The 72089-nt window shown below is 36.6% G+C and overlaps 3 protein-coding genes, 1 non-coding gene and 1 pseudogene across 5 annotated transcripts; 2 read left to right on the top strand and 3 right to left on the bottom strand.

The window, feature by feature from the left end:
• Positions 1-364: 364 nt before the first annotated feature.
• On the bottom strand, positions 365-10737 carry LOC132164233 (SNF1-related protein kinase regulatory subunit beta-1). 2 transcript variants are annotated; one of them, XM_059574699.1, is made up of 5 exons: positions 10294-10737; positions 1681-1859; positions 1493-1548; positions 1192-1381; positions 365-866 (listed from the first exon to the last, which is right to left on the bottom strand). In XM_059574699.1, the coding sequence occupies exons 1-5, from the start codon at positions 10513-10515 to the stop codon at positions 530-532; spliced, it is 984 nt and encodes a 327-aa protein (XP_059430682.1). In that variant the 5' UTR covers positions 10516-10737; the 3' UTR covers positions 365-529. The 2 variants fall into 2 exon arrangements, with proteins under 2 accessions (XP_059430682.1, XP_059430683.1); XM_059574700.1 differs by lacking the exon at positions 1192-1381 and having other exon boundaries at positions 365-847; positions 1386-1548; positions 10294-10730.
• An 8586-nt stretch (positions 10738-19323) lies between these two features.
• On the top strand, positions 19324-20314 carry LOC132162906 (uncharacterized). The gene is made up of 2 exons (XM_059573120.1): positions 19324-19729; positions 19821-20314. Exons 1-2 carry the CDS (start codon positions 19324-19326, stop codon positions 20312-20314), a joined length of 900 nt encoding a protein of 299 aa, XP_059429103.1.
• A 12259-nt stretch (positions 20315-32573) lies between these two features.
• On the bottom strand, positions 32574-47366 carry LOC132164736 (ABSCISIC ACID-INSENSITIVE 5-like protein 2). Its single transcript, XM_059575291.1, has 4 exons — positions 47110-47366; positions 45800-46458; positions 45623-45694; positions 32574-33148 (listed from the first exon to the last, which is right to left on the bottom strand). Exons 2-4 carry the CDS (start codon positions 46445-46447, stop codon positions 33068-33070), a joined length of 801 nt encoding a protein of 266 aa, XP_059431274.1. The 5' UTR covers positions 46448-46458; positions 47110-47366; the 3' UTR covers positions 32574-33067.
• A 12979-nt stretch (positions 47367-60345) lies between these two features.
• LOC132164844 (U6 spliceosomal RNA) lies at positions 60346-60445 on the bottom strand. The gene has a single exon (XR_009438444.1). It is a non-coding gene; the product is annotated as a U6 spliceosomal RNA (small nuclear RNA).
• LOC132164842 (5S ribosomal RNA) lies at positions 60407-60525 on the top strand (annotated as a pseudogene).
• The last annotated feature ends 11564 nt before the right edge of the window (positions 60526-72089 follow it).

Here is a 72089-nt window from a genome sequence, read left to right as displayed (position 1 = left end):
AGATGTAACCATGCAGAAAAGAATTCAAGTGTTGGTGCAAGGTACGTCTCAAACCGTGGAGGGGGTTGGTTACCCCTTCTATGATCCATAATGCCCTTTGCAAGGGGCGGTTGATTTTTTTTTTTGGGTTATATTTTTGCATTGTTTTAGCTTTCTTTAGGACATAATTGACATTTCAAGAGTTAGAAAATTGGCAGAATATGAACCAAATGATTTATTTGATAATGACTTGAACTGTAGACATCTATTTGATAATATTGAAAACTCAAAGAGTAATTTTTAATAATGGAGCAAAGCAAAAGGGAGCTAATTTGATCTTTTCCCAAAAACAAAAAGATAAAAAAGAGTAGATGTGAAATGTAAATAAGAAAGAAGCAAATGATTGAAATTAACGTTTTGCTGCATGCAGAACAAACATGGTTGTGAGTTAAGTTTCGAGCTGTTCTATAAACAGACATACCTTCATAATTAACATTAAAAGCATTTATGATCTTTTCCTTTACAGAGTTGAGCTTGAAAAGTGGCAGTTTTACCTTTTGAGTGGTTTGTAGAGGACAACTGTTACATATTTGGACTCGAACCTATGGGTTAGCCCCAAGGCAACCACAGACTGGGAGGCCCATCCTTTCTCCATGAAGAGGTGGTTGAGCACAACATGCTGAGGCTTGGAAGAAGAAGCCTCATCTGCGTTCTCCATACCTAGGACAGTTAGATGCAGCTGGGGTGGAACAGCCAATGGCTCCTTTGCAAAATCCTCCTCCGCCGGCAAAGCCTGAGTGTAGCTGTATTCTGGTGATGGAGGAGCCTCAAACTCAGTGACGCTCTCAAAGTTTTCAGGCACATAATCCTGCACAAAACAACAAAAGCTAACAGAGGACAATTAGATGATCATAATGATGGTGTATGCAAAATTCAATCTTGAACCACACAATTCATGGGAAATCAGTTTTTTTTTTTTTTATCTTTCAAAAAAGTCCAAGAAAGTGAAGTCATATAGTGAAAGTTGTTTGATTGGGAGTCCAAAGAAATGAAATCTGTCTGTTTGAATAAACTAACAAACTAAATTGTTACATTTTCCTAGTTGTTACGAAAAATGGATAAAGTAATGGTGATCCAGATAATTGATTTCTATTACATAAATTAATGGCTTAGTGGAACTACTATTATGGTTACAAAGTAAGAGTTGATTACCCTACTACAGCATATATATGTGTCTGTGTCTGCATGTAAGTTCCACTTCCACTTATGGCATTCGGATCATCACAAGCAGCTGATGTACATGCTTGCATAAAATTCCTCTCTCTCTCTCTCTCTCTCTCTCTCGGAAAAAAAAAAACAATACAGGAGAATATAGATGCAAAATAAAGGGTAAGCAAGACACCTACATGAACATCAAGAAGATTACAAACATGGCCCATTTCGTCAGCTACGAAAGGAAGATCAGGGATATATCTCCATTCACCATCAACAATGAACTTGTAATGGTATATACCTGATGGAAGGACCATAAGAATTGAGTGGTCTTTACCAGATCTCTGCAGCATCTTCCTGCAAAAAGAAGTAAGTACGTGTAGCACACTTTGTACATACATGGTATATTTTAAGCCAAAAATGGCATTTCATAGTTTTACCAGATAGGATAAAGTCAATGTTTATGATCAAAAAGTGACTTTAGTTTACCTAGTTGTCCAGTTGTCCCAAGATCCCTCCACAGCCACATTGTTACCACCAAAGTTCCATATAATCATGGTGGGGATTCCTGGCTCAGGAGGATGATTAACAGCTCCCTGAGACTCATTCTGCCAGATATTATTGAAAAGGGGAGGCCCATCAGCCATCTGCAAGGGAGCTAGAGGAACCTGCAAATGCACAGAAGACAACCCATCAGTTTGAATGAATAATAAGGGTATTGTAAAGCTCCTTAGTTCACAGTGTCAAAACAACATTCAGATTTTTTACTATTGTCTCATCATTTTCACAGTAGAACTGACTATTCCAAGAACATAGTTTAATCTGCAGATTCTCCACCACAAGCAAAAATGGGTCGCTTACAAAATTACTGCAGCTAGCACACACTAGGAATCAACCAAAATAGGCATGCATGTGAGCAATTGTGCACTAGCACGCATCCCTAAAATATCAAATACTACTAAGTTTGTCCGTACTTCGAATAACATCCAAGGCATCCAAGATATCATGTAAAAATTAGACCATTTTAAAACACAGAAACATAAAGAAGGATCGACGTTCTGACTGGCAATTGAAATTTACATTCAACCCAATCTTAGTGGATTTCAAAATTTTAGCTCAGCTTGAGCTACAATCATCCAAAAGATCCATAAACTTAAAAAATTTATAAACATTTAGTGATAAGTGAAACTGTCCATGCTGTGATAAAGAAAGTTCATACAATATGCAGTCAGCCTGAGGAGTATATTAATCATAATTATAATTTCATAAAAATTCAAATACAGGACTAGTCCAATAGCATTGAATTATATTGAATTGGAACAGGTGAATTTTGTCATGAAGCCCTCCAATTTCTAATTAAGATTGATTGGCCCATCATGTTATGCAAAGATTTAAAATCTAGTTCATTGAGATTTCGTAATATTTGACCTTTTCATACCAGTTAAAACCTGAACAAATATAAGCAAATGCCTCATTTCTGTGTGTCATCGGTAGTTAAAGATATGTTTCCATATATTGCTTCTAACTTGTGTACTTAAAAGCTGTGTGAAGCACAATGTACTGTTCAAATATTCTTATTATTTGAATGCCCACATACAAAAGAAAGCAAGACAATAGATCTTATTTCCTTTAAATTTCATAATAAAAATTCCAGGAAAGTGAAACCCAAGAATTTCAACTTCCAGACAGCTCTCAACAGGGTTTGTGGTCCAAATGTGTCCAACGACACCATTCCATATATTGCTTCTAACTTGTGTACTTAAAAGCTATGTGAAGCACAATGTACTGTTCAAATATTCTTATTATTTGAAGGCCCACATACAAAAGAAAACAAGAGAATAGATCTTATTTCCTTTAAATTTCATAATAAAAACTCCAGGAAAGTGAAACCCAAGGATTTCAACTTCCAGACAGCTCTTGACAGGTTTGTGGTCCAAATGTCCAAGGACTCCCCTCCCTCCTCCCAGTCCACTTCTCATATATTATTTTTTTTGATAAGTAATCAGTAGATTTTATTAAAAGCGTAAGGCGTCCCAAAGTACACTAGAAGTATACAAAGAGGATCACCTAACTAGAAGGGGAAAAACGTACAAGGAAATCATCATAGTTAATCGACACCGGAAAAACAAACGCTATAGTCCAAAGATATAAAGTATGGAAACAATAGGATAAAATGTCCTCGAAGGACCTCTCCAAGTTCTCAAAGCACCTATTATTTCCCTCTCTCCATAAACACAAAAAAAAAAAAAAAAAAAAAAAGTACGCACCATCTTCCAGACCGCGGCACCCCCCGCCCCCTTCCAAAAGACCACCAATAGGCTAGCAACTCGATAACCCATCCAAGCATCACCCACGATAACCCAAAACGACCAAAAAATGCACTCCACAAAGCAGACGCTACTTCACAATGAAGAAGAAGATGATCCACCGTCTTCTCGCTCTTCTTACACATACAACATCTGTTCACCACAATCACATGTCGCTTCCTGAGGTTATCTAAGGTCAGAATTTTGCCCCAAGCCGCCGACCACGCAAAGAAACCTGCCCGAGGAGGAGCCTTTGTCCGTCACACACTCTTCCAGGGAAACCTCCTCCCTTCCGAACACGCCAAGGAGAAAAAGAGAGACTTGACCTTGAAAGTTCCTCTATTGGAGGAATTCCACCATAATCTATCTTCAAACCATCGTCTCACTCTAGCTTCATGCAACACCTGGAAGAAAGAGGCAAAGACATTCACCTCTCAGTCATGAGCCTCTCTAGAAAAACTCACATTCCACTGAATGGACCCACCTAGCATCTCCAAATTATCCGCAACTAAGGCATCCTTCGCACAAGCAATACTAAAAAGAATCGGGAAAGCTATCTTGAGAGTTGTATCTCCACACCACCAATCATGCCAAAAGCTAACCCTTGTCCCATCCCCCACTACAAATCTCGTAACACCTTTGAAAGTTTTCCACCCTTTTCTAATATTCTTCCATAATCCCACCCCTAACGCTCCTCTAGGCTCAACAGAACACCACCCACCCCATAAGCTCCCAAACTTCGAATCTACCACAACTCTCCACCAAGCATCTCTCTCCGACCCATATCGCCACAACCATTTCCCTAAAAGAGCGCAATTGAACACCAATATATTCCTAATACCCAACCCTCCTTCCTTAATCAGAGTGCAGACTTGCGACCACTTCACCAAGTGGTACTTGAACTCTTCACCTATCCCACCCCATAAGAAATTGCATTGTAATTTCTCAATGCGCTTAGCAACACTCACCAGAATAGGGAATAAAGACAAGTAATAAGTGGGCAAGTTAGCGAGAGTGCTCTTGATAAGAGTAACCCTACCCCCCTTCGACAAATACAATCTTTTCCAGCTGGCCAACCGATGTTCTATCTTCTCGATAACTCCATCCCAAATATGCTTGGACTTATAAGAGCCTCCTAACGGGAGACCAAGGTACTTCACTGGCAACGTAACTGCCCCACACCCTAAAATACCGGCTAACAATTCCACTTGCTCCACATTCCCCACAGGACTTAGCATCCACTTCTCATGCATTCTTCTTCTCCTTCTTTTTTCTTTTCTTCTCTTATTTTTGTTTTATTTGTTCGTTTACTGTTATTTATACCTTAAAAACCTCTTGTGGATTTCCTAAGGCTCTACTAAGGCCATCTCACATTCCAAGGCCTTGGGAAGCCTACCACTTCAATACAACCCCAAAGGAGTGAACTAAGGGCTGGTGCAAAACGTTCCATCGTATCACTACGTCACACCTTAATTTCCTTTTGCACCACTTGCACATGCAAGCACCATGTATGTGCATAAACTCTCAGGTCATGATTCAAAACAATTTGGAAATAATAGCAATCTATGAAGCCCTGTGCATTAGCAGTTATGTTTTTTGGGCTTGAATGTAGGAAACAAAACATTATCTTGTTACTACACTGACACATCAAAAATTTCTCTTTACAATTAGGTAAGGTTCTACAAAAACTAAAATATATTTGACAGGCCCTAAGACTAAAAATAATCTAAAAGCACCTAAGTTTTAGAATGCATTTCTCAACCAAATTTTAGTAAATCTACCAAGAGAAATCCTAGTAATCCAAATTAAAGTGCCAAGTATGTCATTCTTAATACTCATTAAGTGTTCTTTGTTTCAAAGTCTGCATGAATATGGGTATTGATTGGAAAATAAAATATTAAAAACAGAGGAAGAGAATCTCAAAGTTGGGTTGCAATACAGTGGAACCAGTTCAATGCCTCATTGCTTTGTAGATATTTGTTGCCTATACACATCAACATGGGATCAACCATCTTTATTGCTATGCCTAATGTTAGATCATCACCTTGAGAACAAGTTCAACCCCTCAAAGCTTTGCACATTAACTTGTTGCCTATACATTTCAACATGCGATCAACCATCTTTAATACTAAGTCAGATCATCGGATTGACACTGTGTCAACATCCTTTATCAGCAACCAACTTTACATATGCATCCTGGTACCAAGTAATACATCTTCACAATCTTTGGATTTTATAGATGATATCAAACATATATTAAAGAAGTCAAACCTGATGTCCTTAAATGCAGACGTATTCCATGCTGACTCCTAGTGCTTCTTTGTCTCAATATGTTTGTTTTGGTGATAAATACAACAAAATATAGAGCAAAATTCAGAGCCAAATTGTGTGACTGGCCTAATCCAAGACTTCCTTAGAGCTAGAGTGCTAGATGGTCTGAAAAAAGTTATAGACGGAGTCATAATTTTGCTTTCCTTCTTCACCTTTTCCTTAAATAATCAAAAAGTGATTTGATATACGACATTATAAACATATGAATCAATTTACTAACACCAAACCAGAAACTAAAAACAAACCACAAATAGATTGACTGGCATACACTTTCCCTTCTGAATCTCATGCAATTGGGAAGAGTAAAGGAAAAATAACCAAACAGCTAAAGCTCTTTCTCTCCCTCTCCCTATCTTCCCCCCACCCAACACATACTGTACTGTTTTATTTTCCCAGCCAAGCCACACCACTTCAGTTGAGGAATGGAAGTCAAATTAATGGAAGCAGCAATAAGGATAAAAACATATCATTCTCCTCTTCGAAGCTCACATGTACTCTCAAATTGATCACAAATTAAAAATCTTTGAGCAGGAAGAGATGAATTTAACGATGTCTGTTCAGGATCAATGCAATAAAATTTTATCATAGTATTCATAGGCCAAAACCTCCAAAGGACCAGGGGAGAGACTCATGGTACCCTCTTAAATACAAGATCTTTAAAGATCACATGAGATGGTCTATTTGACCACTTCCTACAAAAATAAAATGATAATGACTCGAGAGGATAACATGTAATCTATACAACTACATACATGACATGTGCAAATAATGACCATTAATTGCTGCATCTTTTTTAAGTAATCAAAATATTATTAAAAGCACAAAGACCAACCTAGGCACAATTGCATATAATATCTAATAAATACAACTTATCCAAAAAAAAACTGAGGGACACAAAGGTAAGTCAATGACAAAGTTCTGAGTTGACTTTTGATAGTCTCTTTACATTAGTCAACCTCCAAAAAAATCGGTGCATACGGCAAGATGGTTGTCTTTCTTTATTACACTAGAGTGAAACTTGATAATAAGACCACATTGATTGTTAATGTGCTTGTCCATGTCTTTTTAGAAGAACAAAGGTATATTTCTTCATTTCAACAACCCCAAAACATATTTTGCATGCAGGAAAACTGATGCTAAAGGAGGATTACTTTTTCCAACTGCTGAGATGAACCTCCCAAATATTTATAAGTGAGGATTATTCAGCTTTCACTTGCAAACTTCTCAGGACAGACGTCACAAAATTTCAGGAAGAATATGAAGTGAAGATTATTACATTGTTGACAAAGGGTTCCAGCATAGCATATTTTATACTTGACATTCCAAATGGGCAAATGGAGTGCCCATTTGCAATATGCAGTAGACATTTTAGACACCAACAAGTATGCCACGTGAATTTTGCCAAATCAATTAAGTTGATTTGTTGAATATTGCTACCATTCTAACAAATGGAGATCCCATTTTAAAGAGAGACATCCAACTCCTATTGTATTACACCTGGCTTGCACAGAATGCACAAAATGGAAAAGTAACCATATCGACACACATCATTTCATTAAAGCTACCAAACAGATTAATTTGTGACACTTGTCAACTCCACCTTCCTTTATTCTTCCTTAATTTTTGTTTTCTAAATTTTTGCATATGAATGGTCAACCACATCTTCATGTTGTAGAAGTAATATGCATGTACTAGCTCTTTCTCTAGAGCGCCGCACACGTAAGGTAAACCCAGGTTTGGGGAGGAGGGACGGCCGTTGGATGCCTCCCTCCTCCCCTCGCCCCCTTTGCATGGTGAGTTAGCCTATTTACTTGCTGCCCCTAGCTCCATTGCCTCCTCCCTCCCCCTTCGGCTTGTGCAGTTATCTTCTTTCTGTGCCGCCCCTTTTCCTTTTTGTCCTGTTCTCTGGCGTTTTACCCGTCTTCCTTTGCCGTTGTGCCCGCATAGCCATTCTCCACTGTGCCGTCTTTTTCCACCACCATCTATCTCTGCCGCGCCTTGTCTAGGTCGGGCTTGGCTTTGAATCGGCTTGCCTTAGCTCGATCTCCCTTCCTCTGTCTGACCCACCTCGACGCGTGCCCCGCCTTCCTGCTCTCTGGATCCGTCAATGTCCATCCCACCTTTCGCATCGGATTCATCGATCCGGCTGTGGTTTGTTTCTATGACTTTTTTCCTTTTTGTCGTTGGCTTCTCATTGTGTTTGTGTTTGTTTCTTGTTTTTGCTTGTTTGGCACACTTTGTGGGTGCCACTCTTTGGAGATTCACTCAAACTCTCCCCCTAGTTTCTTTGAGTGCGCCGCTGATCTTCTCCACGCCTGCTTTGCCGTCCACCGTCAGTTGCCGGGTCTTTTCACGTGTCCCCCAGTGATGAGCTTCTAACGCCACCCTTTGCGTCAGTTTCCAGCTAGCACGCAATCGGCCTTCTTCCGGCTGCTATCATCCGCTTTGTGTGCTTCTCTTGTTATTTTCCCTATATTGTGAGCTTCCTTTTGTTGTATTTCCTTTTTTCATGTATTTGTTTTTTACTTTCCTATTTTATTTCCCTGTACATTTTTTCTTTCCTATTTTTTTTGTTTGTAATCAGGCTTTGTCCTCCCTCTATGATCTACCCGTTTTGCTTTTGGTCCAGACCTTTGGGTTGTGGATGTGAACGTTATCCTGGCGATAGGGTCGAGGAGGATGAGTTTCGGCATGAAAGTCTTTGCTCTCAGGGCCGAGGATTAAGTGCTACCTATGCATTGAATGGTGTCTGTTTGGTGTAGATCTGATCTTAAACCTGATAAATAGTCATGGGTTAGCGGATGTTGTTGCCTTTGTTTGGCTTGATTGGTTGATGACTGTAACTTTAGCTTCGACTATGATTTGCTTCAAAACTTTTTGCTCTGTTTGTAAGAACTCTTGCTCGCGACCTTTTATCAATGAATGAGTATGAAATGTTTTCCCTTTCTAAAAAAAATAAAAAAAAAGTAATAGGTACTTCAACACCATTATGTTTATTCATTTCCAGCCATCCTTGTCCACACTAATGCCATTTTCAATAGAAATCTTATGCCTTCTTTGTGATAAGTGCAACATTGGGTGGTCTCCAAGTAGCAAGAAAGACAATGTAGAGTGGATGTCACGCAGTTTTAAAGGCAAGTCCCTTTATACCCTAACATGCAAATTAATGTTTGTTGTAGCGGTATATTCCATAAACTTTTGGAATAACCAGCAATTTAACATGGTATCAAAGCCAAAAGTCATAGGATCAAAGCTTGACTTTGTCAATTCACTCCCATTTCAATTAAATATTCCATATGTTGGGTCTCACTGAACCCACACATGAGGGAGAGTGTTAAAATAATGGTTAAGGGATTAAATTTACCTCTTCCTATCAACTTAAATGTATGGGAAAAGAGGTGATTTAACAAAGAGAAAGGAAAGCAAGAACCTCCCACAAAAAAACTAAACACGATTGTGTCATTTAGGACATTATTTTCTGTGTTAAGGCTAGAATTGATACCTTCCATGGTCTTGAACCATTTCAGAAAGATATATGGCTTCAAAGATCGTGAGGAATCTTGGATGAGGTGTTTCGATAGAGTTATTGCAATTTTCATTTCCTTTGTGTTGCGGTTACAAGGGTATGCCCACTAGACCAAGTTTTCATTTTGATGGGGTATGCCCCTGTACTTTCGTACAGTTTCTATTGGATATAATACTTAGCTTATTCAAAAAAAAAAGAACCAAACTTTATCCAAAAAAAAAAAAAAAAAGAACCAAACTACTATAATCTTTAAAATTACATCTTCACGCATCTATTATCAAACTTTTGCCAAGTTGTAGATTCCAAAATCCATATGTCTTATTGGAACTCCCACAAATTACATACAAGTATTTAAACTACAAATCATCAAAATTCTAAATGTACCAGCTGCTGACTACAAAAAGATAAAAATAAAGTGATCAAAACATGATAAACTAAATTTGTTTTTCTCACAAAAAGCAAAAAGAAAAAACGATGCACGTAACCAACAAAAGTATTACTCATACCCCAATGACTAAATTTGTGACCTCGTAAACTAACACTCTGTTTGGTTTACCACGAGAGAATGGAAAAGAAGATAAAAATTTTGAACTTTGCCTTCTTTTCTATTGTTTGGTTAGTAAATGAGTTATGGAGAGCAAATTATCTGCAACAACAAAAGTTACCAAACCCATATTTTCTTTCATTTATTTTCCTTCCACTGTCTCCCAAATAAGCAAGCAAGAGAAAATAAGATATTATAACTTCGTTTTTTTTTTTTCTTTCTTTTTTTGAATTTCTCTTGTGATTGTAAGCACTTCCAAATCCAATGAAGCACAAAAAAAAAAAAATCTCATTCAAATTGTTGCATTCACAGGCCCAATGTGCGTTGTGCGTGTATATACATACATAGCCACATACAAACATATATTATGAAAGGAGGGGAAAGATTGAGAGCACCTGAGGAGCGAACAGGATGGGGGATCGAGAGCGCCCGGGGCTCTGAGGAGGAGTGTTGTTGCCCATCGAATCCGACGACGCCAGGCGCACTGGCGGATGCGAATTGGGCGCGTGGTTATAACCGACCCCCGATTCACCGTTGGATCTTCTTCCTGATAACGAATCATCATCGTCCCTCCCAATCCCACCGCCTCCTTCCTCTCTCCCGTTGGCGTTTCCCATCGCTCTTTCGCCAGCAAAAACACTCTCACAGATCCACCAAAGACACAAGTAAATCTTCCACGTATATTATATATGCATTATACATACATACATACATATATGAATGTATAGAGAGAGAGAGAGAGAGAGAGAGAGAGATGGAGGAAATGCAGGTGGGGAAGGTGGTTGCAGCGAGGTGGCGGGGGTGCAAGAAAATGTTTTAGAAAGGGGTTTTTCAAAATGACGCTGAAGTTGGGTTTATTTACGGGACCCAAGGAACGTGCCTACTTGTACGTAGCGCTGGCCTCTGAGCTTTATTGCGCAGACAACAAAGCCGTACGCTAATGGATAAAAACTCAAATTAATTTAATTCAAAATTCCTATTTTCTTTGCCCCACTCGCTGTTTTTCAGTCACGCTCCAATTGGCTACATCCACATGCAACGGGGGAGCGCATTTTACATACAGCTTGTTCTGAATGTCTTGATTCATTGACCTTTGTAATGATAATTTCAACTTATTTTTATTAAAATGTAATGTTAATATTTTATTTTTCAGTTTTTTTTTCTCTTTTTAATTATATCCATATTGTTAGGGCTTAGAAATAAATCATAAAGTAAACAAGTGGAATATTTTTTATATTTCAGTAAAAAAAAAAATACAAATTTAACATTAATTGAAACACCAAAAATAAAGTAAAATAAAATAAGAACCTAAATTCACACTACGAAATTTTATTTTTTTTATTTTAATTTAAAAAACAGATTATCTTGTGTATTTTTTAATTTATCAGAAAATTGTAACTAATATGTAAAATTAAAAGGAGTTGAAACATGAGATAGCAATATTACAAATTTTGATAATTCTAAATTAATATTGCAAATATTAGGGGTATACAAGCGGTTGAGGTTATCTGTTATTGATTAAAACCGCTAACCGCAATGGCTTAATGCGGTTATTGGATTTTAATAACGGCAGTTAGCAGTTCTTTTATAACCAATGGTTAGTGGCTATAGCCACTTTTTTTATATGAGCTTTTTAAAGTGTTTTGGACCTTCATTATGCATATTTTTTGGGCTTATTCAAATAATTTTGGGTAAAAGTATTCTAAAAAATAATGAAACTTTATTCCTAACTCGTATTTAAAACGACAGCATTTTAGTTTTAAACACCATAACGGCGTTGTTTTAATATAGAAGGTATAATATATATTTATATTAATCGCTTTTTTCTATCTTTAAAACTGCTAATCGTCACTTCTTAAGAGATTAGCAGTTTTTTATAATTGTCTATCAAAAGTGGTTATGTAGTTAGCAATTAGCGGTTATAACCGTCTCGTTTGTACACTCCTAGCAAATTTCATGGCATTTTAAGTTTAAGATAAGTGAAATTTTTCCAAAATTAAATTTAATCCTCAATATTATTTTTTTATGCTATTTTAGTGGGGGTAAATTACTTTTAGGAAAAAAGAAACAATGAAAGTACCTAGCCCCCTTGCTGATTTGGATGGATCTTTCATGGATGGCTACAGCGTGAGGATAGGCGCGTGGAGATGCAAATACTTTTATAATAAATTTTATCTACGAGGTTGTCTTACGTGGGAAACGAAGACCACGTGTGTGATTAAGACCCGCCACCATTGAAGCAATGTTTCGCCTGCTTTTTTTGTTTGTTTATCCTCCGTGGCAATGATAACGCTCGCCCAAAAAAAAAAAAAAACAAAAACGGATAAGGTCTTTAGAGGCTTAGAGCAGCGGTGTCAGTCAGCTAATTATGGATCAGGTTCAATGATTTTAAAATTTTCGTTTTTGATATTGATGCTTTTTAAAGCTAATTATATTAAAAATATTTTTTTATTAAATATTTATTTTGTGGGCCAGTGATTATTATTTAAATAATAAAAAATAAATATTATAACATTGACGTGCATAACAGTTTATATACGTCAGTATTATTTAATTAAATAATTATTTAAATAGTAAAAAATAAATATTATAACATTGACGTGCTTAACTGTTAATGCACGTCAGTATTATATAAATCATTATTCTTATTTTGTGAAATTATAATTTTTGCTTATATATTTTTTTATATAGTAATGTCAAACGCATTATATTTTATAATTTTTTTTAAATATAAATTATTTTTTAAAATCACAATCATAAACGCAGTCAAATAATTGCCTTCGGTAGTTTAACAGCAGCATCAGCTCAGCATGAATGGACACTGGATAAGAGATTGTAGAAAATGTAAAGAGGATACCTTTAATCCAATAGTTTTATTGACGTTATCTCTTATGAACACGCTGGAATATAAAATCCTTTACCTAATCTACCCTCGTCAACCCCACTCAATGTCTAGCATATTTTCTAGAGCTTATATACGTTATGGGAAATAATTAATCTCGGTTTTTGTTTGAAAAATGGAGCTGAACATTTAGTTCAAAGTTTAATTAGAGAAGAAAAAGAGTAAAATAAAATCAAGCTCGTGATAAGTATTCACGATTCTCACTTTAGTTCGTTTCTTCACCGCTTTGATTTTAGTTTGAAGTTTAGATTATTTCTTTTTAAGTTCATGTACTCCCGCTTAAAATACAATTAAATTGATAATGTCTCCCTAAACTACCAAAAATTGTTAATAGTTTTTTCAATGTCGAAAATATCCTTAATAAAATAATTAAAAACGAAAAATTAAAAATAAAAATAAAAAATAAAAACTAGGGTGTGGTAATTTTTTTTTTAAAAAAAAAAAAAAAAAAAAAAAAAAACTAAGAAAACATTATTGGAGTATTTTTGTCTTATTGAAAAATATTTGTGGTCATATTTGTCTTTTTACAGGCATGGGACATTGCCAAATTTTTGGTAGTTTAGGGGGTACATTGTCCTAATTAACAGTTTGGGGGGGGACTTTTCCCTATTTCTTAACCATATATGATATATCACTTGGACTGAGCTTGATTTGTTAACCTAGGTTAAGATGTTATATTTTATTAAAACGGTTTTCCTTGTGACAAAGTATCAATCATATAGTGCCTGAAATTTTATTTTATTTTATTTTTAAAAAATAAATATTATCAAAAGAGCTTGTTAAAGTTGACCGGTGGAGATAGCTCATATGCTTAAGTTAACAAATAGCGAATGAGAAAAAGTTGAGGCTAGGGGAAGGAGACAAAAATTATCCTTTCACCCGAGGTTGGTCGCCTTTGATGGTAAATTTTTCTATAGTATTGCCTTTTCATTGGTAACCTTTCCTGGAACAAATATTCCATGTCACATGACCTCCCTCACGCCTCTTACCTCGTGCTGGGAATTATGGAGCAGTTATTGACGTGACATGGGAATGGGTTTGGTGTGATGGTCAGCACAATACTCTCGGGTTTATGAGTTTTATGCTGAGTAATTCTGGAAGTCCTTCTTAAGTCTATCCAAGAATGATGTGGCTATTAAAATCAGCATTTGATCAAAATCCAATAATGATCATTCACAAGCCCAATTGTGATTTTAATAGTCACATTATTCTTGGATGGATTCAAGGGGAACTTGTAGCATTACTCGTTTTATGCTAGAGGTTTTCTTATTCGCTAGGTTGTAGGTCCAACAATTACCCCTTAATTCCCATGTCTAATGTTAGGTTTTAGTTTGGCCTTATTTAATGATATTTCTTGTAATTCTTTTGTGTTTAAAACTTTAGGAAATAGCACTTAGGTCTTCATGGATTTTTGAACAATTTTATGTTTTCCCATCACGAACCCCATCAGGACGGGACTGTATGAAGAGCTTACTATTTCCTCGTAAGTAGTGCTGTTAGGACAAGACATGTAACAAGGAGTTACTGTTTCCTCCTCAGGAGTACCATTAGGACAAGACATGTAACAGGGGGTTACTGTTTTCTCGTCATGACTTTCATCAAGACAGGACATGTAACGGAATTGAGGCTGAAGCTACTGTTTCCTCATCAGGAGTTGCGTCAAGACGGGGATGTAATAGGATTGAAGCTGAAGCTATTGTTTCCTCGTCAGGACAGGACATGTAATAGGACCAATGTTGGACTCCCTGTTTTCTCGTCATATAGTTTGTTAGGACGGGACATGTGATGAAGATGTGACATTTGTTCTTCCCGTCATAACGAAACTGCTTTCTCATTAGGACGTGGAATTTTCAGATCTATGATTTTGTTCATCCCATCTTAATGAGAAATGTATCCCGTTAGGACGTGAAGAGTAAAACATTCTCCTATAAAAATGATTTTCATGTCACTATTCATTAGAGACTTTTTGGAAATACTTTTCTCTGTGCTAGTCTCAATAGTTCTCTACTAGCACTATGTCTCGGGAGTGTTTGTTCAATAAGAGGACGTGATAAAGCTTTGGCCTGCCCTTTGCTCTTATTTAGCGCGTTGCCTGTTCGTTCACTTACACAAAGATTGTTGCCATGATTACTTGAAGAAAGAAATCTACTAAAGGGTCGGTGAGGAAATGTACTCCATGAAAATGGTCAGGATGAAGACAAGCTGGGAGGCTTGTTGTTCTTACTAAGTTTAGAGGTCCTCCAGGTTGTGACTATCGTCTAGTCTATTACTTTAAATCTACATATAGTGATTTTTAGGGTTTAGCTACCCCGGAGTGGATTTTACCTTTTGTTAGGTTTTAGGTTGGCCTAATTCAATGACATTTCTTATAATGTTTTTGTAGTGACCTAAATAATTAACTAAGTTTAGGTAGCTTAATTAGAAGGATAATTTGAGTTTTTGGTCACTAGGAATATCTGGGAGAGCATTTTGGGGAATTTGGACTTTCTAACGGTACGTACGTGTGGGGGACCACGTGGAAGCCTGCAAATAGTCTGCTAATGTATGCATGCGGGACCACCCGGATGTATGCTGACTTTTGGTTGACCAATGGTTAATGTCCGTACATACGATGCAGCCTACGGTTCACTGGGTAAACAGTATGCGGACGTACACCCCAATAGTACCGTACGTACACAACTTTTCAGAACAGCCCTACAACGCTCACAACTTTTTCCCACCTATAAATAGCCCATCCTTACACGACCCTTGCCCCCACTTAGCCTTTGTTGCCCCCCTAGAGTTGTTGCTTGAGTGTTTTTGGTGAGTTGAGAGTTATTGGAGAAGGAGAGGTGATTCTTGGAGGTTTTGCTTCAAGGAGATAATCTTCTATGCTTAGCTTGTTCCTTAGTTAGTTGTTATGCTGTACTTTTCATAGATAGCTTAGTTGGTAGTTTTGAGCTTCTAGTTAAGTTGTTTCTCTTTAATCTTTATTTAAGTTGGTTTTGCATTTCACCTTTGTTGAACGGATTTTCTTATGCCTGAATGTATCATTTTGAGATACGAGGTCCTAGAAATCCCTTTTGGTAGCTTTAGATCCAGTTTGGGAGGATAGGAGGACATTTGGAACAAATGAGGTTCTGCCTGAACCTTTTGGCTAGACGTACGGCCATGAGCCCGGACGTACGACCTGAAGCGTTCTAGGGAACTCTACTTTGGCCAGTCATCCAATAGCTTCTGTTTTTATGTTCTAGGTTCGTTTTAGTTGAACTTAGGACTAATGGTAGGTTTTCCACAGATTTGGAGAACCCGGATTGTTGAGTGCTAAATATTGCATATTTGAGCCCCTTAATTTACATTTGTTAATCCTTTAGTCGTATTATAATCTAACGTTTTGTTTTAGTTTTGTAATTTCAGTGTTTTGAATGTTGCTAAGGGAAAATACTGGATTTAAAGTGAGAAATACAATTTTTTGGAAGAAAACCATCAAGGAAGCATCAAGTGCCCACTAGAGGGTGTTTTGAAGCACACACGTCCGAACAACACAAATGCCCGTCCGAATGGATGTGTACTCGAGCGCACATTCATACCGCCCAAGCGCATTCGGGAGAAGAAAAGGTGTCCGAACATTGCAAAGGCTTGTTCGGATAGGCCATGTATTAGACGTACGGACCAGCGTCGTTTTTACCCCCAAAAACCCTAGAAATAGAGTTATAAAAAGAAAAAGAAATTTCAGAAGAGAAGGGGGGCCTACTAGGGACGAAAATTCAGAGAAGACAAGAAAATTGTAGGCTTTTCTTTACTTTAGGAGCTCTCAATTTTGGTTTTATTTTGTAAGCTTCTCATTACTCCATGGATTCAATTGTGGCTGTATTTTCTTTTAATTCCATGAGAAGCTAAATCTCCAACTAAGGTTGAGGATGAAGCCTCACAAATGATTAGCAACGGATAATTTTCATGTAAATTGATACTTTTCCAATGATATGAATTTTATTTTTCATTATTTTGTTTATGTTCAATTAATTGTTGATCATTCTTAATTGATTGCTTGGTTTATTTGTTTAAATATTTGATATCCATTGTCATTTGTTCAAAGGATACATCAGATTATTTGATTTAAGTTGGATATCCCTTGTGATTTGTGCAAAGCATGGATACATGGGATGATTTAATTTATTTTGGGTATACTTTGTGATTTGTACAAAGAACGGATATTTTGGATGATTTGATTCATTTATTTTGCAAAAATAGAACATACATAAAATGTGTCGTTGAAAACGTTGGGAAATATGGATGAACATGAAAGTTGTTGCTATGAGTTGTCGAGCCTGATTCCAAAACCTTAACACTCGTCCATTGATTAATTTTATTTTGTTTAAGTTTATGCCTTTTATTTTCAAATCAAAAATCGTTCAATTTTCGGAACTAGTTTAAAATTCAATTAGTTTAGATAGAAGTTTATTTACACAAACACAATTCCATGTGGATTCGACCTCGCACTTGCAAAAGCTATTTTGTAAACGACTCGTGCACTTGTGAGTAACATTTAAAACTCACAAGTTTTTGGCGCCACTGTCAGGGAACTGTTTTGTTTGTGAAAATAATTTTTTGTCTAGATTGATTTGATTTTTCTACTAGTTTAGTTAGAATTGTTCATTTTAATTTTGTTTTTAAACTGTTATTTTTGTTTACTTTTATTTTTATTTATCTAATAAAAAAAAAAAAGAGTTATGTTTAGTTTTTGTTTTGCAGTTCCTGCTAGACACACCACGCGTAGTGAGCTCGAGCGCACCTCAGTATGCTCGAGCGCACTCGAGCACAAGGCCGCAAGGAGAAGCCGTACGTGCGCTCAATCCTTCCAACTTGTGCTCAAACGCACTGTAGACAAACGCTCGAGCGCAAGTCATTTCCACTCGAGCGCACCAGCGCAGTTGTAGTGACCCAAATAATTAACTAAGCTTAGAAAGTTTAGTTAGAGGGTTAATTTAGACTTTGGGTCACTAGGGACAGCTGGAATGGCATTTTGGAAATTTTGGATTGTCGGACCGAATGTACGTAGGGGGACCATCATACGTACACTCTTGTTTTTAGTGAGGACGTACGCTGGGGGACCACCGTACGTACGCTGACAATAGTACAATTCTGCTTTTTCTCACCTATAAATACCCCCTACCCCTAACCCTTCCACGCCCATTCTTGCCCCCAGGCTCTCTAATAACCATGTGTGAGTGTTTTGTGGGTTTTGTGAGTTCTTGGAGAAGAAGAGGTGATTTTTTGAGGTTTTGCTTAATGAGATAATCTTTTAAGCCTAGTTTGTTCCTTAGTCGTTATACTTTTCATAGCTAGCTTAGTTAGTAGTTTGTAGCTTCTAGTTATGTTGTTGCCGTAATCTTGGTTTAAACATGGATTAGCGTTTAATTCTTGTTGGGCATATTTCCTTTTACATGGAGACATTATTTTGAGATAGGTAGTCCTAGGAATCCTCTTAGTAGCTTTAGAACCAGTTTGGAAGGATAGAAGGACAGTTAAACCAACTGAGGTTCTACCTGAACCTTCTGGGAGGACGTACGGCCACGAGACCGGACGTACAAGCCTTCTGGGCGGACGTACGACCATGGACCCGGACATACGTCAGAAGTATTCCAGGGAATGCCACTTTGGCCAATTGTCTGATAGCCTCTGCTTTCATGTTCTAGGTTTGTTTAAGTTGGATTTAGAACTAATGATAGGTCTTTTCTCAGTATTCGAGGTTATGGAGTCTCAAAGAAATTTTATGGAGGAGCCTTACGACCCAGGTGAGTACAAACTCACATGGATGCTTGTTGTTACTTTTCCCGTATTGCACGTCTATTTTATATATATCAAACATGCATATTTTGCAATTCTTTTGAAATATATTATAGAACTACTGTGAACTCTCTTTTGTGAAAACGTATGTTGATTAATAAGATAATGATGAGGCTTGTAAAACTATGTATGTAAAAGACTGATATGAATCGTATAACATGGTACACCGGTACGTGCAGGACAACGGCCATGGGCTTACTATATAGGTTAACTTTATGGTCAAATGTATGTGTGTGTGGGCTTTGGATCCAATGGTTTCGTGACCAAGTTGCAGCCATTGCCTAACAAATGGTCACTATAGGACGGACATCATTAGTGGTCTGGGCCACCCGAGGTCAGACTCGGTCATGCCACTAATGTTATGTACGCTAGCGTACAATATTCGGAGCACCGGTGGTGTATTACAGGTCCCTTGAGACAACGCCAACCCTGCTGAGAAGGGGTAATATCTCGGGTAGACCATACATTTGAACTATTACTGTTACTCATGATCATAAGCATATATTATATCTATATCACATCCATGATAAACTGTCATCTCATAATGTTGCATGTGCTTTATAAACAACTGAGTTCACTATTTAATGACGGGTACGTCATGTGCATTTATACTCACTAAGTCGTCGGACTTATCCTTGTATTATTTCCCTTTTTCCTCCATATGTGCAACTATGTGGTTGTAGATAATTTAGCATAGATGGATACCGCAGTCTTGTTAAGAAAACTACCACCAAAGCTGAAAGATCCCGGTAGTTTTACTACTCCTTGCAGGATTGGTGACCATCTTTTTTATCGTGCATTGCTGGATCTAGGAGTTGGTGTCAATTTGTTACCATACAATGTGTATGAGATGCTGGGTTTGGGGGAGCTTCAACCGACTTCAATCACCTTACAATTGGTAGACAGAAGCATCAAAAGACCAAAAGGTATACCGAAAGATGTCTTGATAAAGGTAGATCAATTTATTTTACCTGCTGAGTTCATTGTGTTAGATATGGAAGAATGCCCTATGCCATTGCCTTTGCCTATTATCTTAGGAAGACCCTTTATGAGAATAGCTGATAACAAAAATTTGTGTGAAAAAGGGTGCTGTCAGTATGGAGGTAAATGGTGAGAAGATAGAATTCAAGATATTTGATGCATTAAAATTACCCTAAGATAATCTAGAACGCTTTAATGTATGTATAATTCAAGGTGTTGTTGAGAAAGTTCTTCAGGTCCATCATATTGACCCATTGGAGGCCACCCTCACTTATAGTATCACACAACAAGACATTAAGCCAGACTTTGAAGATGTTACTGATGGCATCATTGAAGCCGTGCACCTTCTTGAGTCCTCTCCACAACATCCAAGTAAGTATCCCGCTCCCTTTGAAACTCTTGTGCCTACTAACACTACTTTTTTCCCTTCTATTGTCAAGGCACCAAAATTGGAATTGAAGCAGTTGCTAGAAAATCTAACATATGCTTACTTGGGAGAGAACCAGACCCTACCGGTGACAGTTGCTGCAAACTTAAGTTTGGGGGAAGAGGAGAAGCTATTGAGAGTTCTTAGAAAGCACAAAACTACATTAGGATGGACTATTGCCGACATCAAGGAAATAAGTCCGGCCAAGTGCATGCATCAAATGGGTAAGTCCAGTTCAGGTAGTGCCAAAGAAGAGTGGAATCATAGTGGTGAAGAATGACGAAGATGAGCTGGTACCTACAAGAGTCACCATCGGTTGGAGGGTATGTATTGACTACTGAAGGCTAAACAAGGTAACCCGAAACGATCACTTTCCCTTGCCATTCATTGATTAGATGCTAGAAAGGTTAGCCGGCCATAGATACTATTGCTTTCTGGATGGGTACAATGGCTACAATCAACTTGCAATTGCACCAGAGGATCAAGAAAAGACCACCTTCACATGTCCTTTTGGCATATTTGCTTATAGAAGGATGCCGTTTGGATTATGCAATGCACTAGCCACCTTTCAAAGATGCATGATGAGCATTTTTTTGGACATTGTGGAGAAATTCATTGAGGTATTTATGGATGATTTTAGTGTTTTTGGCTCTAACTTTGATGAATCCCTTAATCATCTGCAGATTGTCTTCAAGAGGTGTGAAGAATACAACTTAGTACTCAATTGGAAAAAGTGCCACTTCATGGTACAACAAGGCATTGTGTTGGGTCATGTTATTTCCAGCAAGGGTATTGAGGTGGATAAGGCCAAAATTGACATCATCTCCAAACTCCCTCCTCTTATGACGGCCAAGGGTTTAAGAAGTTTTTTGGGATATGCTAGGTTCTGTAGAAGGTTTATCAAGGATTCTAAAAAATCTCTAGACCCCTCTGTGCACTACTGGCCAAATATGTCAAGTTTGAATAAACTGAATAATGCATGGATGCTTTCAACATATTGAAAAAGCTGCTCACATCTACACCAATAATGATGGCATCTGATTGGGGTCTTCCATTTGAGCTCATGTGCAATGTTACTGACTTTGCCTTTGGAGCTGTTTTAGGTTAAAGAATCAACAAGGTACCTCATGCTATATACTATGCTTCTCGAACTTTGAATGATGCTCAGCTAAATTATTCTACTATTGAGAAAGAGTTGTTAGCTGTCATATTTGCTTTAGAGAAGTTTAGGTCGTATTTAGTTGGTTCTAAGGTTATTGTATTCACTGACCATGCTGCTTTGAGATATTTGTTTGCTAAAAAGGATTCAAAGCCTAGATTAATCAAGTGGGTATTGTTATTATAAGAATTTGACCTTGAGATTAGGGACAAAAAGCGTAGTGAGAATGTGGTTGCAGATCACCTATCTAGGTTACTGATAAGCGCCGAATGTTGCACATTCAAGCCCCTTAATTTACATATGTTAATTCCTTAGCATTATTATTTGTTTGATTTCTGTTTTGTTTTTGTGTTTCAGGTTTTATTTGGCAAACCATTGAAAAGTGGGATTATGGACTTGGGATCGAGCGCAACTATTCTTGAGATCGAGCATGCTTGCGCTCAAGCACCTACGGCCCAGGATCGAGCGCATGCATGCGCTCGCGCGCACATCGGCTAAGCTCGAGCGCATTGCGCTTAAGCGCACAACCTTCGGATCGAGCACACATGGGCGTACAGTGCACCACAAGAATCCTTTTCCAGCATGGACTTGGTTTTCAATCTCCCAATTGGACTGGGAGACTGACCTCTGGTTTTCCTAGGATTTTTAGGGTTCTCCTAATCCCTATAAATAGGGCTCTAAACATTGTAAACAGACACACTGCTTTCTAGAGTTAAAAATCAGAAAATTGTCTTTAGAGCTTAGAAGATCATGAGCGGCTAAGCCAATTGTGGGGTATTGATGTACCACTTTCCAAGCACAATGGTTTGATTGTATTTAATTTCTAGTTTTTTAATTTATGCATGTTGATTGTATAACTCTGAGGATTGCTATAATTGATTTCTGTTCTTCATATTAAATGCAATTGATCTTAATTTCCAACTCAATATTAGTACAATTCTTATCTTGTCTTAGAAAGTATTTTACTATTATTGAACTCAAATCCTTCTTATTTTCTGGGATTATAAGAATGATGGTTATACAATGGTTCTTAATTGACATGCAATCAATAGGATTAGATAGACCATACCTAGGAAAGACGGATCGTACTACACCCTAGTTTAGTGTAATTTAGGTAGACGATCCGTGCCAACCGAAGATGGGTTATACTTTCCATTGATTGTATGAAACTTATTAAAGAATTAAATAATTCAGACATAGGGAAGACGGGTTGTACTGCATCTTAGTGGTTAGGAGGACGATCCATGCTAACCGAAGATGAATTATTTTTATTCTTTAATAATGCATTTTCTTGTTTAAATTGTAATATGCATAGAATGAATTGCTATAATTAAATATGGTTAATCATTGTTGTGCGGATAGTGATGAAGTCAATACCCTACTCTCTCTCTCTCTCTCTCTCATATATTTACTCTCTTTATTTCAGTTTATTTCATGCACTTTTAATTGACACAAACAAATCAATCTCTTATCTTTCAAATTTTGATAATAAAAGCCCTACAGTCCTTGAGGTTTGACACCCTCAGTATAGTCATATCCTACAGGATTCAGTTATGAACACATGATCATTTGACTTAGAAATTTTGAGTCTTGTTACTTACTTTTGGCAATATTAGATGCTTCTTATTTCAATTTAAATTTACCTTGAGCACACTAGCATATGTTTGTAAGGTATGAAATTTGAGATCAATCATGTTTGTTTTCAATATCTTGAATACAGTTGGGTGACTTATAAAAAGAATAATATTGGTCAAGTTTGAGTTTCCTACTGAGTAACCGTACCTCTTGACTCATTAAGCAGTGAGTGTTCGCATCAAAAAGTGAGAACTTTTGTTTGATTAATAGCAATGCTAGCTTAGCTTCTTTGCCTTTTTGGATCGAGTTAGTAAGTCCTTAGGGGTGTCTTTACACCTAATGCCCTAAAGCCATTTGGTTTGGGAGTCATTGGCTTAACACTTGATATATGGGTCAATTAGAAAGCTTAAAGGAGCTAAACATTGCATAGCCTGCAGAAAATATAAAATAAAAAAAAAAAAAGGAGAAAATATATGCCTTGGTTGTTTCATCTGATAGGAAGTTCAATAAATTCTGAGATGTTGATTCATTTATATTGTAATTACTTTGAAATCTCATAATTATGTGTTAGTTCACTTTGCACTAATTGTAATTTGTTGTATCTCAAACTGCCATTTGTAAGTGATATGATTTGTGATTTCTTAGAATTTTGAAGATAAAGTTTATCTTTTTATGCTTGCCAATGAATGAGAACCATTATTTGTGTCATACTTCATCATTTTGAATAACATAATGATGATAACGTTTGTGGGTTCTATTCCTGTTACACCCTCACGAGACTTCACCCGTCCTCTAGGAATGCCTAAGGGTTTAAAAGGCTTGTTGTATACGCTAAATACAATCGTACATCCCAAGAAAAAAAGATTTTCTTGTTGTTTTTTAGTTTATTTTCTGTTTTGTATTGCTAAGGGACTAGCAATATGTAAGTTTGAGGGTGTGAAAAGCGCCGAATGTTGCACATTCAAGTCCCTTAATTTGCATATGTTAATTCCTTAGTGTTATTATTTGTTTGATTTTATGTTGTTTTACTGTTTTCAGGTTTTTAATAAAGATACAAGAAATACTATTAATTTTGGGCGTAAAGCACACTTTGAGAAGACCTAGCACATGTCTCAGTATTTTGACCATAACTTTTGGCTCGAGTATCAGATTGAGGTGAACCTGGTGGCAGTAGAAAGTTAACTCAAAATAATACAATTCAATGTGAAATACAAAGTTCCTAATTCGGACGGTTATTATGCCAAAATTGTCCTGCAAGATAAGAGCGCAAAGTAGCCCATGTGTGTAGGTGCACTAGAGTGCACAATAGGTGGGATCGAGCGCACCTCAGCCCACGTGAGTAGGTGGGCTCGATACACTCGTGTTGAAATGCCTGGAAGATGTTGAAATTGATGAAAAAAGCTTTTTTAGGTCTCCCAATCCGATTGGGAGACTAAATTACAATTTTCTAGGATTCATAAGGCTTCTAGGGTTTGTTTTACACTTTATAAATAGGCCTCTAAGCCTTGAAGAGAGGTATACATAGTTTTGGACATAAAATATCTTTTTGGAGGCTTGGAGAGTTGAAGAGAAGAGGAACATGGCAAGAGGCCTTCCCAAGATCAGGATGAGCAACTAATTCTGTAATAGTGCGTTGATGTAGCCATTTCTAAGTAATAATGATTTAATTGTATTTTAATTTGGGTCTTTCTATACGCATGATGGTTGTATAACTGTGAGAATCATTATGAATGATTATATTCAATCATTATGAATTTGTCTCTTGTCTTAGAAAGTCTTTTATATTGATTGAACTCAATCATTCATATTTTCTGTAATTATATGAATAATTATTATACAACGGTTTTAATTGACACATGATCAATAGGATTTAATAGGCCATGCCTAGGAAAGACGGATTGAACTACACCCTAGTTTGGTGTAATTTAGGCAGACAATTCGTGCCAACCGAATATGGGTTATGCTTATTCATTAATTGTGTGTAGCCTATTAAGGAATTAGATAATCCATACCTAGGGAAGACGGATCGTACTGCATCTTAATGGTTAGGTGAACGGTCCGTGCTAACCGAAGATAGATTATACTTGGGGGTAATTACATTTTCCCCCCATCAACTACAACGCATTGTCACTTTGCCCTTATAAATTGGCAACCCTACCGCCCGACCCTATCAAACTACAATTTTGTGCCCAAAACCCCCTTTCCGTCAGTCAAAGGCGTTAACTCAAACGGGCAACCCATCATGTGCGCCCCACGTACCATCTTGAAATTTTCTATCCCACATTTTCCGCCCATCAACTACAATGTATTGTCACTTTGCCCCCATCAACTACATCGCATTGTCACTTTGCCCCCATCAACTTACAACCCTACTGTGGGCAAAAGTGGGATAGAAAATTTCAAGATGGCATGTGGGACGTACGTGACGGGTTGACCTTCTGAGTTAATGCCTTTGACTGACGGAAGGGAGGTTTTGGACACAAAATGGTAGTTTGATAGAGTCGGGCTGTAGGGTTGTCAGTTCATGGGGGCAAAGTGACAATGCGTTGTAGTTGATGGGGAAAAAAGGTAATTACCCCTTATATTTATTTCTTAATAATGGTATTGTTGTGCCACAAACCTACCTAAATTAATAGGCAAATACTTGGTACGTTTTACTCGCAAGTGCACGAGATCAAAACGTAAGTATAGAGTGCAAGTATGAGATCATTCCCACGAGGATTGTTGTTTTTATTTTAGAATTGATTTTTCCAAATTAAATTGCTAAATTGTCACAGATTTGCAATGTTGATAATAGATAAAGATAGTGAAAAAGTTAGGGTTTTGATATCCACCACAAATCATACTAATTAAGAAAATATTAGGCCAATGTTCCAATCATATGGTATATTTAATGCTTGTCAACCTAAGGCCATGATATCTATACCTTAAGCTATTGATCTCTCTAACAAATGAATTAGGCATTAGGTATGGTATCTACTCTAATTCGTTTCTTCCCTAAAGAATTTAGCATGGTATCTACTAAGTTGTTTTTTAGGGAAACATAATTCTATGGAGATCAACAAACACATGAGTCCTAAGGCATGGTATCTACTCCTAATTCCCATGTTGATTAAGCCAAGAACCCATGGTGAGTTTCTTTTGTCACTTTACTAAGCCCAAGGTTCGGTCATCTAAATTGACTTAATTAACAGATTCCAAACACATGCAAATAATGATGAGGCACATTCACATGGGGAATTCAATCACATAGACATAATCGATTAAATTAAACCACAATAATTGAAACAAAGGCACTAATATTAAATTAAAAAGACATGATTAGGGCTTCAATCTAGCCCTAACAATAAGTTTAATTACACATAGTGAAACTAAAACTAAAACATAAAAAGAAAAGGGAAAGAAGAAACCGAAAAACGCTTCTTGAAGTAGCCTCCAATTTCTCTCTCTGGAATTCTATATTTTCTAAGAGGCCTAGAGGTCTATTTATAGGCTTTAGAAAGACCCAGAAACCCTAGAAAACCTAATAAAATTGGAGAACAAAACCCTAGTCCAATTAGGGTTGGGAAAAGCTAATTTTAAGTGGAAAATAAGTCTTTCCGTATTTGGTTCGCCTGTATGCGCTCGATCGCCATGCCTTGTGCTCGATCACAGCTTGCGCTCGATCGTTCCTCTGCTGTGCTCGAACACTGATGCGCTCGAGCCTAAGTGTGGTACGCTCAATCCGAACTCCATCTTTTCCCAAAATTGGCCCTTGATGCCCAAAACTTCCAAAAACGCTTCATTTTTAGACAAAAACACGAAAATGAAGTAAAACAACATAAAATAGCACAACTAAAGGATTAACACACATAAATTAAGGGGCTAAAATATTTTAGCACATATCACACCCCCAAACTTACATATTGCTAGTCCCTTAGCAATACTAAATTGAAATAAAAAGAAATAAAAACAAAAGCTACTCTACCTCCACTTTCGTAAGAATCACGATTGCATTTTGCATATGTAACAAGCCTTTTAAACCCCTAGGCATCCATAGTAGGACGAGTGAAGTCTTGTGAGGGTTTACAGAAATGCTACCCACAAACATTCATGCATAGTTCATGTCATCCTTAAAATTAAAGCGTTACTAAGAATTAGGATTTTCAGTTATTAGCAAGCTTAAAAAGATAAACTCCATCTTTACAATGAATTGGAATTTCAAAAATTTAATCACTTACAAAAAGCAGACTTAGGCATCACAAGCTCAAAATGGTGTAAGGTGAATTAGCAAATAAATATCAAGCTTCCAAGTAGTTCCAATATGCAATATCTCACTATCTCAAATTCCACTAGGATCCTTATCAACATGAAAAACTATGGCATGGAGTCACATTATTATTCTTTTGGATTAGGCTGTGCAATGTTTAGTTCTATAAGCTTTCTAATTGACCTATATAACGAGTGTTAGGCCAATGCATCCCAAACCAGATGGTTTTAGGGCATTAGGTGTAAAGACACCCCTAAGGACTTACTAACTCGAGTCAAAAAGGTTATAGAACTAAACTAGCCATGACTTTAATCAATTCAAAACTTTCACCTTTTGACGTGAACATTCATTACTTAATGAGGCAAGAGGTCCAGTTACTCAGTGCGAACTTTAAAATTGATCCTTTTTTTTTTTTTTGGAATCATGCCAGTATCCATACAATAAATCACCCAGCTTTACCCAAGAGAGAAACATACATATCAAGCATACATGTCATACCTCACAAAAGATGTGCTAGTGTGCTTGTTTGGATCAAATCAAACAAATGAATTCTCACATGCCTAAACTAAGTAACCAAACTCAGAAACTCTATCATTAGATCCCGTGTTCACAATTTTAAACTCAATAATGAAAATTAAATCACAATTTTTAGATCAACAAAAACTTTAAGATAGACATGAATATGCACTATTTCTTCAAAATTAAAACAAAAATAGAGACGACGTGTGTGTCATGTGTCTCCTATACCCCCAAACGTAAATTACACATTGTCCCCAGTGTGTATAAGACATGGAAAGATGTCACCTGGGAGATGGGGGAACTAGCTAGACTGGTATGGCTTGAAGCACACCCCCAAACTTGAATTCAAGCACACTTGTCCTTGAAAAACAAAACACTAAAGCAAATAAGAAGGAACATAAAAAGAAATAAACACAAAAACAAACTGAAAAACAAACTGAAAAATAAAAGGATAATCTCTGGGGTGCCTCCCATTAGCGCTAGGTTTAACGTCTTCAGCTAGACCGTTGTCCTTCTCTCACTATTGCCCTGAAGAAGATGCCCCGTTGTTGTTTATGCCTTCTCCCCTCTTAAGAATAGTTACGGCCTTGAGCTCCTCTTGTCCTCTTGAGTTTTGTATGGTCTCAGATGGGAACTCTTCTCTCTTCCTCTCACTCAGGTCTTTAGCTAATTGCCTTACCTGCGCCTCTAATTTCTTAATGGCTTGACTTGTAGTGGACTCCAGTCTTTGAATGGCTTGAGAGGTTTGAGTGTTGGTCTATTGTTATGCATTCAAGAACTGGAGTATAGCACTTTCAACGTCATTCTTTTTCGGCTCAGGATTTGACTGGGCCGCTTTTCGTGGAGCTTGGTAGTTATTTCCCTATTGGAAATTTCGTTGCTGCTCTTGAGGATTCAAAACATTCTGATTGTTACTCCAAGAAAAGTTGGGTTGGTTGCGTCACCCTACATTGTAGGTGTTGGAGTATGGGTTATTCTTTGAAGGGTAATTGTTCTACCCAACATAGTTTACTTGCTCATGTTCTTCAATTGAAGACATAGGACAAGTCTCAGTAGTATGTTCAGAATGGGAACATATAGCACATACCTTGACTTGTGCTGCTTGTTGACACGGAGTGATGCTGTGATTTGTCATGGCCTTCATAATCATTTCTAGCTTCTTCTTCATAGTTGCCATCTGGGTCTGCACTTCACCAGTAGTGTTCACTTCATAACACCCTTCCCCTTGAGTCCTTGTTTTGCTCTAGTTGAGAATTGTTTAGAATTCTCACTCAAGGTTCCAAAGAGTTCTCTAGCCTCCTCAATGTTCTTCTCCATAAGCACACCTCCACATCTTGAATCAACAAGGCTTTTGTTAGATTCATTTAAACCCTCATAAAAGGCCTGTACTTGATCTTCCTGAGATAGGTTGTGGTGTGGGCATTTGAGAAGTAGCTGGTTGAAATGCTCCCACGCTTCAAACAAATAGATCCCCATCTCTTTGTTGGAAGGTTTGAATATCTTTCCTCAGTTGTCTTGTTCTTTGGGCTGGGAAGAACTTTTTCAAGAATTTTGTGTCCAATTCTTCCCAGTTATGGATGGATCCTGCAGCCAAAGAGTTCAACCAGAGTTTAGCATTATCTTTCAAGGAAAAAGGGAAAATAATTAACCTGATTCCTTCTGCATTTAAGCCCTGGATATTCTGAGTCTTGCAGAGATCGAAGAAGTCCATAATGTGCAAGTATGGATCCTCAGAAGGTGTACCTTTATAGTGTGGGACCATACTAAGTAAATGTAGAGATAGATTATAATTGCTCTGCACAATGAGCTGGAAGTCAATACATGATGACCAATCAAAGCTATGAGGAATGTATAAACTTTTCATTGGCCTTAGCACTGGGGCGTTCTCAACGTCTTCTTCTTCTCTTCCCGCCATTTCAAATGTCTAGATGGTCTGAAAAATTGATTCAATTATGAGATTAATAACCCTGTAATGTTACAAAGGAAAATAGTTAAAATCTAAATTACAGCAAGGTTAATAGTGCTATCTGAGCGAGTGCGTTCGATCGCACTAAACAGTGCGCTCGATCGTACTGCTGCAGATGAAATAGAGGCAGACCAAGGAAGGAAAATTTTAATGATAGAAACAGGGGTTGTGAGACCTAGGGTAGATCACGTGAGAGTCTACACGAGTGCGCTTGATCGTACTGCAAGGTGCAGTCGATTGCAATTGTGCAATATGTGTGTGTGTGTGGGTGCACTCGTGTGTGCAGGAGTGCATGGGCGAGAGTGCGGTCGAGCGTACAGCTTCATACGCTCGATCGTACTCGTGCCGAACAGAAACACAAATAACACAGAAAAGAAAACAAAAGATTTAATGGCTTGCAACAGTGCGTTCGATTGCACCAGAGGTGCGCTCGATCGCACTGCTACAGAATAGGACTGCACGTATAGAAACCAAAAAACATAAATCTAAATTAAAACAAAATTTAACATTTAAAGGAAAACAGAAAACAGATTTAGAATTACAACAAAATAAAATTAAAACAAGACAAAATTAACTAAGGGAAAACAAATTCTAAACAAAATTAAACAATCCCCGGCAATGGCGCCAAAAACTTGCTTCGCCAAATACCCACATAAATTAATAGGCAAATACTTGGTAAGTTTTACTCGCAAGTGCACGAGATCAAAACGTGAGTATAGAGTGCAAATACGAGATCATTCCCATGAGGATTGTTGTTTTTATTTTAGAATTGATTTTCCCAAATTAAATTGCTAAATTGTCACAGATTTGCAATGTTGATAATAGATAAAGATAATGAAAAAGTTAGGGTTTTGATATCCACCGCAAATCATACTAATTAAGATAATATTAGGTCTACACCAGACAGATCTGATCTATAAGCTGAAGATTGGGTATGGGTTAGCGGATGTAGACGTCATAGGAATTCAATGTAAGATTTGTATGTTTTGACCTCTATGACATGTAATCCTTTAGCTTCGGCTATGAATTTCAGAGCTGTATGCTTTGTGCTTGTAAGAGTTTTTATACTCTTGATTATTCATGAATGAAATTAGAATGAATTTCTCTCTCTCTCTCTCTCTCTCTCTCTCAAAAAAAAAAAAAGGTTATGTACTTTTAAATGAGGTGGTAGCTTGTAGACCCTTAGATGTTTTTAACAAATCCCTACCATCAACCGGATACTCTCCATTTCATTTGAAATGGAGAGGATCCCTTTCCCTTCCCAGGAGTGTGTAATTCACTACCATATTAATAAGGGTTAAATACTTTATTAGTATTTGGGTTTGCACTTTTTTATTTTTTTTCACCTCGGGTTTAAATCCTATCATAAATAGTACCTAACTTACGGGAAAAGACCAACTTAATACCTCTGTTAGGTTCCATCACATGTATCATCACATAAAACTGTCATGTGTCCTAAAAAATTAAATAATAATAATAATAATAATAATAAACTAAACCTAAAAAAAAAAAGAAAAAATTGGATTTTTTTTAAATATTTTTTTAGAATACGTGGCATTTCTAGGTGATGACACATGGCATTCCGTTAGTTTGGGCTAACGGAACTTAACAGAGGTACTAAGTTGGTCTTTTCCTATAAGTCAAGTACAATTTATAATAGAATTTAAACCCGAAAGTAAAAAAAAAAAAAATTAAAAAAAAAATTAAAAAAGTGCAAACCTAAGTTAATAAAGACCATAAAAAGGGGAGATTGTTGTGATCACTTTTCTTGTATGAATATTTATTTCATACTAGAAATTTGCTTTCACAAATAAACACCGGGGAAGAAAGCATAAAAGGATTCAGACATATGAATCCACCGACTACGACAAAGTGTATATATGTATATAAACTAAAAAGTTAATTTTCTTTTCTTTTTTTAATTTTAATTTTTTTAGTTTTTAATTTTATTAATTTTTATTTCAGTTTTTAAGAGAATAAAGGTATTATTGGAATATAATTAAAAAAAATTGGATTTTTTGATACACTTTAGTAGTTTGATGTACCACTTTAGCACAAAACTTCATGGGGCTATTTCAAAAACAGTCATTAGTTCACAAGGATTTTTTAATATTTTATATTTTAGTTTTTAAAAGAATAAGTGTATTATAGCAATATAAAAAAGTGACATTTTTTACACACTTTGGTAGTTTGATGAGCAACTTTAGCGCATTTGAACATTGTGTGACTCTTTTAAAATCGGTAGTTAGTTGAAGGGACTTTTTTATATGTTTTTCCTTTTTTTAATTATTATTTTTTTTTTAATTTTTTTTTAAATTAAGTGGATAAATATCCCCTTTCAATTGCAAAAAGTTTGATAATCTAAAAAACAATACAATCAGTCTCTCCAAAATTTCATTACTTTGGAAAAACGTTTTCTTCAAATCATCTAGTATCCTTGAGGATATTCGGTTTGAGTAATAATATAAGGAGTACTAGAGTCCTTCTAGAGTCCTCTAAATGTAATGTAGCATTTAAAATCACCAATAGATCAAAACTTAATAATGATCCTTTAAAATTTAATAGTAATTTTAAAAATCACATTTGGGAAGACTCCAATCCTCCTTATATCATTACTCAATTTGGTTTAACTTCATTTGTGCATAACCCAGTTAAACAACAAATCTGATATTCATTTCTCTTACAACATCAACAGATTTTCTCCAACAATTTATAGCAAGTCATGGCAGCCTGATCTCAAAACTGTGCTTAACTTCGATTCCAGCATCTACTTCTTTATGGGAATCACTCAAAACCTAACATAGTTGCAATTTTAACCATACTGCCATTGAGCAAGGAAGCAACAATCCCTTTCATGAAATAGCTGCAAAATATTGCAAAGCTGCTGCAGTGATTTTCCAAACGCCACCTAAATCTGCACTCTCAGCAATTTGCCAATTATTCCAGCTTGAGGATTGAGCACTCAGTTCTTTGGGATCAACACGGCAAGTGAAAAAGGAACAAAGTAATGCTACTACACACTCATCTTACCAAGCTGATATGGTTGTGCCCATCAGCCTTTGAATCAACCATTGTTAAGAAAAATAAAGATGACATTACCACATCAATGGAATAAGATAAAAGTGTAGTGTAGTATGTTACACACAGACAAGTACTTGGTAGCTCAACATGGATATGATAATGACTCCTGAGTTTCACCAAGACACTTGGTCAATTACAGTCCTAAACTCCAAACTCATAAAGAGGCTTCATTGCTTTCGACTTGCAAGCCAACTTTCCAGGAAATAGACTAGAGACTAACATGGACTCGCTTCTTTCCTAATATGGACTCAACTAACATGGACTTTTCCTACTATAGTTTCCAGCAAAACAGAGCCGACATTTATAAACATGGCACTTTTGCTGAATTATATATTTAATAATCAGTTGAATCATAAATTTACATAAAGCCAGCCCTAATGGTGGGAGAGGAGCCTGGTTAAGAAATCCCAAAGCAGCTTCCTCAGCTGTCCATTACATTAGTCACAACAATAGGGAACTCCAAACCTTCAGTGCAAAGATGATGTCAGAAAGAGGCTGAATTTGTTCTTCGAAGCTGATACTTTGTTTCAGGTGATGATTCACAAGGCGACATTTGATCAAATTCCTACAGGACCAAAAGCAAACATCCATATTGGAATAAAGTAAACATTGAAAAGTATAGAAGGACAAGAGCTTTGGAGAGAAGAAATATTTATAGAAACATCTACCAAGGACATTTGGTATATAGCAATAGGAAAAAGTTACTGTAGAGATCCCCGCAGTTTAATCACTCTGCAGGGTTTAAATTTAACAAATCACTTCTTGAAGTATGTTTCTTCATCAAATTCCTCCTTCGGTACACCTGTTCTTAGGTTTCTTAACAGTAAACAGTGACACAGTGACTGATGGCCATGTTATCGCTAGGGATTTATTAACATGTGTACATATTATTGAGTACCAATTAACTTTGCCACATCATTTAAAAAAATGTTGTATTAGAAAAACAAAGAAAAGAAGAAAATGAAAGAAAAAAAAAAGGTGGTTGTTGGCCTTTGGAGATCATTCAAGCACCCCATGGCCTTTTGGGGGGTGGTTCGTAGCCAAATTGATGGCAGGCTGCCCCCAACAACCTTTAATTTTTATTTTTTATTTTTTTATTGATGTGGCAAAGTTAACTGGTGTAGACTTGATGATATTTACATGAGTCGATAAATTGATTTATCTGTTTGTAACGTGGCCATCAACCTACAAGTCACTATTCACCGTTAAAAGAACCTAATAGCAAATATACGAAATTGGCAATTTGATAACAAAATATACGTTAAGGAGTAATTTAATAAAATTTAAACCTTAGAAAACAATTTGATAAAAGGTTAAACCATAGGACCTCAAAAATAATTTTCCCATAACAATATGTCAAGAGACTACTCTTATATCACAGCAAGTAGTAACTCATCCTCATCAAGATTTGAATTTCCTAATAAAACAAAGGCATTAAATTAACTCTAAGTGCATCTAGCAACAAAATATTAGATGGTTAACTACAGAAAATAGTATAGCATAAAATAGTATCAGCAAACATGTTGTCCAATTTTATAAAAAGCTGTACAGCAAGCAATTTAGTTGGAGGCCATTGTTGGATGGCATTTCTTTTGACTCTATCGGTGAATTGAGGTTGTTTGGTTGGAGAGAGATTTTGAGGAAGGGAAGGTGTTGGAGGTAGTGAAAGCTATGAATGGTGACAAGACACTGGACCTTGACGGTTACTCTATGGCATTTTTCCAAGCTTGCTAAGTTGTTTTAAAAGAAGACATCATGAAGGTCTTTCGTGATTTCCCTACTAGAGGTAATTTTGAAAGGAACCTCAATGCTATGTTTACCGCCCTCATTACAAAGATTCCAAAGGCTATTGATCCTAAGCATTTTCGCCTGATCAATCTAGTGAGTGACATTTACAAATTTTTTTGGCAAGTATCATTCCTAAGATTCTAGCAAACATACTAAAGATAGTTTTGGAGAATACTATTTTTAAGTCACAGAATGCTTTCATCCGAGGTAGGCAGATCCTATATCCTATTCTTATTGCCAATGAATGCCTTGATAGTACAATAAGATTTGGACAATCGGGTGATCTCTACAAAATAGACTTAGAAAAAGCTTATGATCATGTTAATTGAGATTTTCTGATGTACATGCTAAGAAGGTGTAGTTTTAAGGGGAAATTGTGCTCATGGATAGCTCATTGTATTTCTTTGGTGCATTGCTCAATTTTGGTGAATGGCACTCCTACTGGTTTCTTTAATAGCTCCCGTGGCTTGAGAGAAGGGGACTTTCTATCTTCTTTGTTGTTTGTCATTGTGATAGAGGCTTCGGGTATGATGATTTCTACTACAGTGAGTAAGGGTTTGTTGTCCGACTTCTCTGTGGGAACATGGAATGTGTTTTTTTTTTTTTAATTAATTAATTAATTTTTTATTTTTTATTTAAAAAAAAAAAAAATTGTATAGATCAAAAAAAGCGCAATGCGCCTCTAAGTACACAAGAAAGTATATATAGGTAGTCCAACTTAAAACCCAAAGACAAAACCCAATAAGACCCAACCCAAAAAACCCAACTAGTAAACACATCCAAACAGCAAAACCAAAAAAAGAACCCAAAGACTAAAGCCTACAATAGCCATCAGCCCTAAAAACCCAAAGCCCCTAATGCACCTTTGGAGGAAAGGAAAATGCATTTTTGGTCCCAACACAACCCGCCGGTGATGGCACCTCTCCGGAGAAGGTCTCTCTCTAGCCTCATAATTGATGGAGCATTCTAAATTCTTGAGTTCCCTATTTCCTTTCACCTTTGAGGTGTAGGGCTCCTGCTCTTCTTCAATATTCAAAAAGAGACTCAAAAGACTTTTCTCGTCACTTCCTTCACCATTAGACAATCCCACAATGGAGGCAAATTTCGCCGCATCTAGTGCGACCTCCGAATAGTTCTCCACCCCCTTCTCCGAAGTTTCCGCCACAACTTCGACAAACAACTCCTTGTTCTTATGCAACTGCTGAGCAATCTTTTCCTTCACTCTCCGGGCATACCCTATTTGAGATTTGGAGATAGAGGAGTAAATTGGAGTACCACCCTCCGACATGTGAGGAAAAGGTTCGCTGGGTCTCAAACCCAGCTCGGCCGCGTGCTTCTTCAAAGAACAGACCTGTGATTCTTCAACAACACCCTTGGAACCCTTAACTGACGATGAAGCCTCCTTCATCGCAGGCAGAGAAGGAGAAGCATTTCTAGACCCTAAAAACCCCCAACGGAGCAACCCTTTCCCCGATGCAATCTTAATAGGCTCAACCTCCTTTGCCGGAACAGCACCAACTCCCACCGGAGGGACAAAGACCACCGCTAGAGACTCTGGAGAGCCAGAGGCCTCTGTCGGAGAGACAAGGGCCTCCGCCGTATCAGCAGGAGAAACAGTCACCGGAGTGGTCAACCGGATCTGGGCAGTCTCCAACAACAAAGCAACCTCCGTCGAAGAGACAGGGGCCTCCACCGTAGTAGCGTGAGAAACAGGGGCCGCCGCCGCAGCAGCATGAGAAGACCCTGACGCATAGCCCTGATGAGGTAACTCCAGAACCTCCACCAACGCAAGCGCGGAATCATCACTGGAAACCACGGCGAGACCACCAGCGACCGACGCAAATGACTCAGAAGCACAAGACTCCCGACGAGCGGCCGGAAACCTAACATCACCCGGCGAGGCAAACATGCACCGGGGAGACATTGGCAAATACTTAAAATGATGCTTCCAACCCTTGCGCCAACCGGACTTAGAGATACCCAGCGTGATTGGGCTTAAGGAAACACTAGCCCAACAAGGACCCGGCCCAATTCGGTTCGAAAAAAATTGCAGCGTCTTAATCTTCTTCTTCTTCTTCGTATGGTTAGCCACCGGGATAGAACATGCAACAGAATTAGTAGGCTCCAGCGTCTCCAACTCAAAACAATCCACCACTAACCGCGACTCATAATCTTCGAGCCCCAGCTCAAAAAAGGGCTTCACCGGGAATAGATCAAGAGGTTGCGAAGATCTTACCCTCCTCCCAACGAGGAGCACCTCAGAGTCAGGCGCCACTCAAAGAACCTCCTCAAAGGAGCGCCCAGAATGACATCCAGAAGTGGATTCTCCCAAACCAAACTTGAGCTGCGTCCCCGGAACAAAGTGCATAGAGGCCTGAATCCTCCGCAACTCACTTGCAAATTGACGCCATCCCCTCCCATCACAGCCCTCTGGGAGCCAAATGATTCCTTTACGACCTCCCTCGGCAAAGACAACCACCTCCAAGAAGCTACCTGCCTTATTGACACCCCCATGCACATCAAAGCCTTATCAACCTCATGGTAAGACTTGGCAATATCAACCTTCACCTGAGATTGACTCGCCTCCTCAACTGTATCCACCAACCATGAAGCACAAGGTTGACTCACGAAGATTACCCCTACAAACCCTTTTCTCTTTTTCCTCCAAACGAAGATCAGGACACCCTTCCTTTGCCGACAGGCAAAAAGATTTCGCTTCAATGAAGAATGCCGTTCCATTGAGGCTCACCAGAGCCTAGCGCACAGCGCTGCCGCTAAGGCGGAAAACTATCTTACTAACCTAAAAAGTGTAGAGAGAGAGAGAAAAAAAAAAGTGTTATGGGAACATGGAATGTTAGTGGGATTGATATCTCTCATCTTCTGTTTGTGGATGATACTTTGATTTTCTGTGAAGCAAACCAAAATCATCTACGTCATTTGCTGTTCTTGTTCTTATGTTTTGGAGCTGTCGGGCTTGAAGATCAATTTGGCTAAGTCGGAATTGATTCCTATGGGAAATGTTGATAATGTGGATGAGTTGGTTAGGTATTCTAGGATGTGGGATTTCTTCTTTGCCTTTGAAGTATCTTGATCTTCTGTTGGGGGTCTCCTACAAGGACAAGCCTATTTGCGACTGTTATTGAAAAGATCAGTTGGCTAGTTGAAAAAAGGAAGTAGATGTCTAAGTGTGGTAGGGTTATCCTAATTAAGAGCACATTTTCTAATTTGCCTACGTATTTCATGTCCCTCTTCCCTTTTCCTGTGGGTGTTGCAAATCATATTGAGAAGGTTTAGCAAGATTCTTATGGGGTGAATTAGGCAAAGAGTTCAAATATCATTTGGTAAGTTATTCCATGGTTTGTTCTCCAAGGGAAGGTTGGGGGTTGATGTTCAATGTGCTCTCTTAGGAAAATGGCTATGGAGCTATGTGCATGAGAGAAAGGCTAAATGGAGAGTTGTGGTGAGCTCTAAGTTTAACAGTTCATGGGATGGGTCGTTTTCTAAAGAATCTCTTGCAACGTAAGGGCAGGGGTTATGAAAGAATATTAGGAGGGATTGGGGGAAGTTTTCTAGTTAGAGTGAGACAGGAAGGTGAAGACAAGCTTTGGTGGGCCCCTCCAAAGGAAGCTTGTTTGATGTTAGATCCTTCTATAATATCTTGGTTGTAATGATGGCCTTCTTTTCCCTTGGAAGAGCGTTTGGCAGACTAAGATTCCTTTGAAGGCAGCCTTTTTTTCTTAGTTGCCATTGACAATCTTAAGAAGTAGCATGTTGTTGTGGTCGATAGATGTTGTATGTATAAAAGGAATAGGAAGTCCATGGACAATTTTCTTCTCCATGGTGGGGTTGCTTGTGCCTTATGGAATGTTTTTTTTTTTTTTTGTACTTTGGTCTGTCTTGAGTTATGTAGTTGAGTTGTATGCTTGTTGGTGAACTGTCAGCAGCATTCAGAGTGTTACTATGTGGAAGATAGTGCATTTGTGCCTTTTGTGGAAGAAAATGAATGACATAAGTTTTGAGGACCGTGAGAGGACGTTAGACGAATACAAGTCTTTTTTCTTTAATACTCTGTATCTTTAGACAGCTGTGTTTGTTTATCCTTTGGTGCTTAGTTACTATGATTTCCTTATTCTTTTTATCCTTCTAGCTAGGTAATTTCTCCTTCTAGCTATATGTTTTCTTTTATATACTTCGTGTGTAGCTAGGGCCGCCTTACGCTTTTTAATAATATCTTAATTACTTACAAAAAAAAAAAAATTAGTAGTTAAATGACCCAACTAGGTAACTCCAACAGGTCCAATGTCATGCTCCAGTATGCTCACCTATTTTGCTGGAAAAGCTTATAAACTGGGCAAGTCATAAGAAAGGTGAGACATAGGCTTGAAAATCTAATCTTAATTATAAGACGTAATTAAATGCCGCTAAATCATGCATATTTCGACACCAACATCAATAAAATAATAGTTTATGTATACATGCATAACTTGTATGTAAATTCACATCCACTAACACAAACACTGATAGATAGGTAAGAGTAATAAGTCTAAATGCACACATCTCTATATGCACAACATCCTAATTACAGCTTCATTTAATTAAATGTTCATATTCATAAGCAATAATACCAACAAGCCGTAAGCATATCAACTTTTCCTTGGTAAGTGCCATTTAAAGTGAATTTGTTTTCTCTTAATGTCTAACTATGGCATTCTGATTGTTTTTTAGCCAAATTACAGCGTTAACCCCACATTGCAACAATGATCAGGCCAAAAATGAATGACTTGTTATGAGACCATGCAAACAGAAGTAATTCTTAAACAATGAGAGGCCAAATAGAAAATTCATTCATTAGCAGCAATTGTAATGGTTAACTAACTAAGTCTTTGACTTTCTTATTTGAGTCCCTTCTAGGAAAGAACTGCGTTTTTTATGCATATGCAAGAAAAAAAATTCTTGTGCAGTGAAAAATGCAAGCACAGAGTCAACCCTAAACTTAAAAGGACGAGAAGTACAACTACACTACAAGTTATCAATTATCCTCTCTTAAGGGGAGAATGGAATATGTTGATTGATAGGAAAGACCTCCAACCACTCTCAAGCCATCCTCACAGGGACAATCCATCAATCATCATCAATCAAGTTCTACTTCCATAAATGATGTCATTCCCCTCAAGTATATCATTAAGCAGATATAAGGCACCCAATCAGGTACATGCTAGACTTCATGTAGCTCTTTATTCCAATTTAGGCCCTTGCCTTCTATGTTTTGATTCATGTTTGAGGATGAAATTAGTTGCTAAAGATCCTTAAAATAGTATTTGCTCCCTTAGTTTGCTTCACTTTTGGGAGATTTTTGAGAACATGGAACAAAGGAAATTGACTCTAGATCAGGACCATCCAGTAGCCTAAAGATGTTGTGATTCAAACATGTAAGCTGGACGTTCAACAATGTCTCAGGATGAGGCTCACTAACAAGTTGACAATAGTCCAATCAGTATGGGACCTCCTGACCTAGCGGAAGCGAAACTAATTAAAATTGACAGTAAGACTCAAAATAGAGAGGAAAATAACTCAAGAATATTTGATTGATTTTGAATGCTTAAGTCGTGCGACATGTACATTATATAGAGGAGAAATTGGAACAAAAAAAAAATTACTTGTAAAGATAAATTAATTGCAGACAGCTCTTATTTCAAGCAAAATACTCTCACTTGCAAACTACTCCTATTATGCTTCATTAATACTAGATAAATTAAGAAATTGCAGTTAACTGCAGTTGGCCTTTCTGTGAGTAAACCTGGGCCAGCATTCAATGCTGGTCAAAATCATATGGTTGCCCGGTTGGTTAAATGCTATTAGTGGCAATTCATCCTACATAACGTCCATACAACCTAGACCAAAACTTCCCATTAGGTCAATGCCATACTGTGTAAATAACCAGAGGCCAGAAAAGAAAATGACTCTTCTGAATAATCACCACATCCAGCAGGTAAACCAAACTTAGTTTATTAAAACTCTCCATAGAAATACTATGATATTGTTTGACAAAAGAAAAAAAAAAAAAAATCTGCGCACATTGATCATATTTCAACCTTGGATGATTAATCACCCGAAAATAAAAGCAAATGATAAATGACAGTGTGTCTGTCTAGTGCCAAGTAAAATGCAGCTTTTCTTCATCCAAACCATATGTTTTACACCTAAAACTGTTGACAAGATCCCAAATCCAATGCTTATGATTTGTCTTTGAAGGGAACCTTAGATATTACAGCCGACTCCCAACACTACCAAAACCTCCCATTCTCTAGCTATGCAACATTTAGAGCTGAGACCTACCCCAACACCAAAATGGTGGATGAAGTGTGAAATCTGCTGTTGGTTAACAAATACTTATAATAAAGCCTTTAGCTAAATCCATCTTAGGGCTTGATACAAAATAAAGAACAAAAGCATCATGAAAAGATATTGATGTACATAATATACTTTGGAATTTTAAAGTACATCCACAAACAGCTATAAACCTAAAATAGCCCCCTCACAACCAGAAGCAGATGTCCGTGGAGCACTAACAATGAACATAGGACACAGGAAATTACAAGATACAGACACATAGAAGGCAAATTTTATTTTTTTTTTGTGGGGGGGAAGGGGGGCCGGGGATGAAAAGCTTATCTAACCAGGAGAGGAATCAAACCAAAATAATTAATAACTCAATTCAAGAACTGCACAACCCATAATTCACTATTTATCAGAGTCTAAAATTTCCTCTATTTCCAAAAAAAAAAAAAAAAAAAGAAGAGGAAGGATTGAACCAGATCAATCTAGTTTACTAAACATTCGCCTTTTTTTTTTTTTACCTTCTCTATTCTGCAAAGGTGAGAAGAGATGGAAAAGATGGGATAATTTGGAGTCTCTAGAAGAAGAAAACATTCTCAGATAAGTACTATGACACTTTACAGAAATTCTACCACTGCATTTGCGTGGACGAATATTTGATGTGTAGATCATTATTCAATTTGTGCTGCATAGGTAAACGAAATGCTCAACCTATACCATTTACTGCTTGGTAGCAAGGTAGTTTTGGTCCCTTTTATTTTTCATAGTTTGGTATGTCGTGGCTAGGCCAGTGATTGACTCATAGGATGACAGAAATATTATCTCGTTTGTTATTCTGTCGCATTTGTCATGATATATATGGGGCAAGAAGAAGAGCCACACAATTTTGGAGTTGCCGATCTCGCTGTTTTAAAACTGAAGTTCATTTTTTGACACTTCCATTTGTTTGGATGGCATATTTATATTATTCCTTCACTTCCCTTAAAATTCTTTTAGATATTTTCGATTTTTAGATCTCAACTTTTTAGGGATATTCTTTTTCACAATGCCCGTGTCCTCTTAAATTATGGGAGTAAAAGCAACTATAAATCAAAAGGTGATTTTTAATATGTTTGACTATAAAAGTCTATGAGTCAAAGTCTACATGTATCCAGCTGTCCGGTAGCATTGTTAAAGAGTCAGTAAGCGAGCTATCACTAAAATAGTAAAGTCCCAGGTTTTAAGGTCTGATTCATTCTAGAATCTAGTGAGTTCACCTCGATAAATAGGCAGGCTTGCATGCATTTCATAATGATGAATGAATGAAAGAAATCAGTTCCTAAGACTCTTCTGGTTGATTCCAGAGTTTGAAGGCAAAAACCTTCATATAATTAAGATCAGATCTTGATTTCAGATCTGTCAGAGGAGGAACCCTCCCACTTCTAATTCCATATATAACATCCCACCCCTTCTTTTTTTTATGATGGGAAACCTCGACAAGGCAGAGCCCTTCGGACCTACCCCTGCGGAGTAAACCTCAGACCTATGCACCGCACTCTCGGAAGTTTCCCTACACGGATCAAAATAAATTGCTAGCTTTTTACACCAGGGAGAGTTTGCACCTAGGCTAGCAAGTCTCAAACTTAGGATCTAAGAGTACTAGCAACAGCTTCCCTTTGATTTTTCCTAAGTTTAGGGAACAAAACTACTTTTTACTTCCCTATTCAAATATTTCACAATAGTTTCCCTTACCTTTCCCTATACCATTGAAGTATTATTTATTTACAAAATACAAGTTCCACACCTACCCTCCAATAAAATACTTGTTGGTATTTTCCTGCTCTGCGGCATTTATATATTTTATTAGTCATCCAGAAAAAAATAATCATAGAGATAAATATTGTACAAGTAACATCTATACCAACCCATGTATTGGCAAAATTAACATTCTACATAAACAATACAATATTTAATATACATGCAGATAAATCATTTTCCGTTAATGATGACCAGAGAAGAATGAATGAGTACATGTTTGCAAGCAAGATCTGGAGTATTCTCTTTTTTATTCTTTTTTTCTTTTGGGTCACAAATTGGACATGAGAAAAAAAAAAAAAAAAAAAAAAAGATTGCATCACGACAGTTTATAGAAAAACATAGTAAGTTAGGTATCACAACTCATAAAGAGACAATTATAACTGACATAAAGCACAAATATATAGTTGTGTACCCATCAGAATAATCTGGTGAGCGGCAGTGTATAACTTGCTTTGCATAAAAACACACAACACTACTGTCTGTGTCCACAAATTAGAGGTCAGAACAATTCATGGTGAAGAAATTGTCCTAAATGCTGCTTCATCTATTAAGTAGCGACAGAGATCCCCAATCTTGGTCTTACTTCATTTTATATCCTCCAAAGCAATTAAACCACACAGGCTGACAAAGTATTTATATTAGGAACACAGCATTATTTTGCTTAGATAGCCACCACTTCCATCAAGGACGGAGATAACACACTCAACACGATCAACATAGATAAATACCAGATATTTTCTATTTAGTGCGATAATGAACATTTATGCCGAAAACTAGTGGCTTTTTTATTGCACAATGGACTACTCAGAAAGTTTTTTATCAACAAAGTTGCAGGATAACAGAAACACAGTCAAGTTTATTTACCTAAAACCAATTACTACAGAAACCCATTTCTAAAGTTAATCAAAACCTTCAAACCAGATTTAAGGTAGGAGATGACTTTAAGATTAGGTTTTGGAATGACAAGTGGTGTGACATCAGGCCCTCAAGGAAGCTTTTCCAGTTTTGTATAATATAGCTCACATCAAGGATGCCTCCTTGGCAGATCATTTTGAGGTTTCTTGTAGCTGCCATTTGTGGAACGTAAGCCTTATCAGAGTGGCTCACGATTGGGAGATTGAAGTCTTTGCTTCATTTTTCAATTTGTTGTATTCCTTTGGAGCAGGCAGAAAAGGTGAAGATCAGCTTTGTTGGGTCCTTTCCAAGAGAGAGTTGTTCAATGTTAGATCGTTTTATAACGTCTTTGTCCCCCATGATGGCACTCATTTCCCTCAAAAGTGTAAACGGTAGAATAAGGTCCCCTTGAGAGCGGTGTTCTTTGCTTGGTCGGTTGCCCTAGGGAAAATCCTTATCATCGATAACCTTAGGAACTGGCATTTCATTGTAGTGGACTGGTGCTATATATGTAAGAGATGTGGGGAGTCTGTAGATCATCTTTTTCTACATTGTGAGTTGCTAGTGCCTTATGAAGTGCTATCTTTAGTCCTACTACTCTTATTTGGGTAATACCTAGGAGAGTGGTTGACTTGTTCGCTTGTTTTTTTTTTTTTTTTTTTGTGTAAGTAATCAACAATCATTAAAAGCAAAAACCGCTACTCAGGTGCATAAAGAGAAAACAAGGGAAACACCTAACTACAAGGAGAAAAAAGAATAAGAAAATTATGAAAACTAAGCTTCCATGGAGCTAAAAATGCAGCTATCCAAGTGTATAGAGTTAAAAAGAAAAAAGACTCGAATTCTGCCAACATCCTCTCACGATCCTCAAAACTTCTGTCATTTCTTTCCCTCTAAAGACACTACAAGAGGCAAGAATGCACCATCTTCCACCTATTTGCTTGTTGGAGAGGGTTGAGTGGCAATCCCCAAAGTGCAACAGTGTGGAAGATGATTTCATCCTGTCTTTTGTGGTGTATTTGAAGGAAAAGAAATGCTTAGGGTTTTGAAGACCGCAAGATGATGGTGGCGGATTTAAAATCCTTCTTCAATACTCTTTTCCACTAGGCTTATTTTCATGATTTTTTTTATTCTTTTTTCTTTCTAGTTATGTGTTCTTCTTGTATACATGAGTGTGCCTTTTGCACTTTTAACGATATTTTGATTACTTATAAAAAAAAAAATTATTCAAAAAATTTCTAGAAGATTTCAAGGGAGATTTATCTACATTCTTTTTTTTGATAAGTAATAAGTATATTACCAAACGCGCAGAGGGGCACAACCCATGCACACAGGATGTATACAAAAGAACCCCTACTGATTAGAAAAAGAATTACAAAGCTCTAAAAAATAAGAAAATGTAGACTCATGCGAGTGAGACCAAGTCACTCTCCAAGAGAACAAAGTATTTAACTATCTACATTCTTAGTGAGACCTTCCAAATACTTTTCAGAAACAATGCGGTAAAAGCAACATTTTCATATGGTAATTTTTATAAGGCTCATTACAATTGTGATTCTCAATATAAGCAACTAAGGTTCGTGGTGCATAATCCAAATGCTCCACACATGCCAACATTGTTTCTCATTACAATCACACTACATATCATTGTGGTCTTCAAACTGCCCTTAGGTATCACATTTTCAAATTCAGTAAGAGTCATATATTACATTTCCTTTATTGATAGTTAAGATCTGTACTAATTTCATATAAACCATAGATTATAGAAGTCTATACTTGGCATAGAACTAAGATTCTTTATTCTTTACTTTTTAGTTGCCATCCAACTATAAGAATAAGTTAAATCAACTGATTATATGTTTGTAAAGAAATTCCTTCCTTTCTGTGCTCTATACATGAAAATTCTTGTTTCGATGAACTATCAGATTGGTTTATGTCTTCACCCAATAGATCTCGACTCCACAGTTCATCCTTCGCCATTTTCTTATAAGGGGAAGAGGTTCCATTTGATGTAGAAATCATATATTTGAGGTGGCAACAGCTAACTATCTTTACGAAGATGAAGAAGTTCACCACACAAGAAGTCAAACAAGTAATCAAAAGATAAACTTATGTAATAGAAACGCACGAGAAAACAAATAAAGATTAAAGTATCAATAATATAAACACATGAGAAAACAAATAAAGAACTAAAACCTGAGACACTGATGAAAGGTTTTCTTACCTTCTCTTTCTTGAGTTTGATATTCTCCTCTTCCAATAGTGAAACCTTGCCCACCAGTTCGTTATGGTAAGCCTGTGCAGTTCCACATGAATCAGCAATGGTCATGGATTATTGGTAAAGATAGGATCAACCAACATAAGTAAATTCAGAAAGGAAACAACACACTTAGAAGCTTACCTGTTTTCTAGCTCGTGAGCGCGCAGCTGATTCCCTGTTCTTGATTTTTCTCTTTAGCCTCCTTTCCATAGTCTTCTCCAACGTATCTGAGCCATTCCTTTTCCGTCCTGGCATTGTTGTATCTGATAAGGTGCCAGTTGAAGGGGATGATGACAAACCCATTTTCAGAGAAAAACTCTGCTCAGCCATATCCAACTCCATGGTAGGACCTATAGAAGCATCAGCAAAAAGCCCTGCTTGTACCAAGAAGTCTTCTAAAGTCATTTCCCCAAGCGTCATATTTCTATCCTGACCCCTCATGCCTTCACCGTACCTCTTATTCTGCCCTTGTTGAATCTCTCTCCACACTTGATCAACCGTCTTCCCACTCAATGCCCTGGCCAATGTTGCACTGGCCTGCCGTTGGAGGGAAGACGACGACGAGGAGTTCTCATTGTCCATTCCCATGGATTGATTTGCTTCAGCAGTCCACACTTTCTGAAGAAGCTCATCAAGGTTCATGCTACCCACTGGTTTCCCCATGTCTCCCAACTGATTTTTAACTTCGTCTAGGGTGAGGTTATACCATGAGCTCTGCCTTAACAATGGGGATGGCTGTAAATGAGGCTGTTGGCCATTGGCTTGAGACCCCATTGTTTGAATCCCCATAGAACAAAAACCTATAGTTGTAAAAAACGCAAGATTACTCAAAATTAGTAGGCAATGACTAGAAACCCTAGGGCGCTATTTGGGTAGGTTTTTTTAAAAAAAAATTAAATTAAATTAAAATAGTTCTACAACTGAAAGACCAAAAATAAAAATCAAGAAGAAGTAATGCGAATGAACACCGATGTATACCCAAATTACCTACCATACTGCTCAAACGAATTCTAGTAATGCTTCATTTGTTTTCTAACAAAATTCTTTCCAACCAAAAAATAAAATAAAAACTGACAGACACAGACAAATTTTCCCGACATTTCTCGGCAGCCAGAAGAGAGTGAAAGTGAGCCTAAAAAATCCATCTCTCATCCATTTATTTTAAACGAGAGATTTCCCTCCCTCCCTCCCACTCTCAAAGAAAGAGCAAGAAAGAGGGAAGTGCCAATCAAAGTTCTCACTTGGCATCGAATCAAAGCAAGAAAGATCGTATCAATCAAAATCAAATATTGAAATGTCAAAATTGAAGTTCATTATGCAATATAATAATAATAATAACAATAATAATAATAAAAGATTGTGATACCGCAGTAGCAGCCAAAAATTGTCAGAGATTATTTTTGAAACTGAAAATTAAAATAAAAGGAAGTAAAGAAGTAAAGAAAATCTACCAGGAGAAAATGGAAGAGAATTATGGGATGACGGGAAAATAGATCTTTTTCGCTGAGTCGTAAATTACACCAGGAACCCACGACTGGAGCAACAAAACACAACCCGGAGATTAGGAGATGAAAAGGAGGAACCCAAAATTAATGGCTTTTTCTGTTGTGTATTCAGTTTGAGGTTGGCTCATTGATTCTTTGCCTGTTGCACCTTCGTCTTCGACGCTGGGTCTGTCGCTTGAATCCATCGGGTCGGATCATTTCTCTTTTTCTTTTTTTCTTTTTTTAAAAGTCCTTTGTTTTGTTTTTAGTTTATTTGAGAAGGGTCCAGTTGGTTATCGAAAAAAATAATTAAATAAATGAGTAGACTAAAGCCTTCACTCCAGCTCAAATCCTTTCACCTCTAACAAATAATTCAATTGGTTGGGTATCACGCATCATGAAGCGAAAGTTATTAGTTTGAATTTTTATTCCTCTCTTATGTAGACGCATAAAAAAAAAAAATCAAATCAAATTCCTAACCATTTGAAAATTACCTTGCCATTAATCTTTGTTTTTTAATAATTAAGAAGGAATTAAATTAAAACTTGGAAATAATATATAATTGGTTGCTCATTGAAAGAATTTGATGAGTACCCTTTCTCTATTTTGACAAGACTTGAGCCCCATTAGAGCGAAGAGTTGGCTTATGGACATAGAAAAGCTACCCAGAGCTATGGGTTGTAAAATAGAGTAGAGAGTCAAGTATACCGCCTATAAGTTTTCTGAAGTAGCAAGAAGGTGGTGCACGAAGAGGGATTTGCTAATTATGTAATGGGGAAATGAGGAAGCTATTACGTAGGCCTGAATCAAGGAAGAGTTCAGTCAACAATACTCTCAAAATTCGAGAAAGAGGTTATTTGTAACACCCTCAAAACTAACCTTGGTCAGCCTAGTAGGGTTACTGACAATTACCCCAGTTTAACCAACTGGTAGCTAAATGGAGAACCTTCCCTCTAAGCATTATCAGAGTTAATGCATAGGAATATAAAATAAATCAGAGAAATCTATAGATCATCACGGTACAAGTATAAGGCAAACCTGATAACAACATGAAGATCTTAAAGTAAAATTTGTAGTAGCAACCATACCACCCTTGGGTTCTAGGAACAAGCTCCCTATAAGAGTAATAACCGCGTAAGTCTAATGACTTAATAAGCAAACCTCACTATTCGGTATGACATGAGCTCATGATTATTAAGCAGAAATAAATGTGCAGTTCTTGGTAAACATTGAAAATGAGGGATTGTCCCTGTTAATACACCATAAAAGTATCGTTTGGTTAATAAAAGAGTGGTATACTACCGACGGCAATCACCTAAGTATTTTAATTCAACAAAACTAATACTTTATAGGTTGTAACTATCATATATAATCTACCCGAGATATTACCACTTTAGCTAGGTTGGCGCTATTCTGAGGGACCTATAATATAATACTGACCACCTGTTAAGGCTGCGCTGGTCACGAAACAATCATTGAATCCAATGCCCATATAATAACATACACATTTGACCATAGAATCAAGTTTATATAGTAAGCCCATAGCCATTATACCACACGTATCGGTGTACTATGTCATACAATGTATCTTATCAATTGGTTATTAAAGCAATTACCAAGTTATTACAAAAATGTAGACATGGTCATATCATACTCATGGTCAATCAACTGACATATCCCACGTTTTTAAGAAAAGTGTTCGTAAGTGTTTACTTACATAATACACTCGCTCAAGTCCTCCGACATCATGAATCACTACTATAATGAAACATGATTCATCGTTATAAGTAGTACTAGAGAACTCTACGAGGGTCCATCTAATGAAAAGGGCCACTAAAACCTTTGTACACATTTATGGGGCTAAGGGGCGTGTAACCCACTCTCTGGCCAAGCGCTCGCCCTAGGGAACGAGCGTTCGGCTAGGGGCTAGGGTTTGGCCAGAAATCCCCAAAAATGCTCCTAGGCTTCTATCTTAAGCTATGAGTTGGTGTCTTCTCTCCTAGGCTTAAAATAAACACATATGACACTAGATAATACAACCAAAAAGAACTGAAGAAAAGCGTTTAAAGCCCTTTTTAAACATTCATGGTGTAGTTAAGAAATAGGAACATCCAAGTGCAAAACGTATTCTCATGAAACTTTTAAAGATAACAAGGGTGGGTTGAAAACCTTTTGAAATCATTCTTTGCTTTCACAAGAAAACTGAGTATAAGGACTTGTCATGGTGTTTTAAAACTTATAACAATAAAAGAGTAGTGACAACATTTAGGAAAACATAAAAGAATGATTAAGAAGTCACCTTAGAAGATAGCTAACTCTACACCTCCTCCTTCTCCAAGAACGCTCACAAACCTCACAAACTCTCAAAACCAACCAAGCATGGTTTCGTTAGGGCAACAAAGGCTAAAATGAGGGGTAAGGGTCGTCTAAGGGATGGGTTTATATAGGGGAAACAACTGAGGGTGCTGTAGGAAAAATCCTAAAATAGGTGCGAGCACTCATGTACTATTAGGTTGAGCACTCGTGTACTGTTCACTACGGGTTAAAAATGTTTTTCAGGAGTACGATTTGGGTATTGTACAAGGGTCTGAAATTTGGTCAACTAGTGCTCGTGTACTGTTCACGCGAGCGCTCGTGTACTGTTCACAAAAGGTAAAAAATGCTCAGAGGTACGATTGGGTTTTGCACAAGGGGTAATACACTATTCATACGAGCGCTCGTGTGGTCCCCTAGGCGAGCACTCTGTAACGCCCTATAAATTAATTAACTGGTAATTTAATTCTAGGGTTCATCTCCCATCCTTATTGCACTCTGAACAAGACTCAGGACCTCTACTCCTCAAAAACGAGGATACTAAATAGCGGAAACAAAAAGATTCTATAAACATAATCGTTACAAACAGAACATTTACCAAAGATCGTCAAGTAGTTATACAAGTTATCATCTTTACAAGGGATCTATGGGATCTATGATACACCTTAATATCCAAGCATGCATAAAAGCTCTAAGTCTACAACATAACTCAAAAGTACTAGTTATCATGAGTACCCGCCTAAGCTTGCAATAAGTCATTAAGCATCTCCCAGGTCGAATCCTCCAAGATAACCGACTGCTCGTGGTATTCATCTTTTGCTAAACTATCTATAACAGCATAGTTGTACATGTGGAGAAAAAGGAAAATCATACAAGGATAAGTTCAACGACTTAGTGAGTATAAATGCACATAATGTACTCGTCATTAAATGGTGAACTTAGTTATTTATAAAGCACATGCAACATTATGAGATGACAGTTTATCATGGATATGATATAGATATAATATATCCTTATAATCATGAGTAACAGTAATAGTTCAACCGTATGGTCTACCCGAAATATTACCCATTCTCAGCAGGGTTAGCACTGTCCCGAGGGACCTGTAGTACAACACTGGTGCCCCGGATATTGCATGCTACCGTACATAACATTAGTGGCACGACCGAGTTTGACTTCAGGTGGCCCACACCACTAATTATGTCCATCTTATAGTGACCATTCATTACGGAATGGTTGCGCCTTGGTCACGAAACCATTGGATCCAAAGCCCCCACACACACACATTTGACCATAAAGTTAACCTGTATAGTATGCCCATGGCCATTATCTTGCATGTACCGGTATACCATGTTATACGATGCAATTAATCTTATCAATCTTTTACATGCCTAGTTTTACAAGCCTCATTGTTATCTTGTTAATCAACACACGTTCTTGCAAAAGAGAGTTCACAGTAGTTCTAAAATGTATTTCATAAGAGTTGCAAAATATGCATGTTTGATATATATAAAATAGACGTGCAATGCGGGAAAAGTAACAACAAGCATCCATGTGAGTTTGTACTCACCTGGGTCGTAAGGTTCCTCCGTAAAATTCCCTTGAGGCTTCATAACCTCGAATACTGAGAAAATATCTATCATTAGTTCTAAATCCAACTACAACAAACCTAGAGTATAAAAACAGAGGCTATCGAACAACTTGGTCAAAACATCGTTTCCCCTGAAATGCTTCTAACCGTACGTCCGGTGTAGCGCCCTAGATTTTTAAAAGTCTTATTTTAGAGATATTTATTTGATGATGGTTATTTTAATATTCATATTAGGTAATGATATTTATTCTTGAGGAATTTATTAGATCATACGAATATTATAGGAATGAATATTGATTTTATCATGAGGTTTGATTTTATATGAGAGATTATATCTTGATTATTTTATTTGGGTGATTTAAGAGATATGATAATTGATGATTGATTAATATAATTTGGAGTATGATTATAATAATCAGTGATTGATTTTATGAGTGAGGAATTCGTGGGATTCAGATTATTAAGGGAAATTAGATGAAAATAGTATTGGAAATCTTATTGGAGTATTTTAATAAATTGATGTGAGTGAACCTAACCCACTTTCATGCCTACCTTTCTTTTATTTCTCTATTTAATTCACTCCTCCCACCTGTCTTCTACAGCATAAAGAGAGGAGAGAAAACCGAAAGTGAGATGGGAGAATTGAGACAGAGAGCTGAGGAAACAGAGAGTTTGGGCGAGAGAGAGAGAGAGAGAGAGAGAGAGAGAAAGTCAATGATTGGGAAATTTATGGGTAATGATCAATTGTAGCAGAATGGGTTTCAAGTAATTACCTTTGATGATTTATTCCTGTAACCCACGGTAAGTATTCTTACTTACTGAGAGTGATATTGATATTCAATAATATAGATCTTTGTTGTTTAATAAAATGTCTGACCTTTCATATAAATGCTTCAACAATGATTTATACTATCGGGAATCAATTGACTCACTATTTCACAATTTTTGTAGTGCTTGCAAGAATGGAAAGTCATGGTAATTATGCTTTTGTGATTAGAGATTCATATTTAAGATGTACAGAGATTTCAAGTTGGTGAAGTTGGTCTAGAGTTTAGACAGTGGAGTAGATTTGTATAAATGTCTTGTTCAGCATAGTTTTGGGTATTTTTGTATAAAGAAAGTATTTTAACGGTATTGTTTTGTATTGATAAATACAGTTTTTCCGTTGTGTGAGATTATTTCAACGTAACACTCGAATTTATTTACAAGATTAAAGAAGAGAAATATCGGGATGTTACAAATGGTATCAGAGCATTACCTAGCTTAAGATGGTGGAAACGTGCACAAGCCTATGAGGGTCACTAGTGGGCATGCGTTGGGATGCCAAAAGTGGGTTATATTATAAGGGTGTCAGTTAGAACGCTGAGAAATTTATAAGGGCCAAAAGTTAAAGGCTGAGAACGAAGAAATTTCCTGAGGATTGCCAACGGTGACACTAGTGCCCAAGAAGAGTGCTTGTAGCGTCTCACATCGCCTGGGTATGGAATATGTGATGGTATTTACTCTATGAACGGATTAAAACTTAAAGTTATATGGTAACTTGGGTAAGTTATGGTTTAAGTGTGATATGTTTTTAAATTGGGTCGCTCCATTTGAAGATAGGTGATAATTTATAGGCTTTAATTTCAAGGATGAAATTCCTTTAAGGAGGGAAGATTGTAGCGCCCCAGATTTTAAAAAGTCTTCTTTTAGAGATATTTATTTGATGATGGTTATTTTAATATTCATAATACGTAATGATATTTATTCTTGAGGAATTTATTAGATCATATGAATATTGTAGGAATGAATATTGATTTTATCATGAGGTTTGATTTTATATGAGAGATTATATCTTGATTATTTTATTTGGGTGATTTAAGAGATATGATAATTGATGATTGATTAATATAATTTGGAGTATGATTATAATAATCGGTGATTGATTTTATAAGTGAGGAATTTGTGGGATTCAGATTATTAAGGAAAATTAGCTGAAAATAGTATTGGAAATCTTATTGGAGTATTTTAATAAATTGATGTGAGTGAACCTAACCCACTTTCACGCCTACCTTTCTTTATTTCTCTATTTAATTCACTCCTCCTACTTGTCTTCTATGGCAAAGAGAGAGGAGAGAAATCGAAAGTGTGATGGGAGAATTGAGACAGAGAGCTGAGGAAACAAAGAGTTTGGGCGAGAGAGAGAGAGAAAGTCAATGATTGGGAAATTTATGGGTAATGATCAATTGTAGCGGAATGGGTTTCAAGTAATTACCTTTGATGATTTATTCCTGTAACCCACGGTAAGTATTCTTACTTACTGAGAGTGATATTGATATTCAATAATACAGATCTTTGTTGTTCTATAAAATGTTTGGCCTTTGATATAAATACTTTAACAATGATTTATACTATTGGGAATCAATTGACTCACTATTTCATAGTTTTTGTAGTGCTTGCAAGAATGGAAAGTCATGGTCATTGTGTTGTTGTGATTAGAGATTCATATTTAAGATGTACAGAGATTTCAAGTTGGTGAAGTTTGTCTAGAGTTTAGACAATGGAGTAGATTTGTATAAATGTCTTGTTCGGCATAGTTTTGGGTATTTTTGTATAAAGAAAGTATTTTAACGGTATTGTTTTGAATTGATAATTACAGTTTTTTCGTTGTGTGAGATTATTTCAACGTAACACTGGAATTTATTTACAAGATTAAAGAAGAGAAATATTGGGATGTTACAAATGGTAGCAGAGCATTACCCAGACTGAGATGGTGGAAACGTGCACAAGCCTATGAGGGTCACTAGTGGGCATGCGTTGGGATGCCAAAAGTGGGTTATATTATAAGGGTGTGAGTTAGGACATCGAGAGATTGAGCGTTCGTGTACTGTTCACTATAGGTTAAAAATGTTTTTCAGGCGTGCGATTTGGGTATTGTCCAAGGGTTTGAAATTTGGTCATCGAATGCTCACGTATTGTTCATGTGAGCACCCATGTACTGTTCACAAAAGGTAAAAAATGCTCAGAGGTACAATTGGGTATATTGCACAAGGGGTAATACATTGTTCATATGAGCACTCGTGTGGTCCCCTAGGCAAGCGCTCTGCAAAGCCCCAGAAATAAATTTACTGGTAATTAATTTCACAGTTCGTCTCCCAACCTTATTCCACTCTAAACAAGACTTTAGGACCTCTACTCCTAAAAAACGAGGATACTAAACATTGGAAACAAAAAGATTCTATAAACATAATCGTTACAACTAGAGCATCTACCAAATATCATCAAGTGGCTATACAAGTCATCATCTTTACAAGGGATTCATGATACACCTTAATATGCAAGCATGCATAAAAGCTCTAAGTCTACAATATAACTCAAAAGTACTAGTTACCATGAGTACCCGCCTAAGCTTGCAATAAGTCCTTAAGCATCTCCCGGGTCAAGTCCTCCAAGATAATTGGATGCTTCGCGGTATCCATCTTCTGCTAAACTATCTATAACAGTGTAATTGTACATATGGAGACAAATGGAAATAATACAAGGGTAAGTCCGATGACTTGGTGAGTATAAATGCACATGACATACCTGTTATTAAATGGTGAACTCAGTTATATATATAGCACATGCAACATTATGAGATGGCAGTTTATCATGGATGTGATATAGATATAATATATGCTTATAATTATGAGTAACAATAATAGTTCAACCGTATGATCTACTTGAGATAATACCCCTTCTCAGCAGGGTTAGCGCTGTCCCGAGAGACCTGTAGTACAACACCGGTGCCCTGGATATTGCACCCTACCATACATAACATTAGTGGCACGACTGAGTTCGACCTCGGGTAGCCCACACCACTAATGATGTCCGTCCTATAGTGACTATCCATTTGGGAATGGCTGGGCCTTGGTCATGAAACCATTGGGTCCAAAGCCCATACACACACACATTTGACAATAAAGTTAACCTGTATAGTAGGCCCATGGCCATTATCCCGCATGTACTGTATGGCAAGAGGCCATCCCAGCACCCCGATGAGCGGCTAATCATGTAATAAGGCTTCATGTAGCCCTTTTCAAGTAACCATGGTTTAATTGTATTTTAATTTGGGCTTTTCTATATACATGATGGTTGTATAACTGTGAGAATTAGTCTTAATGTTTATATTCAATCATTATGAATTTCTTATCTTATCTTAGAAAGTCTTTTATATTGATTGAACTCAATCCTTCATATTTTCTGTGATTATATGAATAATTGTTATACAACGGTTTTAATTGACAAATGATTAATAGGATTAGGTAGACCATGCCTAAGGAAGACAGATTGTACTACACCCTAGTTAGTGTAATTTAGGTAGACAGTTTGTACCAACCGAAGATGAGTTATACTAGCCGAACGTTCAGAGTATTGTTCGCACAATGATTTAGAGGTTGTAGGGCGTACGTTCGGTCATTACCCAGTGGGTCAAAATTTGGTCAATGAATGTTTGGTGGTCCTCTTGTGAACGTTTGGTGTACCGTTTTACCCAATGGTTGTTGGTTTTATGCCGAATATTCAATGGTCTGTCGGTCAAAACTGAAATGCCCAAAAATCTTTTCACAACTACTCTTAATGAATCGAGAAATCTTGCTAACCTTCTAACTAAGCTAACCACAACCAAGTAATTACCGAGGGCACTACAATTTCCTCTTCAAAAATCTTATCTTTCCTTCCATTTCTCTCTTTCTCTCTCTAGATTTTTCTCTTTAGGGGCTGTTGGGTTGTTCTTGGGGTTGGGGGAGCACATAATGAAACCCTACCCCAAAACACCCTTTTTATTGATAAAACATCTAACATTTGCGTGTCTAGTATCGGGTCAAACATTCCAGGTCGTGGGTCGAATGTTCTAGGTCAACTATTTTAGTAGTTTGAACGCACTGCGTAGTGTTCAATAAATCGGGCATAAATTTTGTTACAGGTCTTGGAATTGCACTGAGACCTTATTTCAGAAAGCTCTTTCTGAGACAAATGTTATGGTATCCTATAACACCCCGTGGAAATCAACTAACTCGTAATTGACTCAATGGTTCAAATCCCAGCCTTGTTCCTCTCAGAACAAGACTCAAGGATGTCATCATCTCTGAGGAAAGACTACATCGGAAGACTTTCAACTAAGGGACATAGATAGAAATAATTTAAACCATAATCACAAATACCAAAGTATAGATAAGGCATCATAGCATAACTGGGTCTTCAAATGTATCGGTCAGAGACCAGTCATCAAAGCCCTACATTTAACTAAATAAAGCATGAAAATGATCTCTAGCAATTCCCCATGAATGGACCCATCTGCAACCTACACTGACTTGAGCAAAATAGGGTCCAAGTCTCCAAAAATTATTTGGAGCAAGTCCTTCATGACCACAATTTGTTTCCCGGGATCTGATGTGGTATTTTTGTGACCAAAAATATCAATTATAAAAATAACCACTCGCAATAGGACGAATCTTTGTAGGATACGGCTATAGAGAGGGTGTCGAACCTCAAGGACTGCAGGGGTTTAATTATCAAAATTAAAAGATCAAAGTTAACTTAATTAAAAGGGGTTTTGATTTGATTTGCTTAAAAACTAAAGTGCATGAAAATAAAAGAGATTTAAAATAAGAGAGAGAGAGTAGGGTATTGACTTCACCTCTATCCGCACAACAATGGTTAATCATAATTAATCCCATAAATTCATTCTATGCATGTTATAAATAAACAAGAAACTACCTTATTAAAGAATAAGCATAATCTATCTTCGGTTGGCACGGATCGTCCACCTAACCACTAAGACGCGGTACGACCCGTCTTCCCTAGGTATAAATTATCAAATTCTATAACATGATACATACAATCAATGAATAAGTGTAACCCATCTTCGGTTGGCACGGACTGTCTACCTAAATTACACTAAACTAGGGTGTAGTACAATCCGTCTTCCCTAGGCATGGCCTATCAAATTCTATTGATCATATGTCAATTAAACCCATTGTATAACCATCATTCTCATGATCACAGAAAATAAGAATGATTTGAGATCAATAAAAGTAAAATACTTTCTAAGACAAGAGAAGAATTTCACAAATATTGATTTTGGAATTTAAGAACAATTGCATTTAATAATTAAGAACATAATCAAAAGGTAGCAATTCTCATAGTTATACAATCAACATTCATAAATTGAAAATCTAGAAATACAATTAAACCATTGTTACTTAGAAAGGGCTACATCAACACCCTATTACAGAATTAGCCACTCATTGGGGTGCTAGGATGGCCTCCTGCCATGGATTATCTCCTCTTCAACTTATCAAGCCTCCAAGAAGATTTTTGTATCTAAAAATAAGCACACCTTCTCTTGAAGGTTAAGGGTCTATTTATAGGGAGCAATTCAGTCCTAGAAGCCTTAGGAAACCTAGAAATTTCGGAGATTTAAGTCCAAGTCCAATTAGAATAAAGAAAATCTAAGTCCAAATCGGAATAGGATTCGCCCAGAATTGCATTCCTATCTTGCGGGACGATTTTGGCATTGCGGTGCTCTGAATTAGGAAAATTATATTTGACAATGATTTGTAGAAATTTGAGTTAGGTTTCCAGTTCAGCTTGAATCACCTCAATCGGATATTTGAGCTGAAAGTTATGGCCAAAATACCGAGACGTATGCAGAATCCAAATTTGAATCCAATCCGATTTTGACTCCAATTTGAAAAATTCCGAATTAATTATTTTCTTTATTTGATTAAACTTAACCATGATTGGTTAAGTTTAACCATATCTTCTAAGTCTTCTCAAAGTGTGCTTTTAAGCCCAAAATCAATGGAATTAATTGCATCTTTATTTATAACCTGAAAACACAAAAACAAAATAAAATCAAACAAATAACAACGCTAAGGAATTAACATATGCAAATTAAGGGGCTTGAATGTGCAACATTCGGCGCTTATCAGGATCCATCCTCAGCTAGGCTTGCTAAACCGCATAATTATACATAATGGAGGGGAAATAATACAATGGTAAGTGATAGTTCAAACTATATGGTCTACTCGGATATTACCTTTTCTCAGCAGGGTTTGCACTGTCCCGAGGGATGTGTAATACATTGCCAGTGCCCCGACTATTGTATGCTACTGTGGACAACACTAGCACCCCAACCTAGTCCGACCTCAAGTAACCCACGCTACTAATGATGTACGTCCTATAGTAACCTAGCATTTATGGTTGTGCCGGTCACAAAACAACCATTGGATTGTGACCCATATAACACACCCACACTTTTGACCATAGATTTAACATGTATAGTAAGCCCATAGCCATTATCAACACGTATCGATATACCATGTCATACGCTGCAATTAGTCTTATCCGACTTTTACATGCATGCTCTTATAAATCTCATCATGTTCATTATCTTGTTTAAGCAACATATTTTCACAAAAGCAGAGTTCGTAGTATATCAAAATGTGTTGCATGAGAGTTGTAAAAATGCATGTTTAGTACACAAAATAATCGTGCAATGCAGGAAAAATAATGGCAAGTATCATTTGAGTTTGTACTCACCCGGGTTGTATTCTCCTTCCAAAAATTCCTTCGAAGGGTCCACACTCCTCAGCAAACGTTCGGTCAAACTGGGCGAACGTTCGGCCAAAACGCTCTCTCACAGGGCAAAAATCTCATCTTGACCAAACAGGCTTCTAAACAGTTCTAAACAAGCTCTAATGTTAAAAAAAAGGTTTCTAACATACTCAAGCTCAAAATAACATCACCATGCAAAATAAAATACACTAAATGATAACTAAACGCTAAATCATACTAAAATCGAGATTAAAACTAGAAGGACAATATAACCTCTAAAACTACAACCAAGCTTATGGAATACTACCTAAAAAGAATATTAACTAAGGAAAACACGAGTTAGGACAAGAAGATTACCTTTCTTGAGCAAAACCTCCAAGATAAGGGTGAGTTGATTTACACAATAGTGTTAGATGTCGAATGTTCTGTTAAGTGCCAAAATATTCATATTTTAGCCCTTAAACTTATATGTGTTAATTCCTTAAGTATGTTAATTTGTGTTATTTTAGTTCCTTTATGTGTTTTCCATGCTTTTGTAGGCTTTTGGAAGAAAATGAAGTAAATCTGGAAGATTTGGGCTCAAAGACAGAAAATGGGAAAAGTTGGAGCCCCTGACAGTGCGATCGAGCGCACTACCAGAGAAGACAAAGCATGAAATGGCCATGTGTGATCCAACGCACACGGGTTGCGATCGATCATACCCGTGCGCAGGTGACACATCAAGAGTGCGACCAGACTGTTAGTATTTCCATATTAGGGTTTTCCAACTCCCACTTGTAATAGGAGTAAAATCCTACAAATTTCCTAGGTTTACTAGTGCAACAAGGACTTCTAAAGCCTATAAATAGACCTCTTAGCCTCTAGGAATAGGTGTGGAGAAAAAAGACACAAGCCCTGGAAAGGAACTGAAGGCTAGATCAAAAGGAGTTTGGGTTTTCTTCTCTTCCACCTTTTATTTTTATTATGTAGTTTATATTTTTAATTAGGGCTAGATTGAAGCCCTAACCATGTCTATTTATGATTGCAATATTAGCGCCTTTGCTACAATTATATTTTGGTGTATTCAACTTGATTAATACCTGTTATCTTGTATTCCTCATATGTGTTTGTCTGGCCAACATATGCATGTGGTATGGACTAGTTAGTTAAATCAATTTAGATGACCGAGTCTTGGGTTTAATAAGAGTAACAAAAGATATCCACGCTGGATTCTAGGGTTAATCAACATAGGGAACCGGGAGTAGACACCCATGCCCTAGGTCTCGTGTGTTTGTCGATTTCCACAGATTTATGCTTTCTTAAAGAATAACTTAGTAGACACCCATGCTAAATCCTTTAAGAAAGAAAAGAATTAGTGTTGCACCCTACCCCAATGACACACAATATTGTTCGCTTTTGGCTCCCCTTAAACCAGACTTCCTAAGAGGTCACCCATCCTGGTACTACTTCAGCAGAAGCATACTTAACTGTGGAGTTCTGATGGGATCATGATCATCACGGTTTTAAAACGCGTTGTTGTCATTAAGGGTGTAGTATACATTTAAGCACATCGTCATCTCCATACCTAGGTGATGTGGGATGTCACAATCACCCCCTCTTAGGACCCAGCGTCGCCGCTGGCGACCCTCATGGGATTAGCCCATTCTTGGCGTTCGTCCTAGCGAGTGCCTGCTAGAGATCTTTATGGGCTTGTGCACACTCCCCCCATCTCAGGCTGGGCAATGGCTCTGATACCATTTCTCGACTTATATGTGTCATCCTTGCGCAAGGGCCATGCTAATCTTCTCTGTATCATACCAGCACTAATGCACCGGATCCCATCAAAACTCAGTAGTTAAGCATGCTTGGGCGAGAGTAGTACCAGGATGGGTGACCTCTAGGGAAGTCTGGTTTGGGGGAGCCAAAAGCGGACAATATTGTTTGTCATTGAGGTGGGGTGTTACAGGTGACCTCCTGGGAAGTCTAGCTCGAGGGGAGTCAAAAGCGGACAATATTGTGTGTCATTGGGGTGGGGTGTTACAAATGGTATCAAAGTCACCTAGTAACGCCAGGTCATGTGGTACTGGAGCACTACATGACGTGGTCCTGACGAGGATGTTAGGAATTTAAGAAAGGGAGTTTGTAACACACTGGTCTCATATTGGGAAGATGAGAAGAAGCCCCATAGAGTAGGTGGTTTATAAAGATAGTCATGGGTGCTAAGTTGCACATTGCCTAGTTACTAGGTGAAATTGAGCTTTATAATGAATTCTAGGGAAGCTTAAATTGACTAGTTCTTTTGAGGTAATAGCGCAGATATGGCTAGCGCTTTTCCCTGAGTCGTTACATCACCCATCCTGGTACTACTCTAATAGAAGCACGCTTAACAGTGGAGTTCTGATGGGATCATGACCATCACGGCTTTAAAACACATTGTTGTCATTAAGGGTGTAGTATACATTTAAGCACATCGTCATCTCTATACCCAGGCGATGTGGGACGTCACAATTAGAGTAGACACCCATGCCTAATTTGTTGCTTAGGGAAATCAATAGCTTAAGGAGTAGACACCCATGCCCTTAGGTTGGCAAACATTGGCGCATTGGCATATTGTTATCTTAATTAGTTTGATTAGTGGTAGATATAAAAACCCTAATCCTTTTTAGTTTTAGTTTATCTTTTATTTTATTTCTTTATATTAAATTCAATCGTGACAATTGAATTTTATTTGTTTAATTAAATAGGAAATTACTTCTAAACATAATTTACCAATCCTCGTGGGAATGATCTCGTATTTGCCTGCTATACTATAGTTTGATCTTGTACACTTGCGAGTAAAACGTACCAAGTATTTGCCTATTAATTTAGGTGGGTATTTGGCACCAGGTGTACCTTCGAACATTCAGTGTACTATTTTAGACACACGTCTAAACACCTTGTCTGTAATTTCCTGACATACGGTCGATTGTGAGTTCTGCACCACCTTACATATGGTCGAAAGTTTTGGTGGTCCATGCTTGAACATTCAATATACTATTAACTAATGGTTTTAGGATTGCAGGTTGAACATTTGGTCATTACCCATTGGTTCTAGGGTTATAGGTCGAACATTTAGTAGTCCCCCATCAAACGTTCGGTGGTCCCCTATCAAAATTATGGTCCGAACCAGAAGTTCAAAAATTCTTATTCCAATGGACCCTAATGAACCTGGTAACTTGTTAATCCTTCCCTTTAATCCAAACTCAACTTAGTGATTACTTGGGGTACTAGAAAGTCAGTAGTGTATGGGTTGTTAATGCCTGTTAGTGGTCATCAGTTATTTCCTTTATGCAATAGCAATTAATTGGGTAGTGGGTCTAGAACTTAGACATTTCACTTTGTATTTAAGTCCAAGTATTCTCATCAATAGAGCATCATATATTTGCATTAAAAAAGCTATAAGCTAGGAGGAATTGGCCCCTTGAAGTGCCAAAGTTGTTTTTATTATTTTTCTGCCATGGAATACCTACAAAATGCATTGTACAACCTCAAAACAACATTATAGGAGAATTCGAGGCACCTAATAGCAATCATCGTGGAGAACTCGAGGCAAATGATAACAAGTTTTAGACAAGTGTCAAAAACCTTGAATCACATGCACAAAGAAATGATAGAAGTAGAGAGCCAAGAAGTTGTAGAAGTGCTTGAAGACCAAAAAGAAAGATTAACATATCCAATACAACATTCAAGTCCCAAATTACATAATATGGGTCCAAAATGGTCAACATAAAAACTAAATGACAAAATAGTATCAAATCAGCTAGTACAACATCTGTACTTAACATTATTCCAAAACTTAGAAACAAAGTGATTTAAAATGATAGATAATTAAGAAGTGTTGTCTAGCAAGCCTTTCTCTAGCACATTCAATAAGCAGCCTCCATATGAATCTGTAACCATAGCATACTTTATGAGTAAATTCAGCTTAATAAACAGAGTAATGAAGAACATGGAAAAACATAATTTGAGTTAAGTAATTAGAAGGGTTCAATTACATAAAAATTATCATAATGGACAAATGACAAGCAAACAAAAATACAAAAGCTTGTTATGCTTGTGTTACCACTATGCATGGCTACAGAATAGCCAAAGCCATAAAGTAATGATTATCTCATTCCGTCCACCTTAGCCTTTAGATCTCCAATATCTTATTGTTTCATTTCTTAATTTGATGTTTTATTATCTAGTAGCATATTACTAAGAAAACTATTCTCTATATTGGTGTCAAAACTGTTTAAGGGTGTATTATATGATTGGCATAACAAGAGAAGTGACTTACATGTTTCCCTTCTCATTTATCTACATAGACAAGGAAGTTTATTTTCTATATATGACAAAAAATTCACTTTAATATGCAATGAAAAGGATGTTTATTTTCGATTATTAAAAATCAAGAAGCTAAATTAGAACTACAGGATATAAAAAAAAAAAAAAAAGATATATTGTTCCACCCCAATAACCATCGTTGACAATTGACATTGGTGAGGAGCAAGGAAATCTTGACAAAGACAACTCTGTTAGAGTATACCATGCAGTTCAAGAATAATAGTCACATTTTAAGACTATTACTGACTTACAGTTGAAGAATATCACTAAGTCACACTTCAAGACTATCACTGAGTTACAGGTGAATAGTTAAAGACTATCACCTAGCTAACCTAGCTAGAATAGAAGTCTATTTGTATCCAACATGATTTTACTATAAATAGGAGCATGTAATATTGTAAATATCACTCAGAGAAATAAGAACTTAATGCAGCCTTAGAGCTTTATCATGTGGACGTAGGTCATAGACCAAACCACGTATATCTTTGTGTCTATTTTATTATTTTGTATTACTATTTCTTTCATGGTATTAGAGCAAATAGGCTAATGCCAATTGTTAAATCCTGAATTGCAATTTTCTTTTATGTTTCTTATCCTTTGTTTTGATTAATTTCACGATCATGAAACCCTTTTTATCTATACTGTTTTATTTTTGTTGAAGAAAAAAAAACATTCGTCATCCACGCAGAGCCAACCCTTTCCTCCAACTAACCCATCCACGGCCCATCGCCAATTGGATTTCAATTTTTATTTTTTGATTTAACATTCACAAAACCATTTTTTGTTTACTTCAAACAAATAAAATAAATTAAAATCCTAGTAGAGAACACGACTTCATTGCTACTCAGCCACCTTCTACCACCTTCGGTGACCTTCCATCGGCCATTACCGGTCTAAAGCCGTGCACCTTCCCAGCCATCCATAGCCCAGCTCATCTCTCCAGAGTGGTTGTCTCTTGCTCATGCCCAAATCGCCAGATCTGCTAGTGCCTACACCACCGATCCTAGTCCATAACGCCCACAAACACCATAGCACTGCCAGCCCTTCCATGGCTTAGCCAGTGCTTGTAATTTATCATACACCACTTGAGTATTTATGTCACCACCAAGATCTCCTCCATACAGTACTCTATGGGCTGCCAAATATTTCTGGTGTTTCATCCCACACGCACATGCTCCATAATGCACCAGCATACTTACAGGGCATCATATCCACTCTCATTACACGCCACACACACGCCCGTCATTGCTTGTGGTTCCACCTCCAAGAATGACCATCGGAGCCACATCTGTCGGCACCGAGCCTCACCTCCCCAGCGGCCAACGTTACTATCAGCTGTCGGTCTCAGGTTGCCATTACGACCAGATCCAACATCCTAGCCCCAATTCTGGCTGCTCCTTACTACCACCGCCACCATCCCTAGTTGTTAAGCCCTTATTCCCTTCAGCCGCTCAACAACCCCTGTTCACATTTTTGCATAACATCGAGTTTATTTGGCTTAGAAAGAGAAGAAAAAGAGCAGGTGACGTTGTCCTTGTTAGTCTCAAAAAAAGAAGAAATTGAAGAAGAAGAAGAAGGGCATTTGGCAATAGGTGTATTTCTTACCCTACAGATATTTCTATTCTAGTTTATGAATATGATATCCTAGTTTAGGTATTAGACTTAGATATGTTTAGTTATGGGATTAAGTTAATTCTTATCCTTGTTTTCTGTAATTTGCGACTACGATATTCCTTCTAATGGATTAGAAAATATATATATCGGTTGAAGAAAAAAAAAAAAAAGGGAAAAGAAGGAGGCCCTTTGAAGGCCTAGTTTACATGACCTTTGTTGTATTGTTTCAAACCCAGGCCCATTTAAGCCCACAATTGGCTCATACTAGCCAAAAGTTGTCAAAGTTCAAATCCCGGCCATAGTAGACAATGCTGGCCACAATTGCCGAAGTTCAAGTTAAAGAGCAACCGATGTTTCAAATCTGGCGCCATCAACTCCACTCAACTACCTTGGCCGCCACCAACTCCAACGAGTTTCTGGTCACCATATCGGCATCCGTTGCCGACCAAAGAACAAACTCAAGTTTTCACAAGTTTACACATTGAGTTTGAGGGGGAATGTTAGAGTATACCATGGAGTTCAAGAATAATAGTCACAGTTTAAGACTATTATTGACTTATAGTTGGAGAATATCATTGAGTCATACTTGAAAACTATCACAGAGTTACATGTGAATAGTTAAAGACTATCATCTAGCTAACCTAGCTAGAGTAGAAGTCTGTTTGTATTCAACATGATTCAACTATAAATAAGAGCATATTATATTGTAAATATCACTTAGAGAAATAAGAGCTTAATGCAGCTTTAGGGCTTTATCATGTGGACCTAGGTCATAGACCGAACTACGTATATCTTTGTGTCACTATCTTATTATTCCACATTACTATTTCTTTCATATGGTGGGAAACTAAAAGCAATTTTGTGAAATGATCTTATGTTGGAGAATGAGACGAAACAAAAATTGTGGTAATAAAATTAATTCAATAAAATGTAATTAACAAAAAGAACAGGTAAAATAATTTTTGGAGACAAATATCATGGTATTTTAGTTATTTGGTTATACTTACTCTATAAAACAATTAGTTGGGTATTAAAGAAGTAACTTATGTAACCATAATTACTATCATGCAATTTCATTTTTCAAAAACTGATATAAGGTGACTCACAATATTCAAGACTTCTATTGATAGAATTCACTAACTTGATATCTTTTTTGTCAAATTCAAATTAATTAACTCTATTTGGTAATTAATTCAAAATCATACATGTTTATCACAGCAAACTAAATAAATACAAAATTATAACATCCTTTTGTTGAAAAACAATTGACCATCAATGGTTAAGATAATGAGAAAATTTTGTTTGACATCACTAAAATGCTTCATAAGCTAGGAAATATGTGTAGATGTCAACTTTAATTTCGCGTAAAATTCTATGAAATAGAATCAATGTTCAACGTTTTGTAGTGAATGTGAACAAATCATCCACAATATCTTTTATTGATTCCAAGGAATATATAAAATTTGAAAATTATTCTTTTGCAGTAAATGAGAAGATTGATAAGCATTCTAAGAAATAAGCCGCAACATGTTTTTTTTTTCTTTGGGTTTTAGGCAATCTATTTTGGCGACCAACAAATGGATGGAGAGAAAGAGACAGAGAGACAGAGAATAGAGAAGAAAGAGAGGGAAAGTAGAGTAGAAAGTGTAGTTGAGAAATCTTTACTTGACCTTACAATGAGCATTCTGCCTATAAATGGCATCTTAGTACATGTTGAAATGCTTTTCATAACATTCTAAGAAACATACCCCAATCTCATGAATTCGATGCACAAGGCAATCAAGTAAGCAATATGACCTCATGAAAGTCATTTTTTTTTAATGGGTTTCAAGTAATATATAATTTTTTAGTTCGAAGGTGCCTTGTTTGAAGTTGCCAGATTTGCTTAATTTTTCACAAAATTTAATTTCATATGCAAGGCAATTGTGTATTCTTCCTTCCACATTATCAAGTTCAAAGGAGTGATGATAAAGAATGAGAAGTGGAGAGGGAGAAGAAGAGGCAAGGGCAAGGACAAGGTCATTATTTTGAACTTTATGAAGTTCAGATAAATAAGAAAGCATGATCGGAGAAGAGTGACAAAAAGAGATATGGGCAAGGTCATTAGCTTGAACTTTTAGGAGAGTAAGGATAAGCAACTCCAAAATCACTACTATGAGTTTCCTAATACATTTGAGAGGCATGAATTTTCTTCCACTTTAGTAGCTTTTTATTTTGATGTATAATCAAAATAACGATTAAGCCTTACCCTTATATTTCTAGAAATTTAATTTAATGTTAAGGTAGTTTGGTTCAAAAAAATGTTGTTTAATGGTTGTGACTTTTGGAACTAGAACTGTTCTCCACGTATATGACTTTCAGGTTTAGTGCAAAGTTTTTACACTGATTGCATCGTTTTAAAATTGTTTCTCTATTAACGTGTAATTTTTAGCAAAACATATGTACTCATAAGAACATGATTAGTTTCAAAAGGACCAGTGAAGGTGTTGATCCCCTAGTCACAATATTAGATGAAGACATGCATAAAAAAATGTTAAAAAAATATTGATTTGAAAAGGCATAATAACCATCCATTTTTGTATACTTAGAATTCAATCATTAAATTATTAATTTTTTAAAAGACAATATATATATATATATATATATATATATATATATATATATATATATATATATAAAAGAAGAATTTTCGGAAAATTGAGTTTTTTAAGTTATAAAGAGGCATTAGAAGCAAATATAATAAATCAACTTCATCATCAATAATGGGAATACATGTTTTTTTTAGTGCTTAAAAAAATGCAAAATACTACGTTACATGGCATAGCATAAAGAGAGTTAATTTAAATACTAATTAAGTTGTTGAAATAAATTAAATTTTGTTAGGGTAGGATAAGTCATAAGTTAAGTAGTCTTTTTTTCTAGTTTTTTTAAAAGAAAAAAAAAAAAAAATTGTCCCATGGTTTGGGTTAATGTTTAATTAATAAGTTACTTAAAAAAGCAAAAAAAAAGAAACCCTAAACTTGAAAGGTTAGTGTTTGTATGTACATGTGAAAAGTCTACCAAAAAGCCACAATACATTAATCAAGCATACATTTCAAAATAATATGTTCCCATCTTTGATAGAAGGTACAAAGAGCAACTACGAGATAAAATATTTATATCTACAAAATCAAAAGTTAAGTGTATTAAATAGAAAAAGAAATTTTAGTCAATACGAATGGGTAGAATCAAATTTAAATGAAATTACAGTTTAACAATATTATTATGAAATATAATATCAGAAAAACAAACAATACTCATGACCTATAGATGAAAATTTCTTTGCATTGGAAATAATAAGTCAGACTTAAACGAAGAAATTTTCAAATAATGTTAATAGGACTAATGTGCTTAAAGATTACGACCAAAGGGGGCCTTGGCCTCTCAAAATTTTTAAAAATGTTGATTTTTATGGAGAGTTCTTGAAATGGTGGCAAACAACCCCTAAAATTTTTTTTCTCTTTAAGAATTGGGCCTTGGGATCTCTATTTTATTTTAATTTCTCAGTTTTGCAAAACAAAACCAAGAAGAGCTAAGTGGCATTGAGAAGGTTTGTGTACAAAAATGTCTATATTTTGTTTGCATTTTGTACGGTAGTAATTGAAAGAAGCCAAAGTTTGCTTTCAAATATATATATATATATTTTTTCCAACTAAATTTGACTAGAAATTGTATTCTTCTCGTGTACACCGTCAAGATCTTGTCATTTTCAAACTCTGAAATTACTCTAGTTTTGCAGTTAATTTGTATGTTGACAGTCTTAACATGTTGAAGAGAGTGTTCATAAATAAAGTATAAAGTATAAGTTCAATGATTAAAAATAAAATAAAAATTAAGCACATCAGTGAAACATTTGAGAACTATGTCTTCTTAAATATGAATTCCAAACTCTGTGACTTTGTGCTTATGATATAAAATGACAAAAATACTAGGAATTATCACATGACTCTACATACTCGTAATTTTGAAGATGTAAGGATGCCTAACACTAAAATGCATATCGACGTACGCACAGTTATCTGTTTTGATTTTTATTATCGACATAAATTGAGATCAGGGCTAAGTTTCATTGGCAATTTTCTTTCTAAATCATAGACTTACATTGTGTGGTTGCTTTGATGTGAGGATGAGATGAAATAGCAATAAAATAGTTCAATAAAACGTAATTTACAAAAAGGTCAGGTAAAATAATTTTTGGAAACAAAGATCATGGTATTTTAGTTATTTGGCTATACTTACACTATAAAACAACTAGTGGGGTATTAAAGAAGTAACTTATAACACCATAATAACTATCCAGCAATTTCATTTATCAAAATCTAATATAAGCTGATTCACAATATTCTATATTTTTATTACTAGAATTCACTAAATTGATATTGTTTTTTGTCAAATTCAAATTAATTAAATATGTTTGGTAATGAATTCAAAATCATACATGTTTATCATAGCAAACAAGATAAATACAAAATTATAACATCCTGTTGTTAAGTGACCATCAATGGTTAAGATAATTTTTTTTTTTTTTTAAAAAAAATGACATCACTAAAATGCTTCATAAGCTAGGAAATATGTGTAGATATCAATTTTAATTTCACATTAAAATCTATGAAGAAGAATCAACGTACAACATTTGTAGTGAATGAGAATAAATCATTCACAATACCTTTTATTGATGTCCTAGGAATGTATAAATTTTGAAAATTATTCTTGTTCAGTAGATGAGAAGATTGACATGCATTCTAAGATATAAGCCGCAACATGGTTTCCATGTTTGGGTTGTAGGCAATCAATTTTGGTGACCAATAAATGGATGGAGAGAGAGAGAGAGAGAGAAGGTAGAGTAGAAAGTGTAGTTGAGAAATCCTTACTTGATCTTACAATGAGCATTCTGCATATAAACGACATCTTAGTGCTTTTAGAAATGCATCTCATAACATTTTAAGAAACATGCCCCAATCTCATGACTTTGATACCCAAGGCAATCAATTAAGCAATGTGAACTCTCGAAAGTCATTTTTATTTTATGCCTTTCCAAGCAATATGCATGAGCCATCCATATACAATTTTTGAGTGTGAAGGTGCCCTCTTCGAAGGTTTCGGAATTGATTATTTTTTCACAAACTTTAATTTCCAATGCAAGACACGTGTGTATTGTTACTTTGACATTATCAAGTTCAAAGGAGTGAGGATAAAGGATGGGAAATGGAGAGGGAAAAGAAGAGGTAGGGGCAAGGTCATTATTTTGAACTTTATGAAGTTCAGACAAATAAGAAAGCATGATCAGAGGTGAAGAGGGATGAAAAGAGATATGTGTGAGGTCATTAGCTTGCACTTTTAGGAGAGTAATGATAAGAAACTCCAAAATCACTACCATGAGTTTCCTAATACATTTGCAAGCCATGGATTTTCTTCCACTTAGTAGCTTTTTATTTTGATGTATCATCAGAACAATGATCAAGTCTTACCCTTATATGTCTAGAAATTTGATTTACTTTTAAGGTAGTTTGGTTCAAGTAAATGATATTTAATGGATGTGACTTTTGGAATTATGACCATTTTTCATGTAAGTGACTTTTGGGTTAAGTGCAAATTTTTACAACGATTTCAAGGTTTTAAAATTGTTTCTCTATTAACCTGTGGTGTTTAGCAAAACATGTGTACTCATAAGAACGTGGTTGGTTTCAAAAGGATCAATGAAGATGATGATCCCCTAATTACAATATTAGATGGAGTCAAGCATAAAAAAACTTTTTAAAAAATATTGATTTCAAAAGCATAATAACTATGAATTATTGGATACTTAGAATTTATGAAAAGACAGTATATATATATATATATATGGGAAAATTACAGTTTACCCCCCCAAAGTTGTCAGCGATTTGCAATTCCGCCTCCAAAGTTTCAATTTTTGCAATCCACCCCCCTAAAGTTTCAATTTTTTGCAATTCAGGCACTCTGTCAGTCAAACCCACTTTGACTGACGGAACAGTGACCACGTGCGTCGCACGTGGTCACTTTATGCGATTTAGTGCCCAAAATACCCCCATCAAGTGGTTACACCTTGACCCACGCCCAAACCCAGCTGACCCACACCCAAACCCATCTGACCCACGCCCTGACCCTGCTGACCCAACCCTCAACCCAACCCAACCCAGACTTACAACAAATAAACAAACGTAGAAAGTCTCAGGCATTCCGTCACGCACGAGGTGAATACCTTGCTGACTCACGAGCGAAAGGGACGCGACAGAGGGAACCCACCTCCTCGACAGCCACTCGACAATCTACCCGACAACCACTCGAGATCAACCCAAAGTTCCATCTTTTGCGCATTTGTGTACGACGAGGTGAGATTTTGCCCTTTTTGATTCGTAAATTTGCACCGAACTATGTAGTAGCTTTCTAGGGTTTTTCGTAAATTGGGGTGTTCTTGAGGGGGTTTTAATTTGGTAATCCCTAACTCTGTGATGTTGATTTATTGTTAACAAATTTTTGTTTTCTATTGTATATTGATTTATTGCGAAGAGAGAGTAAACTTGGTTGTTTGTGTTTGAACAAAAGTGGTCCCCAAAGTGTATAATGTTGTCATGTGAACAAAAGTGGTCCCCAAAGTGCATAATCTTGTCCTGTGAACAAAAGTGGTCCCCAAAGTGTATAATGTTGTTGGATATAGAATTTTAACTAGCTTACCATGAAAGTAGAGTTTTTGGTAAATTGGGGTTTTTGTAAGATGATAAATGAGTTATTAATTTCGTAATAATTTTTTAGTTTTGTTCATCTTTTTCGCAATAAACCATTAGAGTTTGCCATGGGGTTTGGTGGTTATGGATGAAGGTTGTCTCTTTCCTTTTTCTTTTTATTAATCAAGTGAGATATTTGGATTTGAAAGTAAAAGGAAATAATAACATGTTTGAAAAAAAAAAAGGGCTAAAAAATGGTTTGGTTTGATTACAATGACCCTATGCAAATAATCCCTCATCAATTTCTCTTTCTTCGCACTTCACTCTTAGGGCTTTTTATTTCTCTTATTTTCTCTACAAGTGGTATTAACATACGTCTGGCTTAAAAAATTATAGAGGCCTTCTTAGTTCTTAAATTCGTTTCTTATGTTCATCCTAATTTCAAGTATGGTATGGTATATATTTAACTTATGCTGTAGAATATGAGTAATTAATATTATACCTTTATCTTACTATGCCGACATGGCAGGGCCTAGTAGTCATTATATATGTATATGTATGTCTGTAGAAATACTACTTGGAAATTATGTAGTTTGAGGTAATTAAGAGTTTTGAGACCCTCTATTAGAAGAACCATTTAAAAGGAAATAATAACATGTTTGAAAAAAACTTAAAAAATAGTTTGGTTTGTTCAGGTTTAGTTGGAGCTTAGTGTGTTGGTTGATCAAATTGGGGGACGATTAGCATCAACTTAGCATAAATCGGTTTCTAGTGATTGTTTTATT

The sequence above is a fragment of the Corylus avellana genome, chromosome ca10 (assembly GCF_901000735.1).
Source record: "Corylus avellana chromosome ca10, CavTom2PMs-1.0".
NCBI lineage: Eukaryota > Viridiplantae > Streptophyta > Magnoliopsida > Fagales > Betulaceae > Corylus > Corylus avellana.
Note: the sequence above shows the minus strand (reverse complement) of the source record. Positions and strands in the feature narration are given on the sequence as shown.

What these genes read in the sequence shown, in the direction of transcription:
- LOC132164233 (XM_059574699.1), bottom strand. Translation starts at nt 10,515, where the DNA reads ATGGGAAACGCCAACGGGAGAGAGGAAGGAGGCGGTGGGATTGGGAGG. An exon ending in CCATCCTGTTCGCTCCTCAG is followed by an intron (nt 1,860 to 10,293) that starts GTGCTCTCAATC and finishes GTGCATTTGCAG; the next exon opens with GTTCCTCTAGCTCCCTTGCA. An exon ending in TGGGACAACTGGACAACTAG is followed by an intron (nt 1,549 to 1,680) that starts GTAAACTAAAGT and finishes TTCTTTTTGCAG; the next exon opens with GAAGATGCTGCAGAGATCTG.
- LOC132162906 (XM_059573120.1), top strand. Translation starts at nt 19,324, where the DNA reads ATGGATACCGCAGTCTTGTTAAGAAAACTACCACCAAAGCTGAAAGAT. An exon ending in AGGGTGCTGTCAGTATGGAG is followed by an intron (nt 19,730 to 19,820) that starts GTAAATGGTGAG and finishes GTATAATTCAAG; the next exon opens with GTGTTGTTGAGAAAGTTCTT.
- LOC132164736 (XM_059575291.1), bottom strand. Translation starts at nt 46,447, where the DNA reads ATGGGGATTCAAACAATGGGGTCTCAAGCCAATGGCCAACAGCCTCAT. An exon ending in GCTCACGAGCTAGAAAACAG is followed by an intron (nt 45,695 to 45,799) that starts GTAAGCTTCTAA and finishes GGAACTGCACAG; the next exon opens with GCTTACCATAACGAACTGGT. An exon ending in TCAAACTCAAGAAAGAGAAG is followed by an intron (nt 33,149 to 45,622) that starts GTAAGAAAACCT and finishes TTGGTCCTGTAG; the next exon opens with GAATTTGATCAAATGTCGCC.